This window comes from Ischnura elegans, chromosome 2 (assembly GCF_921293095.1).
Source record: "Ischnura elegans chromosome 2, ioIscEleg1.1, whole genome shotgun sequence".
NCBI lineage: Eukaryota > Metazoa > Arthropoda > Insecta > Odonata > Coenagrionidae > Ischnura > Ischnura elegans.
Window position 1 is genome coordinate 98727473 of NC_060247.1, and position 60948 is coordinate 98788420.

Below are 60948 nucleotides of genomic sequence, written 5' to 3' on the forward strand. Positions count from 1 at the left end.
GAGAGCAAGGCTGATTCAACCCTTTAAAGATCAAACTAACATATCGACTAATTTTATTATTTTTTTACATATCCTATTTGCAAATAATTAAGAGATATTATGAAAGAAAAGCCGAAAAAAATTTAATGCGTTTTCAAGCAGCACAAAAAGAAAACGCCAAAAATGTTTGTTATTATTTGAAAAATAAATCCACACTTGGCCAATAAACAAAGTTTGATAATGTAATATATATTGATCTTTTGAATAAATGAGTATTTGTTACTGGAGAACGAGCTTAGAGAAAAATATCGAATAAACCGCATGCTGACTACAGAGTTGATGAAAATATGCAGGTCGCGTTTTCTCGGGATGCGCAGAAGGAGAGGATGCAGTAATTAATCACACACTGGCACGATGCGGCTGTAACAGAGATTTATTTATCTAACACGAAGAATTCTCTCTATTAATTTTAAAATGTTATAATTTTGGTCGCGATAAGACGTTCGGGTGGTGTCGAGTAAAAGCGCCACATGCGTGGAACCGTAGTTGGAGACAGTGATGCGCACGTCTCAAGACTACCGCGTCGTGGTCCGGTCTGGCTGCGTCGAGAATATCTCGGCGGGGCCAAGACCTGCTTGCGCCGTGAGCGCTGCGCAGTTGGCGGGAGCGATTGGGGCGCCACAAAAATAACTAATTTTGAAAATTTATAATTAACGACCAATGAATACGCAAGTCAGGCGATTCACTTAAAAAAATACTTCCATTATTTATTTACGTAATAAATGCTATAAAATTAATCACAGATACGAAATATAATTTTCATGGATTTTTATTTATCTGTTCCTAAATGGGAATATTGGACCGTAAACGGTAAATTGCTACACATATTTTTCAACCACATACATCCTTTCAAAATCCCCGTCAATCATAGTGACACCTCTTCTTCCAGCTTCTTAATTATACTAACGTTTATGCAATCATACAATTTTATGCTATTTGCTTATTTTCTTTAGCAAATTTGTTCTCAGAAAAGAAAATGCATTACGGATTTAAATGGTACACATAACCAGCCGAGTGTAGATGAGAGATTTTGTAATACTGAGCACCTGAATACATTAAATGACAATAATCAAGTTATAAATTAGTCTCATTTTTTCCAATTTTCTAACTTCTTATTTCACTAATTATAAAAATCAACCATAACCTTCATATCGAATACTTCGGCTTTATCTTAAATGGTGAATACGTGACGAATTATTTTCCTACTTCCTACTCCCATGCGAAACGCCCATTAAAGAAATCATTTATTTGAGGAATATATTACAATATTCGCCCATTGGTGTTCAGACAATATTCCAAAATATAAATTAATTTATTTTAATTGTTGATTCCACGTATTTTTCATTCTTCATCTAAGATAGGAATCAGGCAACACGCGGGACTTGAAATAAATTCATGTAGCCTACAATACTATTTTCCATTTTTATTTTGGTATATTCGATAATGAGGTTCCATGCGAGAGGAGTATTTTGGTAAGATTTAGCATCTTTGTTACTCGTTTCCTTTATAGAAAAATCTCATAAAAATTAATAATGCAAACCACAAACGCAGTATGGTAATTTAAAAAATCTGACCTTAAAATCTGACACAAAAAATGTAACCGACCACTGAACTAAGCACGTACAGCAGCAATAATAAGCAAGTGAACTGTGCATTCTTTGCAGTTAGAAGAAACCGTGAGGGCTGACGTTTTGAGGGCGCTGTGTATATGATCTGAGGAAAATGGTCTAGCGTTATTTTCCTTTGTGTTTCCGATCGTATCCACGTTTTCGAATAGAGAAATTAAGGACAAAGAGATACTTTATGAAGAAATAGTAGTTTTAATGCAACAAAGCTTTCGAGTACAATGGGAATTAATAATTAAGCATTTTAAATGGAAATGGTTCGAATTGATTTTATCGAAGACTGAAAACTTAATAATCAGGTCTCGTGCGAACGGCAGTTGAGGGATTTATGTTGTGTGATTGAATTTTCAATGGTGGAAAGTTGATGGTGACATACCTCCCTTCACAAATCTCTAAGATTCTCCGTGTTCTCCCTCAATAGCAGGACTTATTTTTAACGTAAACAGTGTGGGAAAACATGGCTTTAGATACATTGTATTCTCTCTCAGTTAGCTGAAAGGCCTTTTTATCGCCAAAAATATCAAAACGCTGAATCGGTGAATTTGTTAAGACGAAATAAAACAATTCACAGATTAATTCTTAACGACCCTGTACGAATGAATGCATATCTTCCAATTTTCTCCCAGCCATTCAGTCAAAAAAAAAATAATTTTGAATAAAAGAATCTTATTTACAGAAACAAATGAGTCAAAAATCGTACTCAATGAGTTCGTCACGCCAGGGAAATGGATGAAACGACAGGGAAATACGGTTAGAAACATCTCATAATTTTTTTTATTACTAATACGAGAGAACTTCTTCGTTGTGGCCCTCCTGGGCATGTTCTGCGTTCCAGCTATTTCCAGTGCGGAGCGGACCCGCTAGCGTGCGGTCAGGGAGGAGAACAAGTTATACGCCATCCTCATGAGCGATGAGGAAATGGGGCGAAAGGATAATTACAGAGGAAAAAAAGGCGGCAATTGAAGAAAACTCACGCAATTGCAGGGAATAGAGAAGAAGAGCAGAAAAGATTGTGAGAGAACGGTTTCACGGATGACGGATTGGAATGTAACCTAGAATTGAATTTGCGGAGGGGATAAGATACCGGCCACCACGGTAGCTCTCGCACAATTTTTCCCTATCCATAGAAGTCTTTGAGCCACTGAGATTAAATTTCAATCATGTATGGACATCCTCTATAACTAGGCACTTTCTTACTGACTTACCCTTAAAATTAGGAAATACAGGCTTGACTTAGTGGAAATTTTCAATATTCATCATTGAATTAACTTTACTTTCGTCTACCAAAATTTATTACTAGCACTGACCCGAGCTGAAACGCTTAGTACCCAGTAGATGGCCTTGATAATAAGTATTGGAACCCGAGTCAGTGCTTTGATAATTTTTTATAGACCAAAATAGAGCTATTTTAATAATGAATTTACCCATGAACTTACACCACACATTTCACCCGCATTCGCCCCATTTCATAAATATCTATATCCAATCTTCATTTTTGAAAATTTCTACTTTTGCTAAGGACCATCACCAAGGATTTTGTGAACCATTCGCTGGCCGACAGTTGGGAACCGCTACTTGGTTAAGAGCGCGGAAAAATATTCCGTGAAAGAGTGACTCATGTGGTTTTAATTACTAGCCTTCATCAATTTCGTTGAATAGAATGTATTTTCATGGCTTTGTGAAAGTCTACTTACGGCTTAATCGGTGTGTCAAGACTTTTTCCAAACAATAGATTATCCGAGAACCTCTCGCAAAAATCACTTGATCAAAGTAAGCATGCCGTGGTTAATATCACTAATACTCTACCGGATTTGACAAGTGGAGGGTTTTGAATTAGCATTGGAAGCTTAGGTTATTCACCAGGAATGTAAGCTCGCATCCACCTGAAGATAGTTTTTAGAAAACTAATTCACTGCGATTCATGATTCATGACTCGTCATTCATCGCGAAGGTTGATTGTTGCCGTAAACATAATAATGATAGTTTCAGAAAACGTAATGATTAATTATTAATTCTTTCGGCTGGTCCACGATTAATTTATCTAATATATTTAGACCAAAAATGGAGGTCAAATCGCATTTATTGCCTTACTAAATAGCTTATTTTCGTGTGAACGTGGCAATATATCTTTGTAAATGTTTGCAAACGCGATGCAAAAAAATCTAAGAATAATACGACTTCGAATAAAATTTAGTTTTGTGTTATATATCTCTTGAAACGACGTTAAATAATAGTACAAATTAATTTCCCGTTTGCAATCGAGTTCTTTCCAAAGCTTATCAAGCTTTGCTTTTTTATTAATTACAAGCAATACTATCAGCAAACTATTTAGCTTATGCTGTCACACCTAAACATCAAAACCTTTGGCTATGCCTTAGTAACGCTTGCTCGGTAAATACTATATATGTATATGGGAGCGTGGTATCCTAGTGGGTAGATTGCTTAGCTGCTGATCTTAGGGTCCCGGGTTCATATGCTTATGAGATTACGTGTTACCGAGGGCGTGAAGCTAGGGAAAGGATCTGGCCCTCTGCCCTGAATGTGTGACCTTTATACGCCTGTGTCTTAGTTCGGGGCGAGCTCTACCCTAATCTATCTGAACCAACCTTCGAATTGAATCACTGAGTGAGTGAAGTACTGCATGGCGTATAATTTTAAATAGTAATTAATACGAAAAATCAAAGGGAGAGCCATGGTTTGTTGGAATTTCAACCTTCACAATAACCGTTACGTGTATCTGCCAAGAATGTTAGCGGGCAATATGATGGACTTTTCCCGTCCTACGAGTTGACTCCTCGCTCCTCTTCGATTTTGATCCCTGCCCCAACAACAGCACTGTCGAGAGATCGGGGATACCTTGTGATATCACCCCGAAGTTTTATGCTCGTTCGCAGATGTTTTTAGCTAACCTCGAGGCTTTTTCCAGCAATTCCCCTGTTCGCGCATCTGATGTTACCTCGCGGGGTCGCAACACAAGGCAAACGGATTTTAATGCAACGACACGGGAAAGCACTCTGTCACCAACTGCATTTCAATAGTTTGAATGTCGAAGCCTTTGACCCCGATAAGTATGGATTATCAATTGAAATGGATGGAACGGTGTCTCATCCTATCGTAAATAAATGAGAAAATACGCATCGCCTCTGATTTCATTCGAAAGGTGCAAGGAACAAGAGACATTCCAGCTTTTAAAGATAAAAGAAAGTAATTTTTTCTGCAGACTGCTTTTCTGTTTGCAAAAATAACGTCTCCCAGCTTCCATTAGCTATGTATTGTTTTCTTTTCCTCGCTCGTTTCCACTAAACGGCTCTAGTTATTTGAAATTTCTCTGATTATTAACTCCCAAGTGATCACAAATCGAAGTCGGTTCTCCTTTAGGCGGAAGCAACGCTAGCTTCATAGAAATCAGAAATAAGTTTCGAGGGAAGATTTTTACAAATTTTTGGTGAAAATTAAGATTAATTTCTTATCTATCACTAGATATGTTTCACAATATATTTTGATTATGTAGCGATGTATTAAAATGAGCTAATATGGGAGCGAATCTCTTACTTTATTGGGTTCTGGGTATCGTGCAAGCCAAATTAGTTGGAAATAGATTAGGGGATCATTTGCTGGAAACAGGAGACTCAGCAGGCATGAAGTGATTTTCTTCTATTATTTTTTTAAATCAATAGTGTTCAGTGATTTCAGGCGGTACTTTCACTTCAAATCCCGCGCTCTCTGTCAATCCCAAATCCATTGGCAGCGGAGAATATCTATAGTAGTTATGAACGCTCAGAGCGAATATTTCATGCATTAGTATGCATATATTAAGATGTTATACGCAATCCAATAAACGTAGTATTACGAGGCTACTATTGAGAATAATCACGATCAAAGATTAATGCCAGGAGTCGACACGATGTGGTCAGTCTACCTTGTCAATCAATCAAACCATGACCGCACAACTCTGCAGGAAGATAATTTGCCATTCCTTGCGAGGAAAGGCAACGATATTTTATAGTAAGTGGTCACTAAATACAGCCAGCTTTAATTTCGGACGTGCAACACAATCTAAGACTTTCACGGAACGCCGCGAATAATTTCAAGAGCGCCGAGATATGATATTCATTGAGTTATTCCAAAACGTCTAAGTGCTCTCCGACGATTAATCGAATCGAATCCCAGAGTATTTGTTAGTGCGATTATTCATTCAGGGCGTACATTTATGGGAGAGTGGTACGCCCCACGCTAGCAATGCGTGGCCATCACTTCCATGGCGAAATAAATTCCTTTTTCCTGACCATGTGTTTGCTTCAAACTATCCTAGTGCAAGGTTAAAATGTAGGCAGTCCCTTCACAATTTTAACCCGGCTTTGCTTTAATTCATTTGAAAGGACATGCACGATATTTTATCCACCATTTTACTGACTCACAGGGCAAATTTTTAAGCCTTGATAATTACTTAATTGGGACTGAAGCGTTTTAAGAATCGATTCTCTAAACGGCGAACGGAACGACATTAGAATGTCTGTTAAAACCATGGACTTTTTATTTAGTGGTCAAACGCATAGCTAATCCATCTCACTGGCCTCCAATTATAGCATTCCCTGGTATCAGGAATTACTGGACGACTGCCGAGAAACATTTCAATCTGCATTTATCTAATTTTAATTATATTCAAATGGTATTATTCAGATTTTTCTAAGTGCGATCCCATAATATCACTGAAACCTCATCTGATACTTGAGAGATCATTGCAATATGAGAAAACAATTTTTGCCTTCATGCTACCGGTGATATAAGTCTGGGATACGCTTGGTTTTAAAATTTTCATAATCCTCAATGAAATCTTAACAATATGACTATTGAGGAAGTGATTAACATTTATTAATTCATGGTGGAATTTTGTAATTTAAGCCGTTAGCAATAGTTTTACTAAAAAAATCCCACATGGAATTATAAATGTACAATATGTCAATTCCTTACCATCTATGGCGCAGTTTGGCATTTGCAGTATATAAATTTCTCAAAGTCAACTTTTAATTTTCGAGTTTAAATTTAATAACCCTGGGCATTTGCGTATCCAGAAATTTTCTCGGGGAAACTTTGGTGGTATGCGGGTTGCCTGCACCAAAAGTTTGCTGCCAATTCGCGCGCATCGAAAAACCATACACTTCATTAAATCAGCTACATATTTCGTGTGCATAGTTCTGAAAGTTAAATTCATCGCTAGCTACTGGAAGGCGCTATAAAATGAAAAAATATCGCAAAATAGTGTCCGAGGATAGGAGTCCCTGGGCTGATGGTCTCCTCAACTAATGCGCAGCCAGAAGCCGCGACAAGGCGAAAAAGTTTCGGGGGGTTGGGACTGAAGCCCGTTAAGTACCCATTGTGGCTACGTGTCTCATCCCGATTAAGATTGATGATTTTTTCCTCCGTGTAATTTCCGCAATCTAAGTGCAGTTGAGGCACATTCCATAAAGATATGTTGCTGGCTAGTGTGTGCTTAATTCCTTGAACAATTTTTTATTTAATTTCTTGGCGCGTAAGTTGAAACACACGTGTCCACTTCAAACGAGTTCTTTCCACCATCCGATTTTATCTTCGGTAAGGAAAGGGTAACGAGACTGAATGCAATGAAAACTAGATTTTCGTCTTCCTTGGGGATTTCCTATCCAGTGGTTTTGCGACCGAGGTCAAAAAGAAGGCTAACCTCTTGATCGAAAAATCAACAATCCTCTTTCACTCTCTCTAAAGCGCTTGAGAAACTTATATTTTCCATCCTTGAATCTAGGGAATTTCACGCCGTTGGCCTAAAAATAATCAAGATGATCACGACATTTTTCTACGGCCAGTGACATGAAATAGCGCCTTTCGCTGAGTATTTCGCCAATAGGGTGGTTTCCTATTATTTTTTATTGCCTAAATCGAAAGATTACTACTCCTGGAGTACGTATTTCACGCTTTTAGATTTTTAAATGACGATATCTATTTTTCGCGATTAAATGAAAAGTGAAAATTTTCAAGCGCGCGAAAACGCGACGCGCAAGTATGAATGCCGGGAAATCTCTCCGTGCGACGTATTTCTGGTTCCCGCTGCCGCCCTGTGAAGTGACCTTGAGGCGAAGCTGAGCGCTGATACGATGCAGGCTGCTAGCGGGTAGCTGAGTAACCTGCTGACTGGTAGTGCTAGGCTTAAATAAGGATTATTAATACCTTATCAAACGAAGAAAACTTTCCGACCTTAGCCAGTTTTAATAAGTGATTATTAAGACATGTTTCCCTGAGCTCTACGCCTCATGCGTGCATTGGTAACCTCAGACGATGTATAACTCCTATCTTCTCGTATAGAAGCTAGGTCCCTGTGACGTCACGTGGAGTGGTATCGCATGGGCGCCAATCTGGCCCTTTTCAAATGAGGATAAAAACGGACCATTGCCATTCGTCTAAACCGGTATTTCTAAAACGAAATAATTTGTATAATATGAATACACTAATGGTGGGTAACGAATCGCAATCAATGCCTTTCGTTTTCTTTAATGAAGGAAAGTACCCTATTTCACTGGTTCATGTCCTTTAATAGCGGCCACCGCTCAAGACGTTGTTTTCTGTAGCTTTCACTGGATCCTCCGATCCGCGCACATTTTCATTTCCAATATTCAGCACGCATTTAGTTTAGTGTCCTTCGTGATAATTCTGTTGTACTACACTTGGTCCTCTTTGACACCGTACTTATGCATTTATGTTTCGATTGTTCTTTTGATTATTCATTATCTTGAAAAATTATAGTTCGGGAAATAATAATATTCAAACATACTGTGTTCGGCCGATACCTGGTGAAAAGTGACGACCGTAAAATTGAGCAACTTGGTACATACTGTAATTTTGCATTTTATAAAAATATTTTGAGCAATTTTATCAAGTCTAGAGGCCTTATTAATGACAGTGTATGGTAAGTTGGAACCTAGGCCAGTAGTATTAATGAATAATTTTGGATTTTACCAAATTTGATATACTTTACTGAAATGCAATTCCACCACGTTACGTCGCAAGCCTTTAAGCTGCCAATTTGCACAATGCCCCTAATTATGCATTGTCTGACTGGAATAGAGTGTAATAACACATTATGCTTAAAAAAATACACATTATGCCAAAAGAATTTCGATGAAAAAAATCAAAAGAAAGCCTGGGAAGAACTATGGATATAACACCAAGTCATGTGTTTGCATGCGGAGTTTTCATAATTTCTATAGGACGTGATGTTCAATTACCCTAGGCGACGCTGATAAGTAGTACGCTTCCACCCTTTCACGGTATTCTCTGTTTATTCACATAGTTCACTCATCAAATTGCTAAATATATTCATCCTCCGAGCTGTTCTGCAAATAATGTGCTCCTCCTACATGGCTTCGTTTCCGGCAGGCCGTCTCAGACTAAGAAGACCTAGAGTCTTTGGGGATTGCATTTTCTGCTAATTTCAGAGACAGAATAAGTTGCTGATTCATCACAGCAATAAACCAGGAATGAGATAGATCCAGCAGCGATGTGGTGCTCTTGAGTTATTTGAAGTCAAATTGACATTAATCGCCTGGCCTCATTAGCCGAAGACCGACGCGGCCTTCAGAGGCTGGTGAATGTTAAGCAGAGTCAATGTCTTGATTGAGAAATATCACTTGGCAGTCAATCTATAAATCTGTCGCTATCACATATTGCCTCGTATAAACCTAATAAAATTTGACCTCACCCTCCAAAATGTAGGTAAGATGTGGAACAAAGTTGAATATTACGATTCTTCTTCTTTCTATTTCGCTCAATTCCCGTTAGGGATCGCTGTTCTTAACTAGTCGCCTCCAAGGCACTAGATCTGGGCATCTCTTTCAGTCAAACATTTCTCCCTCAAATAATTCTCGATAAAATCCCTCCATCTTCTCTTTGGTCTTCCGCTCTTCCCATCCTCCCTTCCACTGGCAAATATCGAATAGTATTCCAAAGAGACAATAGGTAATGGCAAAAGTTGAATATTACGATATGGCTTCATGTCCTTGCATCACTACGGCGTTAAAAAGTTGCAATCATCCACTTATAACAGATAGGGTAATTCTCAGCATTGACATTTAAAATTCAAAAACAACCTTGCATGCGAATATACACCGGCCTGCAATCGGACCCCCGCGCACCGGCAACTTATACAAAGCAACTATATAGTTGTTTTGTGGAAGTTCAAATGAAACACACGGAATTGACTGTGGCCTCGCGCGCGGGCGACTTTTTACTTGCGGCAATTCTCGGTTAACACTCACTTTGTTTTTCAATCACCACGGTTACTTGCACTACCCGTGTTTTTATTTAACAAAAGACATCCATTAAACCCATAGATTAACTTAACAACCGCAAAATCCAGCAGTATTAGATATTTTTTCATTAGGAAATTAGGAATTGCGAGTCGCTTCCATTTCCAAGTAGACGCCCCTGGTACTCGTACCCCTAGAGGGGTCCTCGCCTTAACTCACGGATAAGTCTAGCGCATTGTATAACCAACAGGATATATAATTTCTGTTCGCGAAATAGTTTCTCGAAAATCAGGAGATTACAATACAAATATACCAGACACATATGGCTTGACCACCAAGGACGAATTTCAACCGAATGCTTCATTTCTACTGTTGCTGCCATTCAAGAAATAAATTGAGAAATAATCCACAGTTCTATTCCAACCATATATCCAACAAAAATATAATTTTTAATGAATTTTTCCTTCTTCAAAACTGTAGTAATATTATGGATAACTTTCCATATAGAAAAGCAGCGCAAAATAGGATATTTTCCATATCATGTGTAAAAAAAGAATAGAATTTATGATATAAATTCATTAAAGAAGGTACTAGTTCGTGATATAATATGACACAGGTAATTAAAATTGAAGAGAACAAAATGAGAAAAAAATGGAAGACTTATTATATATATAATCTTTTTATATGATAGAAAAAAATAAAATAAATAATTATGATTACAGAATCCACTGATAGTTACCACCTTCTTTATGGCTGTAATGCCATAAATCATCAACATTGCATCAATAAAACTAGTTCATCATTACCAATTCTCTCAGAGAAATAATGAAAAATTAACAGCAACAGAGAATCAATAATTATGAATGGATCATAACACCTCACATAAATGTAATAATAGAAAAAGAGAGCAAAATAAGTCACTTCAGGAATGAAATTCAATGTTGGCTCTTTAGAGTAGACATAAACGATTTCTATGACCATACTGTCACATTGCTATGAAATATGCACGATTCGAAGTTGATTTTGCAGCAGCAAGTGCATGTGGTTCTCCTCATGGAATACTGAAAATTAACTATGGGTACATATTCTTACATCCTTTAAATTATTCCATCATGGACCATACAGCAAGATCTTATTTGCAATAATTTCAATTATTATATCACAAACTTTGTTTGCCAAATATTTCTATTGAAGGATGATTATTTTCCAGCAAGCCATTTTATGAAACTGCTCTCAGCATGCAAGTTCAGTCCTGTGGGTGATTGAGAAAACTCTTCATAAGTTAAATGCTCTAAATGGGTGCACATAAAAAAATTCAAGATAAATAATTAGAATGAATGGTTTGTTAACACAGAAGAGGTTAAACTACTAATGCAAGTAATAAAATTATGCCCTCACCTGTGAGAATATAAGTTCATTCAAAAAACAACAACAACACCACTTATTCACTGTCTCCTCTATTCAGATAAAAGTCCCAAAATAATTAGGTAAAAAAATGCACATGTTAGAAAGCTCAATTGAAGGATATCAATCATACAACGCGTATCTTAAAATATTTATTTGATCAAAAATGGAAAAATTTTCATGAGTGTAGAATAATACATAGAAACAATAACAAGAATTCAACAAGATACGAGGAATATTATTTTTGGAAAATAGTTCTATTCCTCTTGTATTTACAGCAGAAAAATGGCACATGAATGATAAATATCCATGTATTGCAAAATACTTTGCTTTAGAATAAGAAAATCACAGATAGAATGATATGGCACATGAAAACTTTGGCTCATTCTTATTGCATTAAATCGTTTTCAATTGATTGACCTCCAAATGCAAAAATGTAAATCTTATGCATTAAAATCTTTTTGTGAGATATTAAACAGGATACTCCACCACCACCACAGGCAACTTGTTAAATGGACATAAGTAATCCACTCTAGAGAAAAGCCAAGGCTCAAGTATTAGGCTATCGCTATCACCTCCTCCACCAGTCTGATGAGCAAATACCTTCTGAAAATTCTCATATTACAATATGGCCATCAAAACATGTCAGCTCCAGCCAATCACCAAACATTTTAGGTTATTAGGCGCAACCTCGATCAACCACCTCAAATTTATAATCCTGTCATGCTTTTACAGAGAAAAAAGAATATTTTCATCAATTGTCCATCTTATGAGGTTTTACATAGAACAACTTAAAATTTATATACAATATGGAAAATGTAAACAATATTTTTAGTCATTTTTGAACATAAACTTGGATAAAGAGTCCATAATTGCAATAAAAAATCAGGGAAAAATGACTTGAAATAGGTCTAATAATGACAGACAGTGGTGTAACTAGGAATATGCATTGGGGTGGGATGGGAGGGCCTGGGGAGCAACCTCCCCATCCCCTCCCCCCTTCCCGAGCAACTTGGGATCTGGGAAAATTTTGGAAAAATCACATGCTTGAAAATAAATTTCACATCAATTTGGCACTTAAAATTTAACTTTAAGCAGATGCAGTTATTATTAGTCAAAACTATACAAGAGTTTGAAATGTTTTTTTATTTCTCTGAGGCTTTGGGGGAGTGGGGGGGGGGGAACCTATCCCCCTCATCCCCCCCATAGTTACGCCACTGATGAGAGCCATTTCTATAAAATGCATTGATCTATAATTAATAAGAAAATTGTACTTTACTTTTCCTCAGCGATAAAATATGATATGACGTACCCTGAAGTTCAGCGGTATTATTAAATGATACAGAGTTTATTCTTTGGATGAATATCATCTGCAAAACATCTTTGGCCATTAGAACAGTATCACACCATTATAAGTGAGCATCTGTGCATATTAGTACTTGGTTAGTTGAGTGATGCATTGCTTCCACCAACTACATGAAGTTATTATTTGAATGAAGAAATATTTATTCAAAAGAGATGTCAATACCATTAAGATTATTTTCAATCCATGCATCAAAGCGCTCAGCAACATCTGGACTGATTTCTTCTTTCCAACTATTCACTTTTCCTTTTCGCATGAAACGCTGCTCTCCCTGTGATAATCCTAAATTCTGGGTCTTGTCAACAGCGAACTCATAATTAACAGAGCTGTTGGTTTTCATGGAATCGAAACTCAGATGATCGCATAGTGTTTTCATGTCTTTATCATTTAGTTGTTCCTTTCCCAAGAATTTACTAACTTTCCTAATCACAGATGGGAGATCCTGAAAAAGTTGGATAAGCACATGAAAGTATTTCCAATGGCCTTAAATACAGAAGAAAAAAATAGATGATCTTTTCGGTTGCCTGCATTGAAAACTTGCAGTTTAAGATAATGTTTTATTTCAAGTTTTCAAGGCAGCACCAGCCAAGAAGTCAGGTGGGCATTTGATAAATTTTCCAGTGGGCAGATAAATTTGCCGTGAATATGGATTTCATTCTGTATCCAATTGAGATCAGCTTGAATTGAATAATCATTAACTTGATAGCCATAAATATCTCAATGATCTCAGTTTCTAATTCATAATACCTAAATGTTTGAATGGCCATTTTCATATTTAAAGTGAGGATAACTGTTTTTATAGACATTAATTTCCTTATACAGACAACATAAATAAAGCACTTACCCTTTTCATTTCTTCATACTTCAAGAAAAGAACATTTGCTTCTTCTCTATGTTCCCAGTAAGAAACCAAATGATCCCAGAAAGGGCTATAAGAAACTGAAAAGAAAGCATATTCCAATATGGTAAATTTTGAAAAACATTAAAAATCCTTTCAAATTCCAAACATCAAAATCCATTAAAACAAATAAGCTGGAACAAAAAATGATAAAAAGCGATAAGAAAACATCAATTAAGTGATTTTCATATGAAAGCATAGTGTTTATGACTAAATTCATACTATATCTGATATAATATGGTTTAGTAAGGCCTGCTCTTCAAAATTGTATATTTAGGCACTTGAAATTGTACATGGTTTTCAACATTACTGATTTTCAGCAAAAATAGGAATATGTACTTGCATCTATATATGAGAAAAATTCCAATAATTTTTATCTCACCGACAATGCTTAGTTAGTTCACTATGAAATAATTGCATGCAATAATTTAATACAAATATTAATCTTTCGTAATAATGCAGAGACATTCTTACCACTATCTTGCAGAAATAACTCAATAAAATCCTCAAAACTTCCTCTGTAACCTTCAATGAGACGTGCATGATGAAAATATGATACACATGTATCCTTAGGATTTCTTGCTACATAGATGATCTGCGGAAAAATCAAATGTCTCATTAAAATATGTCATGGATGTAGAAGAAACTTTTGAATAAAAAAAATGAAGAAGTGAAGTTAATTCTAAGTCGATGCTTCACTTTCCTGAAAGGTGTAGCAAAATACAAAAAAGTAATGGTAGAACATATATTCTTTGCATAAATAGCATAAGGAAAGCGCATAAAGAACTTCAAAAGACCGTAAGCCAATCAGATGACACCTGAGCCTTATTGCTGCAATCGCCAAACGGTCAATTTAATTCAGTGTGAAATTGGACACTCAGACATTAACGCACCTTGAGAATGGAAGACAAGTTATTCTCTGAAATGGTGGCCAATATGTTTGAAATAATCTGGTGTAAAATCCTAGAAGAATTCCTGCATTTTATCTTTGTTTAACTTCAGCGGCATTTGTACTAGATTGAACAACTCTTCCTCAGAAATTGTGGCAGCTATCGTAAAAATAAATAAATCCTTTTAACCAGTTGGTGTCAAAGAAAATATTAAGATGTGATCACCAGTGGGTGGATATCCATCTGGATCACTCATTGATAATATTAAAAAGCCTGTCCATCCACAAGAATATTATGTTTGATTTAATCCATTATTTTTCCAGTTATTTAACTCAAACCAGCAAATGGAGCCAATGTCAAACATAAGGTGGTTATAAACTCAACTACAATAAATGGAATAGAGCGGCATATTGATTTATTGCTTAGCAAGTGACTCCTGAAATAAAATTGTGGGCTTACACAAATGGAATTTTAGTGCAATATTTTTAAGTTTTATTTCACCTCTGAAAATGAAATTTTCCAAACTTGTATGAGAATAATATGGGAGAGCTATGAACCTCCACAGGTCTTGCCATGGGGTGATTAATTTTTAATGATTAATAAAAATTATTATTTCAATCAAATTGAGAAAATACTTATTGTGATAAAGCACTACCAAGGCACTGCTGGTACATATTCACTGCTGTAATTAATTGGAATTTGGGAATATGAATATCAGGAATATGCTTCTATAAATACATTTATACCTGTATCTAAAAATACATATTATCCACTGCATGGCACTCATTTTAATTATGTATGGCAGCATTTTATGACATCATACACTAAGAAATTACACAGGGGAGTACCAATAGACATCTAATGTATGCACGCCGGTTCTCTTTTCATTAGTAATACATATGTAACACATACTTACAGTTACAAGCTGGTTGTGAATTTCAATTCATTTATGTATGTCAAATCAGTAAGCTAGTCAATGAGAAATCTTGTGATCTTAGAACATTGTAAAAAGACTTGTATTAAAATAATATGGGATATTATTATGTAGCTTTTTTACATCCTTCATTAGATAAGTGTTTTATCATCCAACCTTCTGTTAAAGAAGTATTTTTTTTTCTTAGCACGGCCTCCACCATGATTTTATTCCAAGCCAACTCGTGTCCTCAAACAGCAGTGATAAAAACATGATAGGATCAATGTAGAAAGTTAGCAATATGATCAAAGCAGTTAGTTAGTTACCTTTGTGTTTTTAGACTTCATCTGTTCTGGCAGAAGCTCATATGGAAGATGTGTTTTTATGTATCTTGGAGACTTCATGTTAATGGTAAAATTCACAGAATTTTTCAAAAAGTCATAAAAAGATGAGTTTAGGGCTTCTGCAGGTTGCGTTTCAAAATCAAACAAGCAGGAGAAGCTGAAATAAAGATAGCATGAAATTTAATTTTATAAAATCACTTTTAATTTTAAATATTTCACAATAAATTACCATTTCCATGATTCTGTTCAGCATTATAGATTATTCAGCATGCTATTGCAGGCTAGGTAAGATGTAAGGAATAATTTTGCTAGATTTCATAATATATAATAGTGTATGATAATTCTAATATCCAAGAAATTTAAAAACCAAAGATATTATAATGGAACCAAAGGAATACCTTGGCCTTCATTGCTAGGAAGTTTGATTATCCGGACCATAATAAGGGGCATTATCAAACTATTCCGGCAGTTTCACTTAATCATTCATGACTCCGTGGGGTAAAAGGTGCTACATATCCCACTCTATTCAAATAGGTGACTGAACAAAATTCATCAAACCCACCAAGGATCTCAATTTTCAATAACTCAACTGTTACCTCTGAACTGTTTTCATCATTTGACATTTATTTTACAATTTAATTTATGTGCAACAACAACAAGTGATACATTAGCCTGGCAACTTCTCTTTTATTCATGCCATAATACAATTAAGCAAATATGTACCTTCCAATTTTATGCAAGATTGGAAGAGCCTAATTGCAGCAATATGTAATAATTATAGTAAAAATAAATAAATAACTTTAATAAGTAACTATTAGTCAGATCGCTGTGGGTATTATTCAATTGTCTATGGTAGGTAGTCAACACTCATTGGTTTTGTGTCACGAACTCCAATAATACGGATACAGTTTAGTCATTGGAGGTTCACTCAGAATTTTGGGAACTAAGTACACATAAGGATGGGTAATTATTCCATCTTAGGTTCAAATCTATTTTCAGAAATTATATTGGAAATCAATTCTAATGATGCATGCATTAAAAATCTTCAAAAAAATTGATTTAAGCAATATTGTCTCTCCATTTCAAAACCATGTCAGAAATATGGTATGATCAAGATTCCACATTTTCTTAATAGGCTCCGGGTTTCTGATCAATTATTGGGTGAAAAAAAATCATGTGGCCTCAATCACATCAAAATCTCTCCAAGTCTAAATGCTCTTTATCAATGACAAAATCACTTTCCTTAGGAAGCTAAGGATAACCCAGAGTAATACCTACTCGATGAAAGGAAACCTCAAAGGAAGAATTGTTGATTTAGCAGCCTCAAAATCCAGGTCATTGCCAATGCACCATACCATTTCTTGAGTCCAAGTAGTTCCTAGAATAAGGAATTAGAATTAATGATATAGAGATAAAATTTGCAGTAGCTTCATGTTTCCTCTTTAATAAATACTATTTTGCATGCAGATAGGGATTTAAATATCGATATTTAATTTTCAATTTTAAAAATCTATATTTAATCATTATTCGGTTACTTTCAGAGCCGCTTCTTATTTCGATGATTATGATTTTGGAATGTACTAAGGCTTCACCCGGGATCTGAACCCAAGATTCGATCGATCGATCAATGGCGCAGAAGATTGGGATCCCGATGTATGCCATCGCCGATACAGATACTGAACGTGAATTTGATATTAACATTTTACTTCGCCGCAAAAAAACTCGCTTGTAACCAAAAATATAACAGCTCTCAAGATTATTAAGAAGCTACGAAATACCGGTGGCGCCGACTCCATGGGGTCCGAGGGGGCCCGAGCCCCCTCAAAAATTCGTTATGGGCGTGAGGAAAAAATGTGCCAGGCTTTTTTCTCCGGAGTGTCCAGATATCGAGATTCGAGTTGTCAGGGTTCTAATGTTGATCATATGACTCTTCTATAATGCTTAAAAAACTTAAAACTCACTACTTATAAAATTTCCCGGGGCAAGATCCCCGGTTCGGACCCCCCAATATTTTTTGTAAGTCGGCATCCCTGCGAAATACAACGACGACAAGATCGAAGACGGCCAATCAGAAAAAGACCCTACGCGCGTCCGGAAGGTATATAAACACGGACTAAATTTCATGTACCTGTTTGCTCTTGAAATAAACATATTTTGGACTTGAACTTTCGACCCAGCACTCAACGCCCGCCGTTGAAACATCGGCTCTGACTGAACAGCTCACCTGTTGGGAATCCCGTGAAGAATTCATATACCAATTATATATATATATATATCTGCATGAATTGAGAATTCGTCAAGCACGTTGAGGGAAGGTTTCCAGATGAAAAAGTGAAAGGGAGGTGATACTTCTCATTCATCATGCCGCAACTTGAATATGTGGCGAGCATGGGGTTCGGCACAGAAACATTTTTACCCATGAACAAAATGAAATGATAGGAACGCTTCACGGATCACCGAAAACTGCAACGAGCGAAGAGAGTGCGGTGCCCAATTTTACACGAATCTAAAAGGAGCCGATAGAGACTGGGAGGTTACTAGGCTAGTCTTCGATAATTTCTAGAGCGATTGAGAGCATTTTTCATAATTACAAGCTTAGGTAGCTAATGTTGTATAAGATTTAGTTTAAACATAACTTGTAATTTTAAAAATTTTGGTTTGCGTGGGGTAATTGATAGATATCTAGGTACTCCGGTAATATTCTGCTTCTTATAACCTTATCTATACCGTTGGCGCCACATTCTACACGACTGGCAAGGCGCCACATCCACAGCACTTCCGCCATTACTTTCATGGACAACAGAGATATAACTGATAATTTCATTACAATTTATGTCCCGAATGAAATAGGAACTTCATGGTGAAAACCTTGCATCACAGACACTGAACTAGTTCGATGCTTTGATAATATCTCTACTTCCAAATATTTCCTTCGTGTATTGTCTATCTCCCGATTAATTCCTACCCGACCATTCACAAATTTTTCTCCATACGTCTTCCATTCAGCTCAGATTGTTTATTCCGACATTCTCCAGACCAACCCTCGCCTCAAGGGCCTTTGTTAATGGCATTGGAAGTGCTCACCGATTGTGCAATAACTACTTGTATTTCCCTTCCTACCGACACTTCGTATTCCGAGTGCTAGACAGGAAGGAAGTGCTTGCCAAGCGCCTACTCATTAACGATTGCCTGTAAGTTTGGCGTATGGAGGGAGCATGACAATTAACATTGTCCTTAAGGTAAATTTTTCCGCGTAATGAATGAGTTATTGTGATACAAATATTCACCCCAATTATACAATACACATCCACACAAATGTATATGTAATGTATCCGTCCTATTCACATGCGATTCGCCAAATGAAACCTTATTTTTTGCATTATCAATTCTTGACGTCAATGACTCATAAATTTTACTATTTTTCTAAATCGCGGGTTATGATTTCAAAATATTGGTCTAGTGAAATGCTTGTTATACGAAGGCTATGGGAAGTATGTACCACTATAAGATAAATCCACTTCGACCACTCACTCCCTGGTTCAGTTATTCATGCAAATGTTTGGGGTGAACGATACGAGATACGACAAAAAAATCACAGAAACGATCACCTCTAAAATCTTCTGAATCCCTAGGAAAACTTATTGAAACATTAAATTTTCCATCTATTTCAGTGATGACATTGCCTCTATGCCTCTACTTTTTTATATAGAATTTTCTAAAATTTAATTTTTCGAATCTAGATCATGTGATAAGGCTAGAAGCCAAATTTTAGACCAATCGGGACCAATCACTTTTAATTTAGACCAAATCGTGCAAATCCATTATTTCTTGAATTATTATCTTAACAACGGAGGGAGATAGGGTGTTGCGTCATAGATTTCGACCAAAAAAATCATAGGCTTTAACTGGCAGGGTGGCCAGAAAAGGCCGCAGACTCGCAAAACGAGTTCAAAGGGTATATATTGTTGAATACAGCCATCACGAAACCCTACAATTCATGACTTTTTGATATCCGTATTTAACTAACTTTTCACAGCATTAAAATAGCTTCGATCACAATTAACAATCAAAATCTTTATATTTTATGAGGAATATGCCAATAATAATTGGAATTTTCAAAAGGTACAATTAATATGCGCATACATTATTAGAAATTTATAATGCTTCGGAAAAAATCAAGAAAACGACTCCTTAATAGCTCAGCTTACTATCCCCGCAAAACGATTGGAAGTATACAATTGGGAAGTCATCGCCATATGCTTTTGCGCCGGGGCTCCATTAATTTTTCCCTGGTGAAGCGAAAAAAAGGTCATGTGTCACTTTATAATATACTTTGTCTTTTTGAGCAAGATGTGTGATCGCTATATTTATAAATTAAAACAATTTCCCTTACCATTAATTCTGAGATTCAATTAGATAAAAAAAATACTCTATTCAAATAGGATGATCTATTGCGAAGATCTTCCAATTTCATGCAATCGTGCCAAATTGATGTATTCTGAACTTTGATACGTATTACGATTTTGCAGCATTAATTTTTACGTAATATCAGTTGAAATATGGATTCTCGAGTAGTTTCGAAGCCTGTGATCAGTCAATAGCGTTAGTCTGAAATGAGAGATATTGTATCGACTTCCGTTCCCATTCTGCAAAATCTTTATCAGACTATGAAACCAAATTTATAAGCATTTTAACTACGAAAAAATGCAAGCAATGATATATTTTTTTTCTCCGAAAGCCAAAAGTTTTAAGAATTTCTACAGTTCTCACTACAATTATGAAAATGGTCTACCCACAAATACGCTATTAATATTTACATACAAAATGAAAAGACTAGAAATTTCTGATGCTAAATATATATAATTTTCTGAATTTCTACTGTAAATTATATTCCCATACCTCAATGCCCCATATGTAATTGCTTTGCTGATTTCACTAAGTGGTGACGTCTGAAACCCATCATGATTAATATTGATCGAAGACCATAGCACTTCAATTCAACTTAATTATTCCGGATAACTTGGCCATTTGGGCGTGAGAGTAAAATAAATTACAAGGATACGAGAAAACGAGTAGCAATCAACTTCCTATTGGTTTTACGGCGCCAGATAACTTTTATTGCTCCTGATTTATTTAGATAACTTTTATTGCTCTTGATTCATCAACTAATTAATACATTATAAATTATTGAAAATATTTGGTAGGTATAAGAGAGCATAAATATTCCAAGCGAAATAGAGAGACTTTAGCTATTGGTTTCCTTTCCGATCGTGGTCATCTTCGATAAATGATAAATACATATTAATCGGAAATCATTGGTCGTATTTCCGAGTCGAAGCTTATATTGCTATAAATACATTCTAATCTATTCGCTTGGAATGACCCCAAGAAAACTTCGAATTGAATGTGAATTGAACTGTAGTATTAAGAGTCCGTTCATTTTCTATCCATTTATTTCCTATTTTTTGCTACAGCTATTAACATAATATGAGATAAATGTTGACATACCATTAGTTTTTATGATAACGATGTCCAATCGACTGTTTGACTACCTTTATCATTTGGCTTTTGCAAAGGTAAATAAGCAATCAGATCAGTTAAAAAAAATAATTGTTGATATCAAAAGGAATCATAGATAAATTATGATATTTAACTATAAGAATGACTTCCTTTGTAACTTCAAGACATCATTCCCCCACAGCATTTGATCGCATAATGCTCTTATCAAAAATTTTTTCTGCTGAAATCCAATCATAAATTATTGCTTACGTGAGAGAAATTCCATTTTCAGGTCAATCTTTTTTCAACCTGTCACATTAGTTGTAGTACTCTTGAGTGTTAGCTATCGTCGGCAAAGCATACAGATATTTCGACGCTAGATTCCTTTTCAGTAAATAGTGTCTATAAATCTTCCCGTAAAAGCCTCTCATAATTACCTAATCTGACCGGCCAAATAGCCCAAATTGTATACAGACATGTTTTCAAATAAGCGATTAGTTAGAGAAAAAAGCGAATTAATAACCTACGACTACTTTAAATCCATCAAAAAAGAGCAAGATTCTATATTGGTAGCTTTCAAGATCTTTTTCCATTCGAGGAGAAAACGCGAAAAAAAATTTCATTCTCCGATGCAGGCAGTGAACTGGGTTCGCATGAACAATTTCTTCGTTTTGTCCAATACAATCATATTCCTTTCACTTCACTGGCAATCACTCATTGCTTAATGAATTCCCTCGTATTCTGCTTGAACTGCGATCAACTCAACGGCCGATTTGTCGCGTGAAGGTGAACGCTTGCTGCGTAAAACTCACGCAAAAAAAGTGACAACAACACGTGCTACTGCGCCACGTTCGCTCCTGTCGATACTTAAATTGCGCTTGCTAAGACAAACACGATTTATGGCGGAGATTCACAAAATATATTTAACACATATAAATGGGTGTACCCAGCCAGGGGCACGAGGGGCAGCTGCCACCCCTCTGGAAGCAAAAATCGCAAATTTCTTTTTAGGAAAATAATATTGTTTCAAGCAAATAATTTTAAAAACTAATAAAGAGCTGTTACAGTTTCCTTAAAATGTTGATTTCATTCACCTTTTCCATGCTTAAATCTTACCTACAACCTGAACAACTATGGCTTGCCCCCCCCCCCTAGTTTTTGATCCTGGGTGCGCCCTTGCATAGATACAAAACAGAGGCTCTTTTATCGTCAGTCGAAGAGATTACTCAAAGCATTAAATTAATTAATTGATCTAATGCAATTACTTTTACTTTACGGGAAACTAAAAAAAAACACACTTTCAATTAAATGTATACCTCTCGCGATAAGTTCTTTCTTTCCTCCTACTATTCTAGATGATCATTCATGCGTTTATAAGAACAGAAAATGTAATACGCAAGGCATTTTATCAATTCTGGACTATCTTTGGAGGTGATCAATTCTATGTAAGCTCTAGCCATACCTCTTCCGCGTTCCATCGAAACAGAACACAATAACTTATAATTCTCCCGCTTTCTATTAGTTGACCGTCGATGTTAATCTTACAGCCCCAAATACATTTCTTAAATCTTAAAACGTATCAGTCATTGCAATTCAAACAAGGCAAGGTGACTCAATTATAAAACCTTGGCGATTCGGATCATTAGATTAGGTTTTGTTCACACGATTTCGAAATAGTAGCAATTATGTTGGGAGAGAAGAAGAACACTACTGTGGAAATACGAATTAAATGGCGCTTTGCTCATTTTCTCAGTGAAAATATGCAGATTTATCTAATAAATCTCCGACTTACATTTCTTATTAGCGAGGGCTTCCTTTGGGTCTCTTCCTTTATGTATCGACGAATACCACAATTTTTAATAGTCTTGGCCCTGTACGAAGATTACCAGTTTGGACTAAGCATACACAAAGCCTTCGTAACACCTACTATTCTGCATTGAGCAGATAAAACTAAAACATCGGTCAGGAAAGAAAATATTTTTGCATCAGCTTTGTACGCTCAAAACTGTCTGTCTCTTCAATCACAATATACTTCCCGTCTTAAGGACAGATCGTACTCTCATCTCACAGTGCCCAATTTAATTTCGGAAAGCAGCGCTAATAAAAAAAAGTCTGCCTCGTCATTCCAAGGAAGTACTATATCAAAGGAAAAGATACACTAAAGACGAATGGCTATAAATTATTTTAGCACATCCTTTCTGCGTAAAATCCTCACACATTTTCTCAAAAAGGAATTTTACGACCATGATGACGACATAAATCTATGGATTGAAACGTTTTAAGCGAAAGCGGTGACTTTCACTACCATAGTGCCTCACGCTTGGCCTCAATGCTGCCATGCGTCAATTTTATGGCATAAAATGTTAAGTGCTTACTTGAAAATGTAAATATTGTGGAAAAACTCCAAAGTGGTATCACGAATCTAAGTTTTACATACGGCTTTAATTCAAAACAGTCACTTTATATACCACCCACTCTTTGAAACTACTCATACATTCATTTCTCTCCTGTATATGGCATTCAATTAATGTGATTGGCAAATCATTCAATGGTACTCCAAACCTTTCCCTTCAACTCTCATTGACTGTGATTCTTTTTCAAGGTAATAACATGGTCATTAGGTATTGATGTAAGATTCTCGGAATTAGGCCAACTATTACGGATAGTACAGGAACATTGTCACGATTAGATTGCGTTTACTATAGTGAATAGATTTGGTAACGTTGAGTAATCTATCACTTTAAAACCTACTTCCGAACACTCACTGACTCACTCATTCACTCACTCATACAAATTTATGGGGTGAGCGAGACGAGATACGACAAAAATTCATAGAACGGACCCTCTATAAAATTGTCTGAAACCCTCAGTAAAATCCCGAAACACTACATTTTCTATTTTCAATCTATGACAATGTTGGTGGAGCAGAGCCGACCCCAACGAACGAAAGAGTGAGTTAGAATAATACAAATTTCAATATGTCATAGGATATTTTAGACAGACATCATGACTGAAATTTGAACACCGTTTGTGGCGAGTAGCACTATTCATCGCATGGGTGCCAAAAATATATTCGCAAGTCGAACGCCATATTTGGGCACAGCAGTGGCAGGGCAGAGCTAAAAAAAACATTGATAACTATTGAACTTACAATATATATCAGCATTACTGACGAATCGACTCTATTATTTGATTATCAGCCCATAGAATCGACATCATATGCCTAAAAATCTGGTAATCAATAGTGATTTCCCCGATTACATTATACATAATAGTTCTAGTAGAATTGTTTCTCTTTAAGGATAGAGCATTGCTATTAGAAAATGTCCCGAAATTGAAATTTGTGGGCTATTTTTCAAAAGATGAGTTAGTTTTGATACAGGAAAATAGATTTTCCTTTCGATGGTACTGATTTTTGTAGTTGAAAACATCTCGCAGACTTCAAAATGGCATTATTTCAGGATAGCTGGAATCTGCATCGATCGAATCAGAATAATAATTAGAAAATCATGTATGATAGGCTTCCGCCTTTATAGATTCCAGTGGCGCCGACTCCATGGGGCTTGAGGGGGCCCGAGCCCCCTCAAAAATTCGTTATAGGTGTGAGGAAAAAAGTGTCAGGCTTGTCGATTTTCCTCGGAGTGTCCAGATATCGAGATTAGAGTTCTCAATGTTCTAATGTTGATCATATAACTCTTCTAAAATGCTTAAAAAACTTAAAACTCACTACTTATAAAATTTCCAGGGGAAAGATCCCCGGTTTGGGCCCCCCCAATATTTTTTGTAAGTCGGCGTCCCTGATAGATTCCGATCACATTGATACACATTGCGTTGTTTTTTTGTCAGTTTAAGTGTGCTGATTATTAACTTCGATAGCTATCGCAAAAATAATTTCATCAACTGTTTCTTCGGTAGGCTATTGACTCCATTCAATATAGAAGATCAGATTTGGTGAGGACAGATTGGGTTCCTTGATGGATGGAATTATTTGACTTCATAAAATGAATCTGCAGTTACCGCGTCAGTAAGTTTTGTTTATTTTCCCACAGTAGATAGTTCTTCGATCGACAGTATTCTTACCACTGTAAGACCAGAACTGAACCACATTGTAGGTACTCTAAAACTATTGGGATGGAGGAGACTCACATGTCAAAATTAACTATAATTTATTAACGATTCTGGCCAGGATTTTGATTTTATGATATATCACGGACCCATACGGTTTCCGTCAAATTGAAAACAGCCGCTATAATTCCATCTACGCTTTGCTATTGTACAAATATTCATTTCACCCTTCAAATATAACTTGAATATCACGCACAGATACCTACAACTGCTTTCTCTAAATCCCATTCAAGTCTCATACTTTTTCGGGTCAATAAAATCTCCTTAGTCATTTGCTATTTAAATGTTTGTATTATAATTGGGGTTATTGTTAATTGGTATTGTGGGAATATATTAGCGATGTCTTGGCATTTGCTCTTGCAATTTGGTTACTGAATGCTCGATGTTTTTAAATAAAATTTTAATTAGTAAAACTCAACAAATTTTGGTTTAAATTTTGTAAATTACTTGAAAAGGTGGTTGATTTTGGTGTATGAAAATAGTTATTCCTTTACCATTCGGCATCTTTAATACTTGGCTTTCATATTTACGTCACACTGAATACTAGAAAAATGGTCTTCTTTTTCTCTCTAAGGAATGGTCTTCCATGTCTCTAATATCTATCATGTCTCTCATAAAGTGGGCTTGTATCACTCCCCTTAACAATTTAATATATCCCTCTTTATCAATGCGCCCTAAAGCGCTTGTCATTTTTCTTTTATATTGACTACTTCACGTATTTTAATCGATACAAAAGTTAATCGTATCATTACTATTCATTGCGTCAACGCGAGTAAAAACCTTGGGTTCAGGGAAGGCCGTTTATTCGCTGCACATTGTGGATGATTTTCGTGAAATCGAGGATCTGACAGCTTGGGTCTCGCTGACCTCCTTCACGATCGATTAACTTTTACCGTTAGTCATCCATCTCGAGCCGGCAATTCTGCCGCAAAACAGCTCAATCTCAACCTTTCCTTTTCTTTTTCTTCAGCGGCGAAAAGAGAAGACCTGCGATAGTCGAACGCGTTCAGACGCTTTCGCAGGATAATTGAGAAGTGAGCGCTCCCTTCCCACTCCAAGAGAGTCCAATTGGTCGCAATTAAGGTTCGTTTGAGACGAGGGAGGTGTACCAGGGCGGGCTGCGACGGCCCATTGACCGCTGGAGCAGACTGAAAGCAGCATGTTCTGCCGCGAGGCATTGGAAAGGGTCAAACTTGCCGTTAGGATATGGAGAGAAAAAAAACTACATCAGTCCTTTGAACTGAGTAAGTCCCATCTATAATTCAGAGTCTTTTCTTATGATGGAGTATCCTCACTTACGCAAACCAACTTTCGGATTTAATGACTGAGTGGAAGATATTGTTATTATGTTGGATCTAAGGTTTCCGCGGCGTGTTTCCATATGAGTCACGGCTTTCGGGCGTTCCTCCGCGTTGTGTTGTGCATAGGTGAAGACAGTTTCTCCAGCCATTCTGCTGGCGTCTTCTGGTCAGAAGTCTTCAGTCACTTCTGACCTGAATACACCAGCAGGATGGCTGGAGAAACTGTCTTCACCTATGGACAACACAACGCGGAGGAACGCCCTAAAGACGTGACTCATATATTATTATTATTATATTACCACCCAGTGGCGGATACAGAAAAAACTCAAAGGGTTCAGCGCAAAATATACCTGTATCTTGAGCTACCTTTACTTTTGTTGTAATGAAAAATAATTAAGTCACATGAAAATTTTAAGATCTATATACTTAAACTTATAATACGCATATACAAGACAATCCCATCTTATGATTTAAGAAAAGTTACAATTATGGTTCTGAAATGTTAGGCAATGCGGTCGGCCCCGCAAGGGGGGGGTGTCGCCCCCCCCCCCCAGCGCCTCCCATATATATCCGCCTCTGTTACCACCACAATTTTCACTCTTCTTCAGCACATATTTAATCATCCCTGTACCTTTAATATAAGAGAAGAAATACGTAGGTGTGAAAAGATTAGCTGATATGAGAACTGAGTGGAGAGCTGCGTCAAACCAATCCTAGGATTTTTGACCAGTGATGATGATGACTTTTAATATCTAAGACCGAAAAAAACTAGAGAAAAAACGACTAAGATTGTAGCTGATAATACTTTTTTAGCACCAAGTGATGAAATTTCAGCCGTACTTTGAAGGCTATTACCATTAATTTTCTTTATTGGGGAATTAGTGTTTGACTAAATTTGAATACAAGATTTATAAGATTAATAGCCGTTAATAGTCGGGGTCATAAAAGAGGGCCAAGCGAGAAAATTCAGCAAAAAACAACCTCGATGGACAAATTAGATATCGAACTCGGAGAAGTTAGATAGTGGCTAAGTTCAACGAACGAAGTTCAACTTTGAACGATGGGGGACCAAAATGAATTTAACAGCGTTTAAATATGGTCTTTATTTAGGTGGGATTAGTTTATATTTTTCCTATTTCCAGATAAAATGGCAATATGTACTCTCGCCTAGATGCTTACAGTCTCTGAATGCGTTCATTGCGCTAATAATAAATAATGTAGTGGTCAACCACGTACAACCATGAATTATGGCATTAGCACCAACGTAGCCAAGGTTTGTTGAAACTAACCCTGAGTAAAATGTGACAGGTAGGGCAGGTAGCATATCAATGTAAATAAAGATGCGGCATAAGACGGAGGTTAGAGAAGGGATACTGAAGACCTCACAAATAGGGACACTGTGAAGACATCTTCGAGGGCGAGACGTGAATATATTGAAATTTGAATGAAAAGAACTGCTCGCAAGTGCTACGTCGGAAAATTTACATGAAACAAGTAAGTTTCTATGCAGTCACGCGTATGGCTGAAAATTATTTACACCAAGACTTTTAGCCATGAAGACAGACACAAAACTTTCCAAGTTTTGTCTGAAATACATTGAGAAAAAATTGCTTGGCTTGTGCGGATCACCTTGTTCGGGATATCCAGTCTGACCAGTAACGGATCTAGGATAGGGGTAGGGGTGGGGGCTAGGTTAGGGGCTCAGGGAGTAACCTACCGGCAGTAGTGGGGTCTGAATAAAATTACCATTTTATCTAGTGAAAGTTGGAAACCCCAGAGGGGCTATGGCTCCCCACTAATTCCTCCCTGGATTTGCCACTGATTCTCGGGGAATTATCTTGGTGGTGTAATTGGTAACATACCTGGTCTGCAATTGCTAGATCCATATTCAAATGACAGAGCCAAATAATGTTTTCAGGACGAATTTCAATTTCCCGGCAGACCCAAACAATGTTTTCAGGACAAACTTTAATTTCGGCGTAAAAAGAAACTTTGTTGGAAGTTTTTGTGGGATGGATGCAACGCAGAGAATGTCAGAGATTCATGCAAGAAGGCCAAAGAGGTGCGTGAATCCGAATGGTTGATGTAAAGAAAAGATGAGAGGAGAGAAACGGGGACACTAGCATATAATGTGGAGGAGAGCAGGTATTGTGCGGATGTAGGACAATCAACAATGTCCTAGGGATGGTGACCGGGGGGATAATGCAATTGGAAGAGGTATGTGGTTAAGGTAATGAGGGTGAAGGAGGTTCGCTGATTAAAGAAGACCTCAATATAGAGGCGAAAAATATGTTCGATGAGATGATTGGAAGAAGAAATAAAAATTCATTCGAAAGGCATCAGAGATGTTGACGCATCTTGAAAGCGCTAAAAAGATAATTGAACACAGCCTCAATCTGAAGATTTTACAGTCGCTTGATGATGAGATCCAACAGGAAAAAACAAGTGATCATAAGATCGCTGCGAATAAGGTAAAACGTCATTTGGAATACTGCATGCTATAGTGTTGTTCCTCTCGAGTCGTGATCAACATAAAAATTATTTTATCATTTCAAAGACCAAACTTGGAAAATTTTGTTTTCATCGTAATGGCTAAATTGGCCGATAATTTGGCAAAAAACGAACCTGCAATTTAAAAAAATAAACAATTATCACAATGGGGGCAGGGGCCCCGACTTATAAAAAATATTGGGGGGGCCATTCGGGGGTCTTGCCCCGGGAAGACTTTATATTCAAAGTGTGTCGCAGCACCGTAACACTATCATAATTCACACCACTTGTTTTCAGTTAACCTGCTTACTGTCTTATAATTATTTGTTTTAGCACATTGTTGAATGTGTTTTAAAAGGTAACTATCGTCAAACATGGGAAATAAAAAATACCAATATATTTTTGTGATTTCACCAAGCATAATATAACTTATTATTATCTCGAATTATTGAGGGGTCTCCGCCCCCCCTAACGAAACTTTGAGGGGGCTCGGCCCCCCTCAGGCCCCATGGAGTCGGCGCCACTGAATGGGGGCTCTTCAGTAGGGTTGGATTACAATTGTTGTTTTTGGGGGGGTCGGTTCACCACTCTCCTAGGTTTCTCGGTAGTTTGTAATGTCTCTCAGCGTTAATATGATTGCTTGGAGACAAGTACTTTTAGATATTAATTACTTGTTTTTAAATATTGTTATTTAGCTGGAGAAACGAAATTTTGCAATCGAGAGCCGCCTTGATGGTTACCATCTTTCGACTTTTTCTGGGAATTAAGGGGCGGGCGGTCAATCCCCCACAACCCCTCCTTAATCCGCCACCACTGTTTATGAATGTTTTCCATACATGAATTGCCACGAGAAAAAATTCCCCTGGACCGGAAATCGAACCACGGACCTCTGGCTTTCCGGGATACTGCGCTGACCACTACGCTATCCAGGTTCTTAAATTCCCATGGCAATGCACCGAGGCTCATGGTAATAAATGTTTTTTTGTTTTCCAGGTTACGAATGTTTTCCAGGTTAAGGAGAGGATAGAAACAATACAAATGTAAAATAAAAACAAGGCAAAGCAAAAGTAAATGATCAGAAGGTTCTGACACCAGCAACCCTCACTTGCCTATGCAGCCCACCCACGCTAACCCATTTAAATGTCCTTCAGAACACGAAAGACCTCAGCTGTCGGTGGGCATTCCAAATAGCCAAACCGATGAAAAGACTGCGCGGACGTTGTAATGGATGAAGTGCATCAGCTGAGATATCTCCCAGAGGACGGCGAACGCTCAGAGATTCCGTTGGGGCGACGCATAAGGAATAAGAACGAGTAATTGTGTCACGGGCGAAAATGCTCTTATATCTTCCGGCAATGCTAATAGATCAAGCACGTAATAATTACGCCGAAATGCATCCTTCTCTTTACAGGGGCGGATCCAGGATTATGTTCTGGCACAAGGGTCCGAAAGGTCTTCTCATATTTGTGATTAAAAACAAAATACAACAATTACTGCGGAAAATATTGGCTTTATTTTTAGGAAAGTTATTAATATTAAATTAAAAGATTGTGGCTCCGCAATACACAAAATATAACGAACGTAATGATAACCGTATTAAAAATGTTGTCAATTTTTTAAGCGTCTGGGGGGGGGGTGGGGGTTGGGACCTTACCCCGTGACCCCTCCCCCTAAATCCACCTATGTCTCTTTTATTCCCTCTTTATTGACCCGATCACCTGACGGATTACTTTTTTCCAACTTTCTAAGATATTCCTCGAAATTTCTCAGGGGCACTGAGTGAACTCTTATCAACTCAATTATATCTCAGATATGAATTTCTTTGGCCACATCGGGACATAATCACTGGCATCTTTGACCTGTTGATAAGACCAGTAGGCTCCTTTTCTATTTTCCTCATCACAAGGAGTCTATATAAAACTCTTCCGAACACCACATGCTTCCCATCTATAAAGTCCCACTTTGCAGAAGCCACAAAAAAATTGGTACCCGTGTCTGTCTTTCCCACTTTTGACAAAGTCTATTCCTTGGAATATAAAATCTTTAATCTTGAATTTTAATATTTAATCTTGAGTTGAATTTTTATATTTTAGATTCAGGGAAATGCTGGAAAATTTCTTCTTTATTTTCTACTATCTAAATTACAGAAAATAATCACCGCTGTAAATACGTTTAGGCCGATGCCACAGATTTCCCCGATGTGTGACATTACGGAGACCTGACGAGAGAGACCAAATTCTTAGCCATCGAGTTGTATATACGTAACAAACAATGGCACAGATTGATCGAAGTTCATGCCGCGGAAAGCTGAGTCAAAAAAATCGAGCGATGAGGTATCTGAAGTGTCTTGGCGGGCGAGATTTGTGTTTACGCGGCCAAGTGGAATTAAGTCGTAAAGGATTAATCGAACAAGAGCGGAGGTTCGACGTATTCAGGTGTTTACATCACGCTGCAACCTTCCCAGGTGTCGCACTAGATGGAACATTTGTTCAGACCAGGGGAAGTCATCCCCAATGGCATGCGTAAGGACAAGGCGAGAACACGCGAGGCTAGAGCGCACAGCTATGCAATCATTCATGCGTAGTGAGTTAAGTCTACGTATTCGCTTGCTTCACGATTACTTACTCTCACCTATTGACTCAACCCGAGGTTTAATTTGAGCCGTGAGGATTGAACTCAACCTGGACTAAGTCACGGGATTTTAAATTACCATGCCAATCATAATAATTATTCAATAAATGTTTTAATTTGAACCTGCATAATCTCTTCTATTTATGACGGAATGTTTCCGCCACAGCGGTTGCACGGCTTCCCGTTCCCGACGACCAGCCATGTCAACTTTATTTACCCCCAATATATGCCTCTAATCACTCGCACCGTCCATAAAAAATCACTAATTCCGGTTAAAAGGGTTCACTGAAACCACAAGGCATCATATATGAGAAGATCAGAAGGTTTTCGAGAGGGAGAAGAAATTATTTTACTGAAGAATTCATTTTACTTGCATATTGGTGGCAGAAATTCATATGTCAGCCGTATTGGACACGGAAAGCATTGGGTTATAGCCCTTGAGACTCAGCCTATTAAGCGAAAGACAAAGAGATGAATTTGAGCTACCATGTTGATTACTAAAATTTGTGCAAGCACGAAATACCATAGAGTAAGATTATACTTACTCTATGGAAATACATACAGAGCATCGAGGTTCCACCAGAATAAAGCTTGCCTGCATATCGGCGTTGCAAAAGGCTTGAGTTTGCAACGTTTAGATTTATGCAACAGATGATCGGAAATGAGTCCTGAGTGCTTTAGTAGGCAACATCTTCCTTTTGGCATTTCGAGGTCAAAGGACATGGTGAAGAATTTGGAAATTTTTAGAGCATATCTCCTTAGGTAGAGAGGTAGCCTATTGGGTAGAGCTCTTGGCTGCAGACCGGGTCCCAAAGTCTAATCCCGGGTGAAGCATACAAAAATCCTCGGAGTGCGAGATATCCCAGGGAGAGCATCTGGGCCCCATAACCTTAATGTGTTGAATCACTGTGAGTGTAAGTGATCTCGTTAGAGTGAAATCATTTATGGCCACCATTTATTCATCACCGCCAGCTTTGGCGGTAAAGTACCAAGAGAACTACTTGAAATAGTGCAAAAGTTGGCTTAGTCTGGGTTGAGCTTTACCCTCACCTATACAAACCAACTTTTTGGTTGAATCATTGAGTGGGTAAGCAATATAGTTAGAGTGATATCATTTCTTAAATTTCTTTAAATAAAAAGCTTCAGCGGTGGAATACCAGAAATCTGCCTGAAAAAGTACAAAAGTCGGTAATACCAAATCTTTGACGATTGCTGAAAGTATATCCCCGAATTAAAACGTCACCACGGGAAGGCTAAAATTACAAAGCTATCATATTAATCTCACTACCCATTCATTACCAACGGGAACTTACAATTAGCTAAATACAAGGCACGGAACATGTGGAACAGGTGAGTGAGATAAGGCCAAATGAGAGTTCATCCTCAGTCGCAGTATGCAATAAGTAAACTTGCGGGCGACGCAATCGATGATAAACCTAGCATGAGATTGTTTCATATCTTCCACTTGCCCCATTCACCATTCCTCACGCTAGGTCGGGAAATCCTCACAACACTTCCTTCGCCCAACTGACAAGGACGCCCGAGGCACCAGATATGTCGAGGTGAGTGTACACAAGGTGCGTAAATTGGGTCGCCTCAATCTGTTCAAACGATTTAAAGTGAGCGTGAAATGAAAACAGTTTCGTTAACCTGAAAACACTAACTGAAATATTTTATGAATAACAGTAAGTACCTCTATATTTTTCCTCCGAATATCAATTTATTTAATAATATTTTCGTTGCCAATAGTGTATGACCAAACAAAAAATATAGATCCAGTGAATGATGAATGTATACGTCATAACGACTGGAATAGTTTATCATCATGTTTGATTTTATCACCAGTAATACCACCTGTCGTCGCTGAATAAACATTTATACACAAAATATCAGGGATGATTAAGTAATATTAAGAAACCTTATTTTGAAATGGGATTTCTTTTTAAGGGCAGATTCAAATGAGATTTTCACTTAAGATGTGAATTACACGTTGATGATGAGGAAGCATTTAACAATAATTGAATTCAACAAATTATTTCTCTTTTTTGCCATCTTTAAGCACTGGACCACAAGAAAATCATTTAGGGGAACAACTTTGAAGCCACATTTGTTTTCAGAGTTTCACAATATTTTCAGAAAAAGCTTTAATATTTGAGAGTTTCTATCGCGTTGGTTTAATTTTTGGCACATCAGAATAAATTTTGACGCCAATTTACGACATGGATTAACCCCTAAGTAGCCACTTGACATAAAGTTACGTAACTACTCGCGTCGGGTTATGTTGATCTAGAATTTAAACCTTTAAAGTAATAATGATAACATAATTGGAAAAAATTCTAGGATTTGGTGGTAAGAAGCTGTTTAAAGCATTCTATATTGTTTTTCCATAAGATTCTGAGGACTACTACATAGTCTTAACGATACCGAGATATCAACGCACCGCAATATAGAAATCTTCGCGACTGATGATTGTATCTCAAGCTCGTGACGACTCGTAGAGCGGTATTTTTCAAGACGCAAAACTCGTGTCGAGTCAAAGCATTATGGTAAATAATGAATTTATCCCGACAAAAAAGTGCCATGGAAAGAAAGAGAAAGTTACGTTATGAGATTACATGGGACGTAAAATGTTAAAATATTTAAATGGATGTAAGTTTTATTCATTACCAAAAACCCATTACAAAAAAACCTGGATGTAAGTCTTATTAATTACCGAAAACCGGTCATGTAGACCCGTTGCGACTACTTTAGGGTTAAACGCCATGTGACACCAAAAATATGGATTATTAAGAATATTTTCTATATTGCGAACATGAACACTTAAATCTTAGTATACTTTCGTATGGTATGGTATTTGGAGAAGGCGACTGACAGTTTAAGTAATTTGCGCCATGAGGGAAGGGGTAGGTAAGGAAGGGTGGAGAAAAACCCAGCGTCGGAATTGGCCTGCTCTTAACGAAAGGCGCCAAGAGAGCCTCGGCTTAACGTCCCATCCGACGGACGGAGTGCTGCGCTGGAAATGTCCTCCACGCAACATTCAAGCAGAAATCTCTGAAAATTCTCTGCCACCGCCGGGATTTGAACCCGATCCCGCCGGGTGGGAAGCCAACACTCTAGCCACCACACCAACCCGATCACCTTATATTTCGTCGTCGATACCGTTTGTATCCTAAATACTTTGAATAGCCCGTATTAGCTTTCTCTGGGTAATTCCTTTTGAGGTGGAATCGCCTCTAGTTTTGGGCACGCCTGATTTTTAATGTAGTACCAAGAAGGGAAGGTGTGCGTACCCACGCGGAAAACGCTGCATCACTTCTCCGCAGGCGAGACAACATTATGCGATACATCATGACACGAGGAAAATGGGGGGCCAAGCGAGGTGATTCTGCGAAAGCGAGCTGAACCGCATAAAACCGCATGGCAGGCCAAAACAGCGATGGATTCATGGTAAGCATTTTGGCCCGTTGGAGAATTAAGCAGTGTCGGGAAGAGCGTGCCATTTTTCCAACACTCTCTCTCTCCCGGGGAAAAATCACCGCCTACGATTCGCGAGTTTCGCGAGAGGGGTGAATGACTTTCAAAGATGTTATTGGGAACGGAAGCGAGAACCAAAGACCAAGCTCGAGAAAGAAAGTTTTGGAGGCGGCTGTTGACAGTGGCTGTTATGCATTGGTATCAACAGTGAACTCCACCAACTATTCGCCTCATCACTGGTCCCATTTGCGGTTGAAGAAATCCGATATGTTTTCGCAAATGAGAACAATTTCATCACTAATCTAAGTTTTTCATGATGACCAATAGTTTCATCGGTCCAGTGCTCTACAGAGGTACAAGAAATATCATCTTATATATTTTCATGCGAGGGATCGTGCTGTTTTGATGGCTTGAGTGTTTGCTTCACACAACCTGGGCCGGGGTTCAAACTCCGACGGCAGAGGAGATTTTTCAGAGACTACCTGATCCTTGATTGAATTTTGTGTGGAGGTAACTTCAAGTGCAACACTTTGTCCGTCAGATGGGACGTTTAGCCGTGGAACCGGCGCCATCGCTATGAGTAGATTAAAGTTAAGGCCAGGTTTCTCTATACCCTTCCTTCATGGGGCAAATGGCTATAGCTGTCGGTCGCCTTCTGCAAATGCCATATTCTATGATGCACCGTGCCATAGAACATATTTTCAAAGACTTCCAAGGTAAAATCCAATACCACGATGCAAATTGACCATGGATGCGAGGAAATATCCCACAATTTTGACATTGAAGATATAATTTTTAGATATTTTATAGAGATTTTTTTCCTTTTCGCTCACTTGCGCTTAACTGTGACTAGGCCGTCGTAAAGCGCGTTAAAGAGAAGAAAAATTACTTAGTTACCGATAGACTTGCAGATTCGCATCCAAATGACCGAGGGTCCACAGGGTGTTACAGAAAGAATCTGCAATACTCCAGAAGAAGTTAGGGAGATAATTTAACTATTAATATCTGAGCGAGTATCAACCATATGATTGCGCAATCAGACCCATTTTGGGATTTTTTAGACAATTATGATGCTGAATACCCCAGAAATACCGTATTCATGGTCACTGCAAAGTGCATTCAAAATAAATGCTCGCGTTGCCATAGCTCAGTGACTAAGAAGTTGCGACGCCATGTTTATGGGACAAAAAAATGCTTCAAATTGTCTTCCCTTACAACTCCTGAAGTATTTCAGATTCCCCCTGAAACACCCTGCATAGTATTTCAATTGAGAAGGCCTGTGATTTTTCATTGGCGGATTTATTAACCGAGTCGCTTTTAATTCTCAGTATCTGAGCCATTATCTTACCTCGGTGGAATAACCTGTTTATTATCCCTCGCCTCTGGCCAAAGGCGAATTAAGGGCGTCGTTGTTTTGGGGGGGTCAATGATTGTTTTTCGTCAATGATTCTTTCCACTGCTTTTCTGGGAGCCCTGAAGTTATGCAACGTTTCTCGAAGAAACGGGGCTGCTGGAGAAAATTAATATGCATGTAATGCATGATCGCTGTGTACTAACAATAAAGTGCACCATGCAACAAAATCTCGTCTTGGGAAACCAATTTAATGCTTGACATTTAAAAGTTTTCACTCGAATATCGGAGGAGGAGGTCCGACCTCCACAATAAGTTTCTGCCTCCGTGTTATGCCTACACCAAGACTACAGAATTATGGGAAAACGGAAGGTTTTGAGTTCGGGTCATTGATCCGGAGGACCTTATTGAGACTAGGGATCATTTATGAAAAATATTTACGGTGTTTTGCTCCGTAAATAGTGATAACAGGTATTCGCGATGGGTGCTCAGCGGCTTACTTTTAGCAGCAGAGTTGATATTGTTGATAATTAAAACTTAAGCGATAAAAAATACATTCACCTGCTTATGGAGAACGCTCAGATCATTGCCAGTGAAATCACTTCATGCACCATAGACACGGCTCCAGACGTTCCGTCTCGGATAAAGCGATGCATAATAATATGACCTCAAAACAATCGCCTACTAACGCAAGCTGTGTTCTTGATGTTCCCAATCCATCGAAATTGATGCTTTAGTATCCCTGGTAGTTTTCACACTTGAAAGCGAATTTTCAATGCATACGTCAACGAGTTAAGATTTTCCAAAAATCGTTAACCTCCTCGGTCCTAGTGTATTTTATGCAATACATCGACGCTTGGCTTTTTTCACTGCTTGGCTCAGTGAAATGTCGTTGCAACTAGTTCAGTGCGTCCTGACATTTTACAGTATCATCAGAACCATGATTAACAGAAATCGCTAATGCTGTTTGTTAATATCTAACTAACCAGATAACATGAAATTCAGACAAAAAATAACGGCAGATATGTCCCGGGACTGAGGAGGTTCATGAACCATTACGAACTTGGATATTTATCGAGTTACCAACCAGGAGATAGTTTTGTTGGAAACTCATGTTTCTAGGACTAAGTCCGTCATCGCTTTCCGGGTCTTCTAGTTTCTGACGAAATTACCCGGTGGGAAACGCGGAAAATCTTCCTGCAAACCACATGCCGGGAAAAACTCATATTCATCATTTTGAGCATAATTCTACTGATCAATCGATAATATAAAGGCGTATTTCACTCAAATATCCATTTTAAGAACTTACGCCCTCGATTACTTATTTACCATAAATCCCATAGCCTCGTTTCTTTCGTTCCCAAGGTAACGACTTTACTCAATGTACATACATTCTCCTCTCTCGAGTTTACTACCCCTCGCTTAGATGACCAGCGGATTGTCGTGCTCAGTATGTCCCTCTGTTTTATTTATAAGGTCATGAGTTGGGCAGCGTGGATTATCATGACCATCGAAGAGCTTGTACCTTATTTGAGTTTCACAATTTATTTTAATACGGTATTTACAAGCTGAGGAATGTCTAGGATGACATATCGATGCCTAAGGTCTAACAACGCGTATCTCAAAAATAGAAACTTTTCATGAGAGAAAAAAGATTAATTTTTAATCGTATATAATTTTAATTGAAATTAAAAACCAAAAATACTTGAAACTGAAAAAGAAGCATACATTTGCAAACAAAGAGTTGTTTTTTGCTTGAATTTAATTTTTCCTTTTCTTTTTCTTTTCTTCAACTTTTGTTGAAGAGATACGTGGGTGCATTCATGGTTGTATCCAAAATAATACAGCATACAACTATCCTTACTTGGGAATGACGATGGAAAATGAATGTATCAAAATCAATGGTTAAAATTAACTGTATGGTCAAAAATATGTATCAAACCCCAAAACTCAACAAGCCCGGCTAAATACCGTAAGGGATACGATTGATCCGTCACCAAAGAAATATTTTATTGGAAATTGAAGCGATGGTTCACCTTCAAAAACTGGGAGGAATATGTGTGGTATTTTATTAATCTTGGCTACATTTTTTCCGATCAAAGGGAACTGAATTTAGAATAAGACTTGTAATTTCTTAATTTTTTTGGTGCGGGGTAAGATTGATTAATGGAGTTTTTTGCTTATGCATTTTCTGACATATCTTCATCACTACTAAGATTTGACCTTTTGATTCACGATTTTGGCAGGAGTTTTCAGTACTATCGAGATGCCATACCTTCAAAACACAAAAGAGAACATAATTATACCATGTGCATGCCTAAGATCTGGTGGAGAGGAAAAAAGTATACGGCCCTTGATTAGTTTAGGAATGAAATAAATGTATGTAATCCATCTTCATTAGAAATGTCATCCTTTAAATAACCATGTTAGTCGCTAGAGTCTCGAAGGGTATACATTAAGTTTGGATTGACAGACTTATTCAGACGTGCTCCAGATTCCTGTGAGACACTCACAAAATACCAGGATGACAACGCTCTATATTTTTACGTGCGACGGAGACGATTAAATAATGGAAATATTCCCAGCATTACTATACTCAACAAACTATTCCAAACTAAAGGACAAGTCCCTTAACGAAATAAAGGAAAACTGTTATAAAATTTAAGAAGTTTTCAATATCCCAAAACGTGTTAAATCCATTAACTTTAACTTAAGCCGCATTATTTATGTTATAAAATTCATTCCTCGTTCTCTTAGCACAAGAAAAAAATCGTTCCTTGAAATTTAGTGATAAAAGAAAAGTAAATTTAAAATAAGGAGATTTTATTAAAATAAAATTTTAGTTTTAAATTTTAATTTAAATTTCATTTTATAAAAAAAGGGTCTCAATCATAAATGGTATCAAATGATTCAGTCCCTAAATATATGAGGATATTAAATCCTTTATGAATTATATCTTTCCGGAGACCGGATAACGATATGTATTGTAGAGATGCACGGTATATCTTATATTCAAAATAAAAATGACGATGCTTATGTTTCAGTTGGTGTCCCGACAAGCCAGACGTCACGTTGATCTTGAAATGGCTCGCTGACGGGAAGTGTGTAGGAACTCGACACACGTGTGATTCTCCAACGATCCCTCCACGTTTATTCGAGGTCCACCACCCAATATCCTCAAAGATAGTAGATTTAAATCCATGGGAGCGCATTCCGAATTCAGCCACGTGCGGCACCGCCGTGTACTTTGGCATTGGAAATCGAGGACATCGCTTTGACACGGTTGTGAATACATTCACTTTCACCTCGCGTTCGGTGGCTCGTGTTCTGACCTTGAACTTCCGCGTTTTGTCTCCAACTTCTTGGGCAAAGGAAGACTTCTCCGGGAAGAAGACCTTCCTACTGTAAACACACACCTCCGGATGCGATTTCCCAATCGGCTTGACCCTCGAAATGTTTTGAAAAATGGAAAAAACGGTGGTCGAAATACATAATTTTTAGGAGCGGTTGTCCTTCCGAAGATTTTCCTCGATAGAGGCTGCTTAACCTACTGAATTCAATGGACAGATCTGCGAGTTACTCACTGCCTTTTGAGGAAAACCCCATCTCATTCGTTGAGACTAATGGTACAATGGCACCATTCGCGAGCTTTTGCGATTCTAATCACTCTCGCCTTTGATTAACGCTTTAGTTTCATGTTTAGGATCATTTTATTTCGCTATAAAATTTTTGTGACAGGTTGACTAGGGAAAAAAATTCACTAACTCCTTCTCCACTGTGTGGTATTCCATTATAAGATTCCTTGGATATTTCACTTTCACTTACACCACTAGTTTTTTACACAACGTGACCCGGGTTTCGATGAGTAATCATCATCTTCAGGCGTAAATTATAATTTATTTACCTTATTATTGTTATCTAGTCACCTAGGTTAACAAGGGCCGTATGTATTTCCGTTAATTCGGGGCCACTCAGCCCCTAGCGGGTCCACTATAGCAACAATAAATACTTTATGTACTTCCATTTAAGCCGCTCTGGAACTCGCGTCTGTCCCCTACGCCTATCAGGAGAGACATACTCTTCCATAATGTGTTGTAACGACGCCTTAAATGAACACTAACCTTAATAATGTGATTGGCATGGAATTATTATGATCACTTCGACTGAAAATGCCATTTAATGGAAATGATTTCATCAAACGCCTTTTTTAAAATGCATATTGGAAAGTGCATATCATCCTCCACGTTTAGGAGGATACCCAAAACCCATTGGCGGCTGAAATGTGGCAAAAATATTCATTTAGTCGCTCGGGGCTGCTAGGTTTCGGGTAAACCTGAATGAGACTGCTATGAATACGGAAATCACAAAATTATGTCATGCGTCATGTCAACGCTTGAAGAGGCCATCACCACCTCCAGTGTGGGAATTATAGTCTGAAGATTCAGCATACAGGTATTAAAAGATTTGGTTAATTTTAGTATATTTCAAATTAAATGAAAGTAAAACATGTAACGTCACCTATCAATTAAAATGTTAATTATTATTAAATTATCATTTAATTATTTTTAAATTAAGATTAAATTATTATTTACATTAAATAATTTTAGTAACAATTTTTATCTTATTCATGACAAAAAATCTTTTGCCTAAATTTTCGACTCCTTCTAACTGCTTTAAGACGATAAATTTCACAAAAAAGAGACGGCAGATCAGCTAACATCAATGTTTAGTTCACATCGCTTGTATAAACAAATTAAAATAAAATCCTTGGCACCATCGGCTCGTGATTACCTAATGTAAATAAATGCAAAAATACATCAAGATAAATTGATTTTCATTAGAGCCACAGGGATCAATAAAAGCTAATTAAGCACATTTATGCTGAGGAATCAGAGTAAACGCTGGAAAATAGAAAGAAGTAGTAATCGGTTGATTCGCATAAATTTTAAGAATGAAATGATCACCACCCATTAGCGACTTCGACGATAACGCGGAGCACTCGTAAAAATAATAAGACGCACTAGAAGAACGTAAAGAGAGTCACGCTCGCCAAGAAATGAAATTAAAATTATCACTAAAAATATTTCTTTGAACTTTCAACAACTTTCGATGCACGTTAAAATAATCATTAAAATTACTCAAATTAGGCAAAGTAATTTTTGTTTTAGTGGCCATAAAATTTATTTACATCAAATCGAAATTCCAGCATAAAAAATGATTCGTATTAAGAAATACTAGCAATTCATGTTCTTTTTAAACTTTATTGGAGATTTGACCGTCAAAAATGTGCCTCTATACATTTTCGATCATCTCATGCTGTGATACCAAAACAATCGCAGCTGTAATTTGCAGATAAAGGTTACCTAATATACACCATTTGATTTATTTTTAGTGCATATTGTTACGTAGGATATCGCATGGTGATAACAGGAGAATTAAAATAAATGACAGAAGTGCCTTGAAAGAAAAGGGCAGAAAGAAAGTACCAGAACATAATTTCCAATGCTTTCTGATGAACCGCAAGGACATAAACAAAGTCAGTATAACCAATAAATGCAAAAAACTCAACTAATGCTAAAAAATATAAATGAAATCAAATCCCAGTTAAGATAGCATAGTCAAGAACTTGTATCCAAATAAAGAATGAGATGATAAAAAATTATCCATTATTCACGGAGCTTGACACGATTCGAGTTCTTCCGAATGATTACTTCCTTTAGACAAAAAAATGTTGTTTCAGACATTTTCTGTAGATTTATAAAACAAAAGAATTACGAAGATGTAATAAGTGTCAGACTTTTCAGAATATACTGGTTGACATTTATTCTATAAATTGTGATTGTTTACCCTTTATGTCGAGTATTCTATGAATAACTTCTTTGGATATGAATATATTTGTTATGCATAGAAAAAACGGTGTCATTTCTAGGGATCAACGCTATCAGGTCCAGGGCATGAAGACTCCCCCAATCTGGTCGCTTCGCCTTCAATTTAACGCATTCCGATCACCACGTGTCCGTTATCCGGGGGTCATCGTAGACCGAGGGTCGGACTGTTCGCCCTTGCGACGACCTTTACCACCGCCAACAGACCTTCGACGACTCCGACTTGATTCTGGGTCGCGACGGAACCAATCTTCCACTTATCACGAAAAATTCAAAACGCGAGGGAAGAGGATCATTTGAACCGAAAAATAATCTCCGATGGTCCCATTATCACTATCATATCTGTAGAGTGTATGATGAAATATAAAAAAATCAGCTCTATGAAATATATGGCCATTGACATAATTCGTTGAAAATAAAACCTAGGTCATGCCAAATAATATATACTTCCGTAATAGGAAGTATCACTCTTGCTCAACCGCTCTGATTTCCTAATGTATTGCTTACTTCAAACTCATTTCCTAATTTTCAATTACCCCTGAACACATCACAGTGTCCTCTAAAGGTTTCCCTTTGACAGTTACTGACTTCAGTTGGGGTTAGGAGGTAACGTGAATTCGTCAAACAAGTGCTGTAAGCTAAGAGCTCAGTATTATATAATTAATTCCTCATGCCAAACCAAGATAAGAATGAGCCTAAAGTACTGTATTTCTACGACTATTAACCGCAAAGAAATTGAAATGAACAATAATTGGAGAGCGTTGGAGGAATTGAAAAAACTCCTTCCACTCGAGAAACCCATCGAAAATTTTCCGAGAAAACGTGTTCCTTCAAGCCTGATATTCTAAATTAATGGCTGGGAGATGTAAGTGCACTGGAAAATAAATTATTATCACTTCCGGTATTCCAATGATCATATACTACGTTGAAAATATTCTTTGAAATAATTGTATATTATCTACCTGGACATCAATTTTTTAATGTGAGTTAATTTTTATCGGGAAACATTCTTAAGAGTTTTAGATAATGTTGCTTTTATTTGCCAACTATCAAAAATATAATGAATAAGAATATAAATACATTCACACTTAACCCATGATACTAAGGATAAAAAACGACGCAGCAAAAAAACAAAGATTTTACAAATTAGGATGACACTTTATCACACTGGAAGAATTGACGTTAATTTCCCTGACATTTAAATGATTACAAATCATCTCAGTGGTAAATAGTATACTTTCGTGAATATTGAAACGCTATAGTGTATGAAACAGATTTTTTATGCTAAGTTTGGAAAGAGATCAATATCCCAGTTCTCGCAGCGTACTCATGCAACGCACACACACATTTTCACACACACAAAAAAACGAAATAGTAAACGGTAGTTAGATCAACCGAGCGACGGTCCTCAACTGAGTGTGTCGAGGCACTTGTCCTTTGGATCACCGACCCATAATTGAGCCATAAAAAGCCACTAACGAGCCGCTTAGAATGGTAGCGCCATTAAAACACAATCTTATACCAACGCCACGCTTTGTCTGCATGCAACCAGTCAAGGCGAGAAGTTTTCTCCTTTTTCTTCACGAGCCGAGCTTTTTCGATTATGTAGATTCTATAATTGAATGGCAAGTCACAAGTGAGTGTTAAGCCTGAATCACGATCATTTTTTTCCATTTTTCCTGACATTATTTGGTGATATTTTTTAGATGTGATAACATTTCAATGATGGCGGGAAAATGACCGTTTCTCGCAATCAATTTCAGCGATGGCTCGAGGGATGAAATTCCCATCCATCCAATCCATTCCATCATTCGGCAAGTCCCTTTTTCCGTTGTTGAGACCATCGCATGCTTCAATCAGAACGCACGACCACAAACGGCGACGCCACGCTTGGCTTGCAATGATATGGCCGTTGTAAATACGGAAAGTGATGGAATAAGCGATGGAAAAAGGGACGGTGGGAATGACCGAGTGATTCAGAAAATGATGGGTCATTTCAGCGGCCATATTTTTGGTCCCTGAAAAGCTATCGCTGGAGATATCTCTCAGATGGACGGAAAACATGGGGGTGTGATTCAAGCTTTACTACTTTCACTTTTTCTACCGATTGCTTATTGCCAACCCCCATTACTTCCTGAATGATTGGGGCCGACTTAAAAGCGCAGCAATCCATGATAATAGTAAAAATAGAGAGAAAACTAACGACTACAACCCTTGACAAAATATTACATATAGTTGAAAATAATACATACTAAACTTGAGAGATCTTGCCATCAATGTCGCAGCCAGGAATTTCGGTCGTTGGGAAAGGGGGGTCCAAAACCAGGGGGGAAATTTTTGAAAAAACAGAGTAGTACTAAGCAGATGGTTTTAAACTAACTTTAACACTTTTCATAATCGAAAAACTTAATTTTTTAAAGAAATATTTTGTAAATTCATGATTTTTCAATATTTTCTTTTCTGAAGGAAAATAATTGTGTTTTATAGTTCATTCGGTTCGGACGGTTGGTACCCCCCCTGACTACGCCACTGCTTGTCATCTATCCGCAATGTGTTGAACAATCATTTTTCTCGCATATAGCAGAGCAATTTCCAAAAGTATGTGTGTTATAGTTCTTTCCAAAGCAGAGGATGAATGCGGAATATCGTGTTTTGGATAGAGATAGCAGCATATGGGAGGTGAATGCTGGAACCGTGAAAATAGAACGATAACTCAGAAAAGTCGTTAATGAAATCTCACACCACACTACAGATAAACTTCTGTTGTCGTGCACCGTGGTGTAGAGATAAGACACGACCCTACTAAAGTAATACTTTTTCATTTGGACTAAAACCCCGACGAAATATTGCATGAAGTTGCACAGAAAACACGCTAAACTTGAGAAAATTTGCCATCCGTCCGCAATGTGTAGCGCAATGACTTTTATTGCACATATTCCAAAAAGCAAAGGTGAATCAGTTCGTTCCAGAGCAGCGAACACGATGTTTTGGATACAGATAGCAGCACATGGGAGGTGAATGATGGAGATGAAACGACAATGATAACACAAAATATGTCGTTAATGGAATCTCATACCACAATACAGATAAATTTCCGCTGTCGTACACCGTAGTGAGGCGATACGGCACAACCTTACTCTGAGTTCACCCGATAACGATGCTGCGTCTGCGCTTTGGGCCAGCGCGTAAATAGAAATACTCACTCCCAAGCGGAGCGGAGTTTATAAATAAAGATAGATTGCACGACTGCGGGTCTCCACTACTCATACATGCGTTCGCGTTACGGCACAGAGCGGACACGATGTCCGAGTTATTGACATAGAGTTCGCGATGCTGTCACCATTGGGATCATTCGAAAGTTCGCCTCCGTCCCGCTGCGGGACAGCTTAGTCGCCGCCACTAGGCAACACAACTGCGCGAATAAAAAAAATTGAGAACTCGAAGGAGGAGGAAAAGCCATAATGTTTCGAAACTGAAAAGAAATCGCGGTGGTCGAGTTAAGGGCAGAGTGGAGCGATGGTCGGAAGAAAATTTATGTGTCTGGATTCAACCGAATGATTGATTACGTCTGGTCCGTTCCACCATGGACCTCCGAATTCTTTGTTTGTTTTATTTTGGGGTAAACTTATTTCATAGTACAACTCATTGTTAAAAAGTTATATCGTATTAATAAATTTGATTTTTTTAATCCAAAAAACAAAAAAGGAGGAATGTAGATATCTTTAGGATTATTGTAAAGAGCGAGTCGCGAACTTCGAGAAATAAAAGTGGTGATCAATTTCTTTTCGAAAATTTTGTCTTAAATTTTCAGTAGTTTTGAGAAAAGTTAGTTTCAGCTGTTTAAGTATTACAAGCACGTTGATATCAAAACTGTGGTTATCTTTCCTTCAACACACAAAATAGTTTATATTGGTGAGATCACTTTTTGTTGAATGCCTCTATCTCCGCTCGTTTTTCAAGAGAACTTGTTTCTCGACATGCACTTTTATTTCCCTCAAGCGAAATCTTAAAAATTGAAATTATTCCTGCTTTTGATTGAAAGCATTCTTTGCGGCCGTTGTATAAGGTAGTTTTTCCTTTGCGTAGTTTCCTATGTTGTTGTGTAGTGTTTACGTAGAACGGATGTAGAAATTTTGGAGATAAGTTAAACTGTTGTGTAGCTCAAAAACTTCACATGTTGGAAAAAATTGGTTCACATTTATATTTAAATTCAATGAGTTACAAAAAATACAAGTTTCAGGCCTACATAAATAAAATGTGAGATTTAGATAAAGGCTATGAATTGTGGCACTCGCACTATCTTAAGAAGTTATAGCGCGAAAATTAAAATTTACTCTTACTCCCAACCATAAATAGTCGCAGCTATCAAATAGTAAACGCAATTCGCACCCACTGACGAATTTTTCTCTCTTAAGGCGAAGTGAATATTTTGGTAAAATCATAAAAAAAGTAGGATGAATTGCTCCCAGCAATGAAAGGTACCTGAACTTTTTAGAAAAGATGGATAAATCTGCCGAGATATTTTTTTTACATGTAGAAAGGTATCTTTCACGACCAGTTTCAAATAACACGCTACGGAAAACGAAGTGAAGTGAAAAGGCGGTCAAGAAAACACGACTTGATCGTGCACACGGGAAATTTCAGCGTGGAACGAGTTAGATGTTGGTTTGCCAAAGATGTCTTGTCCATCGAATTATGTTTTGACTAAGCGATGATGACTACTTTACAATGATGCTTTTCGTATCCATAGCCCTCCTTTTTCACTTCCTTGAATACAAAAAATTCAGCATAAATTTTAAAACAATGAGTTGTACTATGAAATGAGTTCACCCCAACACACTTGAAAAAATATCTCTCACAGATTGCCCGACGATAGTTGATTACATTTATTGAGTCAAATAGGTAACCATTGTTTGGCTTCAAGAAAAGTATAGATAATTATCGCATGAAGTAAATATAGGTAACCGAAACATAATTTATTATGTCCTTATACCATAAGGTGCTGTGAGATCTAGAAAGTGGACACCCATCACTCCTTCTAAATTGGGAAGAAATTTCTTTATATTCGCCGAGCAAGCCACCAAGCTTCAGTCTTCCTATCTTCACTCAATCAGTGCTTTCACCCGAAGGTTGACAGGTTGGGTACCTCAGGGAAGAGGTCACCCCGGACTAAGCCGCAGACGACTGAACTTCACAGATTCAGTGTAGAGTAGGGCAATTACATGTTTTCCCCAGTACAACGCTCACTTCGAGATTTTTTTTACGTGCTTCCCCGGATTTGAACCCGGGCTTCTCTAATCAGTAGCGTTAAATTCTACCCACTGAGCAACTGCAGCCCCTACTTATATCCATGGATTTTAATTAAGTAAAATGAATAAGGAAATATTATCCTCACCAGTTTTCGGATACGATGCGACCCATACGTCGTCAGGTCTTATTTCCATCTCCCGAATCTGTTTCTCGTAGTCGCAGAAGTAATCGGGCAACAGGTAACCCTTGCCGCTCCGTTTTCCGCTATCCCCCAAGGGGAAGACCCGCTTGTACCCGCTGCGGAACTTGGAGGTGAAGTCCCTGAGCAGGATATCGTTGGCTTTGGTTCCGCCCGACACATCTTCGATCCGTGTACCCATGATGGCTTCGCGATTGGACTGACGGCGGTCGCTGGTTGGGGTGTACTGACGAGGCGATGAATACAGCACTCCGTTTGACAAGGAGGTTGGGCGGGGAGGGAGGCGGAGGGGAGGAGGAAAGGGGAAGGGGTGGGGCCGGAGGAGAGGGAGGGCCGAAGGATAATAGCGGAGGCTGAATGGTGTACGGGATGATGATGATGTTCTCGGGAGTTTGTGCTCGCAACGAGGAGAAAAAAAGTGATGATTTGTGTCACGCAATGCTGCTGGGCCATGCAGTGGAAAAATTCTCAATTTTACGAATTTGTAATCGCGAGGATGGCTGAAGTAAAAGGCGGCGTAAAAAAAAATCAAAGGTAATTCCAGCGGATATATAGTTATCGAATTTGTGTAGGTATCTCGGTTGGACTAACTCGACGCGCTGAATTGCAAGGATGCTGATTGAAAAAACATTGGTACTATGTAATTGGCGAACATAATTTCACCTAAATTTTCTCTTAAAATCTGTAGCTTTGAGTGAAAATATATCAGGTTATTCCAGCGGATTTCTCGTGCTTGTATCGGTACATGGGTAGGACTAACTCGATGCGCTCAATTGCAAGGATGCTATTCGAATGCAACGACTGAAAGTTGTGAGGGGTGTAACTTTGATGGAATTATTAATTTCCTCTTGTTTTCTGGCCTTACTAAATGATCGGATAATTTAATTTTACCTGCTTTTTACTCTTAATTTCTATAACCCTGTAAAATATCATTGAAATTTCGGTGGTGGAAAATCATTGTTTACGTTTGTCATTCATCGAAAGTGAAAATCTGAGTCCATGTAATCCAATGGAGAAATGAATTCAGTGTAATTACATCCGCTGTAAACGACTTTAAACGGGCAGCTTCGAGCAGATATGAATGTGCAGGCAGTGGTGGATCTATTTAGGGGGAGGGCTTGCATCCTCCCTCAGAAGGTGGAATCGTATGGAAAATATCAACTGTTTAAGAAAAATAATACGCGTTGAAAATACGCACTCGATAATATTATACTGCTTATCAGCCTAAACAATAGATCCCAATATGGTAGTGTTGGTTAGCATTTGGTAAAATATATTATGTATCCCAGATAATACGCTCGAACTAAATATCCACATTGAATAGTGCGGGCACATTGAATCATATGAAGGATAATGAAGTAACGTCACTCAATGTTTAATTTTTTTAATTTAAAGGGTGGGAAACGATAAGTTCTAGTGTCTGAAATGTAACACTAAGTAAATAAATAGTTAATGTCAAAAAGCTCATTTCATATAATGCATATGGAGATTAAAAATTAGTGACTCGAAAAAATCTGGTCTTAGTTACAGTTTATTTTTAAAGTTAACAATATCAGTAATCAGTTACGGATAACGATTATGATTTCTAAAAGGAACTCGGGAGTTAAAATTTCAGTAAGTCACGTTTCATAAAACTTTGGAAATGTCCGTGAATTATATGATGTTTTTAAGCTACAATAATAAAACACTGCATTTAGTATTGGCAAGTAATGTATGGATTTCACCAATGATTCCCAATTCAATCAATATCTAGTATCTACTTATTGTTATTATCATTAACTTTTCGACCTAACGAGACATCCTCAGACTGAAAGAGGGTAAGTAGGAGAGGGAAAAAGCTTAGACAGCGAAAAACTACGAGATTATCACGAGTAATAATTAAATTTGAAGCGCATTAAGACCATAAAAAATACTTACCGGTAACTCAGTTAACTCAGATTCTGATAACACATATATTCATATTTCTTCGTTTTTAGAGAAAATCTTGCCATATTAATTTCATTCGAAGTCTCGCGGACAGTCCGTCATCCAAATATAAAATGTACAGAAATCTGAATTTCGAGTTTAGACCGGACCACGGACTTACATAAGACCGGACCAAATAATTACTCGCGATGTTTTATTCGAACTACCGTTTGCGATTGCTGAGCCATTTATTGGCACCATGGGTAATACTCGTAACCATGGTGGCACATGTCTTTGAGATGACCGATCATAATACTTACGCCGGATGGTCTATAATTGCGTATGGCACAGGAAGTCCTTGCGACGATGCAAAGCATATAAAACGTACACTGAATATCTATATAAGGCTAAAGATAGACCACAACTCTTTCGACTCATCGATTGCATAAAAAACGACCGAGGAATATTCCTTTATCTCTCGATACAAAAAATTGATGAAATTGCTGCCAAGATTATTTTAACTACATTTTTATCAATTCGTCATAAAGTCACCCATCTATTCTACCCACAGCTGATAAAAATCTCATGAAGGCAAACAGTGAGCAAAAAATTGTTTGCTGTCCTACATCATTCTTTCCATCAAACGCGGATTACGATTAGTGCAGAAAGATTATTCTGAGATATTACGCTTGAAATTTTTTAATCCCTTTCATTGATACTAGAATAAAAAGTCCACCAAGGACAGCAGTTCTACTACTTTCCGCGTGGTAAGGGTGGTGATAAAAAATGTGAATTTATTTATTTTAAGGGAAAAATGTTTTCAATCCCGGATAGTCAGTTCAATACAGCTTTCTAAATATATCCATGATAAAGAACACAAATGGTAATTTCCACGCTTTTTAATTCAACACTCAACAGCCGACCATGGGTTCAACACTGTGGGTGTCATTTTCATCTTGAAAATGACAAAATGTGTTGAAACCATTGTCGGACGATTGATGTTATTCATCATGGATATAGCGAACTTCCACAAAATCAAGCCTGAAACGATTTATACGTTACTAAATATAATATAAAATAAGAAAATTTAGGTCACCTAATCAGAAATTATCATTTAAGGTAGATAAAAGCCATTTCCAAGCTGTGGAATATCAATCTGAATCTTCTCTTTGTGAATGTGATTAACTGAACTTTCTCCTTCACTATTTTGGAGATTACTTGTACCAATTCCATCGTGCGAAAAATGCTTTATCCTGTTTATGTCTCACTGAATAACCATTCTAAATAGTTTTGAATCGAAACCAAAAGCATTACTCTTTTTAACCGTAAGCTTTCGTGTTTAATTACGTTCTCTAACACGAGGATCAGCCTCCAATCACGAGATTGGAAATCAAAACATCATATGGTGAAATCGCCGAGTGGAGACAGGTGACAGTGATTTTTAAGCACAAACCTAAGCCTAAAATCGTTTGTGAGATAACTGAAAAGTTTGCATTCTAGTTGAAATTAATTAGTAGGAAGAAAGTGTTTGCTGCTATTAGGTTTTCAAATGTGTTACTACAGTGAATGCGGAAAAAAAGAAATGATAAAATGCAGATTCAAAGAATATTGTCAATAAAGCTTCGTGATAAAATTTCCCAATGCTTATGCGTGAATTAAAAATGTATCATTATAATGTATCATTGAATAATAAAATATAAATCGACTTCCCAGGCTTGATATTACATATGATTGCTAACTTTTTAAGTTTTAAAGAAATTTTGCAAATATTCACAAAATCATATAAATTGTACAGAGGCCAGCGCAAATGAATGTCTTTCGCCGATGACGCGACTTCACTAAGCCTCATTGGCCTTGACAAGCAACAGCCGAATGGCAATGAAGTGATACGTTGAGGCACCGAATTTTTTCGAATAGCGAAATTTCTGAGTTCAGTAAAACGATTTTTTTCTTAACATGACTGTTAAATAGGCTACTTGTAAATGTTACACATACCAAGTAGATACAATTTTTACGATTTAAAACGACTACGGATAGGAAAATTGTTGAAATAAACTGTACTGATACTTCCAATTAACGAAAATTTGGTGCCTCTACCCATGCGCTTTTCTCAAGAGGCCAATAGCTCTTATAGATCTCTTGACCTCTTAGTGACCTCTTGATGATGGTAATGGTGTGATTGTTTATGGTGAAAGGCCTGGCGTTCAATGTACTTGCTTTAGCCTCGAGGCTGAGGAGCTTTACATACAAACATGTTGTCTGGCAGTATACAGCACCTTGCCTAGTGAATCTAAAAACAATCCACATGGGATTTTGATTCCTTGGTTGCAGATTACCAACCGCTAGTTCAGGGTATCTGGAGGTTCGAGTCCCGGAAAGGGCAAATAAATATTCCTTTATGAAATTATCAATTCCCTTTCCTAAACGCTGTAAATCATTGCTATATTCCTCCAAACGTTTAAATTACTATTCCGAATAAAACTCATAAGTGTAACAAGTTACAATCGACGTCTAACAATTTTGTAAAAGGGGCTACAAAGAATATCGACCGCATGAAAAAATTGTCCAGCATGAATAAATGATAGATAATTAAACACAGATAACTTAACACAAAAATAAGAAAATATTTAATACGTCCACTATTTTATTCTTTATGACTCACTCAATAAAAATAAACGAAAGCAAAGTTTGAATAGCACTAATTTAAAAGTTTTAGAAGTAAAATAAGTTTTGATAAGTTTTTGGGCCTGTATATTTTCAAGACACCGTGGAGGATATACACCATGGTCTGCCTTGAAAATTTTGCCAAATCTATCCGTTTTATAAAATAATACATGGAAAAAATCTCGAAGCAAAAATGGTTCATATTTAATGATAAAATAATTAACTACAGTTTCTTCAACAAATGGCATACATGAGACAGGCAAGAAAAAAATTTCCACTAAAACTGTGTTTTCATAAATTTTAGTCTCAATGAAGCATGCATTGATGTTATGATTTTGAGCTGAAACTTTTAAAATCTCACTTTTAGACCTCTTGACAACTTTTATGGGGGTCTCTCGGTACACAAAAATGTTTTGAAGACAGTATCGGATACAGATAAAACTCAAGGGGAGGGCTCAAAAGATATCTTGAGCTACCTTTACTTTTATTGTAATGAAAAATAAATCGCATGCAAATTTTAGTATAGTTTTATTTAAACTGATTATACACATATACCAGAAACTGCCATCTTATGATGTAAAAAAGTTACAATTATGGTTCTGAAATGTTAGACAATGCGAGCGGCTCCACAAGGGGGCGTGCGTCCCCCGCACTCCCCATACGCATCCGCCACTGTTTGAAGATAATTAAGTCAATCAAAGACGTGCGTGGTCAGCTGACGGTGGAAAAAAATACATAAAATAAAAGCCTTTCCTAGTCTATTTAATTTTCACCACAGCACATCCAACCCAGTTCCATCAATTCTAAATACCATCCCATAACTGAAGGAATTTCCAGTGAAGAAGGTGTTCACGTTTCACGAAGAGGAATTCTTTGGTTATCATATTGCTACGGAAAAACCCATAAGTGATTGAGGATTCAACCATCCTCGGTGCACCGTGTTACGAAATAACATCGTTTAAGGAAGCTAAGGATAATATAATTTTAAGTATTCATTTGTTTGTCATTATCTGCAGGTATTACTTTCTGAAAGGACTATACATCCTGCTAATAATCATTTTCGATGAAATATTTCTTGGACTTCAGTGAGCCATATCCACCAATTACGTAATACCATCGCATTTCTTCGTGGAAATGTATACTGCTCTTGTAAGACGCTTCCGTTGAGGAAACATTTGCGTCGCCATCAGGGAAATAAAATTGAGGATGAAACGATAATGGCCACGTATAATTACTTCGCGGAAATAATTCCCTCCCACGGATTGTATTCATGCACCCCGGCGTTATTGTTTTCACTGATGTGGAAACAAGTATTAAGAGATAATAATAAAATATAACGATGCGATAGTTATTTAACGTAAACACGGTATTATAACTTTGAGGAAGTGGCTGAGATATTAGGCCATTAACGCAATGACGGAAGGGCGAGGAAGGACAGGTGTAGACGGGCAGATTAAGGCTGTTGTTTTGGAGGAGGGTAATGCAATAATAATTTATCTCAGCAAAAATGTGTATGAGGTCTGACATGCGTATCAAGTGGCTTTACGATATTCATCAATTATTTTCGATACATTAACACCAAGGATGAAGTTCGCCATGAAAAAATATTTTGCTTAGCCGGAATTCGAACCCGGACTTCCTGATAGCCGGTCAGGGTTGTTATCCAGTTACAGCACCAAGCCATCTTTTCAGAGAGAATTTCGGGATGGGTTTTGCCGAACAAGGCGTTAACGTCATAGGCCCACATTTTGACGTAAATGCGACAGAGGTCGTGCTTACTAAGCCACAGTCGGAGAAGGAAACTATTTTATCGCTATTCGGTGACGATGAATTACAAAGCTCTGCATGAAACAAGTGACTTTGTACGCATTCAAGAGCACGGATGAAAATTTATATACACCAAGGAGTAAGTTCGCCATGAAAAATTAGTAAAATTTTCAATATAATTGACCTTTGCAGTGGCGTAATTGTGGGGGGATGAGGGGATAGGTCCTCCAAATCCTCAGAGAAATAAAAAAATATATTTATTTAAAACTTGTCTATTAACTATTGTCTCCTGCTTTATTAGTGCTTGATTCATGCATGAATTATGGCATGCGAAGAAACGCACGAGGATAGCTAGTATTGAAAAATACAGTAAGTTATTAACTGTACATGCAGAGTCTATTTTACCTAGGCCGAGTCAAGCTATCCAGGAGTTTAACTATCGCCGGTATCATGGTCCCGTAATGTACGGGGATAAAAATATCCACACGCCTGAGATTAAATTTTGGTTGAGCTCTGCCCACGCTTATCAAAACCAACTCCCAGGTCCAATCACTGAGTGACAAGTGGAAATTAAGCACCATATCGCTCACACCATGCTGCTATGGAGAGATTGAGTTCAGGAAAGAATCCATAATTCCTGCCGGAGCTCTCTGTGCACGCTATACCGCTGAATATACAAGCACATACTTCAGGGCGAAATGTGAGTAAAGTCTCAATTTTCAGAAAACATACTGGAAGAAGTTATTCGGCCTCAAAAAGCAATTTTAATACAAAAATTTAGACTTTTACTGAAATGTACTCCTATGACTTTATTTTGGTGCTTTCGTTTTCAGTGTTTCGTTTATCATACCTAAATTAGGTACATTCTCAGGGAGGATAAAAACATGAAATATGGATGTGAGGAAGGGGAAAAGAAATTACAATAGTAAAAAAGTAATCCTGGGTGACATGTCAGGTACTGGGTTGAGTCCCTGGAGTGGTCTTATGTTTTCTTATATTCAGAACCGTAAGCTACTTATAATGTGCTTCACCTCATCGGAGTATTGCCCCATTTTGTGAACATTTTTTCAAATCTAAACGAATGAATACTTCAATATATAGTTGTAGGATTGTCTGATATCTTCTCCTTGGGATTTACAACCCAAACGGTAAGGCTTTCATTTATTATTAATTTTTTCTCGTCACTCTCATCATTCACATGCGTGAATATCTTCTTACGGCGTTGGCGACGGTCGCATTGAAATTAGATGCACATGGGAAAGAAGGAGAGGAAGTAAGCACGTGGAAGCGCATATGTATATTCATCACTCACGTGTTTCCAAGACGTCAACAGTTAAAGCCGCATCTCTGGTGATGCATAATGGCTGGACATAAGGAAAAAAACGAATTCCACTTCATATTACCTCAAGAGTCGCGTTTTCATAATCAAAACGCAGAAAAAAATTCCTGCGGATCGCTCAAAGAAATTCAAGGGTTTTAGCACAGAAGATACAACTCATTCCAATGCACTAATTGAAAAAAGAATCACAACTCACATTCCTTAGTTCCGTCTTACAGATTCGTTTTGTCTCAAAGTATATATGAGCTCATGAGAAATGGTAAAAACGATTTTTTAAAGTCAGACATGAGATGGCCTGGCATAAAGTTAAAAAATATTTAAGCTCACTAATTAAGTGATGGCAATTTCACAGGGAAAGTTTTTAATAGACCATTTTCCTTAATTATCAAATACTTTATGTCATCATCATTATAAGTCAACAATCCAGGTTTGACGCAGCTCTCCATTCCTCTCTCCTATCCGCTAGCCTTTTCATAGTGACATATTTATTCTCTTCAATATCCTTTACAACTTGGCCTATGTAACTCATTCGAGGCCGTCCCTTGCCATTCTTCCCTTCCGTCTGTCTATCTACGATTGTTTTCATTATACTTTACGTGCTGTGATGATAAATTAAGCGATCAGCTCCGTATGTTCCTCTGTTTACGGGGGTCATTAGGAGTAATTGCCACGATCAGAAGGTACTCGTACCGTATATGGTTATCTTAAGGACCCTTATTTGAAGAATAAATTTTTATTTTAGACTTCATAGAGTATTTACTTAATTATGCGAAAGAAAGAGTCCTACGACATTTATTTCCATGAATACATACTATACATTTCCTCACTGCTCTCACTCACAGCAAATAGTATATATTGCGTATTAACTCTAACTAGTCATAAAAATGACCGAGTGCAGCTATTCGAGAACATATATTTCTTTTATAAATACATTAAAATAAAAATATTCAAGCCGTTAAAAATCAACAAAAAGTAAAATGAAACATTATTTTCGGTACCATTTGAACCATGATCTGTTTACAGCCTTTAAAAAAGCTAACTATAAACTTCAGAGAATATCTTAAAGAGTTAGAAAAAGCCTGGTTATTCTTCCAAAAATCTTTTCGTTTATCTAGGTTAAAATTTAACTCATACTTCAGTTGATAGGTAACACCTAACTCAGTCCTAACTGTACCAAATGATTTAGACAAAATTCGAAAAATATTAGCTTTCAGCACAAAAATATAAGAAGGTCAACACATTTTAACATATTATTATATTATTATGAAATTTTCCAATCATTCATGATAGCATAAACCACGAGTAAAAATAAAATGCAACCATTAGGCTTGCAACTTAGGCAAATGTCGATGCATGCTCACGTGTCGCTAATATTTTTTAAATACCCCATCTAATAAGATAGAGATAGACGAATGATTGAATAACACAAATACGCGCTTTAATTCTTGAGACAGATTCGCGTATTGCTCGCCAGAAGATGATAGAAAGCATAAAAAATAAATCAGACGAGAAAAAAATCTGAAATGCTTAGAGCGAGGCCGATCAACGGGTCAGCTGCATGGAATATTTGCCGCTATCACTCGCTGACGGCGATTTGCATCTGAAGATATATATCCTTCTATGTTCTCATTCGGTATTTATTGGCGGAGATACTATGGGCACGCTAAGCGACCCGAACATCGAGGATAGTGCAATGTCCTACACTATCTATCTCAGTCTCAATGCCCTAAGCGCCGACTCTATCAGCTTCTTTTCTGGATGAGGTTCATGTAACACTCTACACGCATAATGACCACGAAACTTCACGCACACACGACAATCTCTACAAGGGCTGCAATAGTAGCTACGAATAAGGGACTATCCATTTCGCCACCGAACATTTGGTTCAAACAAACTAATAAACACACCTTATTCTCTTGTATTTGGTCCCATTATCTGTTTCTAAATCTCCTGAGTTAGGATTCGCCCTCTATTTAACCAAAGATATAATTCCATAGATTAGGTTCGTTGTCCCTACGGCCGATGTAGAACATAATATTCACCTACAAAAGTAAGTATACCGGCGCCGCAATTCTATGATTTCTCCGCGAGTAAAACAATGTATTATGTAGCAAAAAAAAACTTAAATCTCGACTTCAAAGAAGTGGGGTGTAAACAATATTCAGAAGTGTACTTATGTCGTACCATTAGAAACTTTTGCAAATTAATCCTGAAACATGAGGGGTTTTCCTTGGCGTATGCGGTTTCATGGAATACGTCTTTTGAAATGTACATAAGGTCGTCCAAATGCACGATACAGGGGCGGATCCAGGATTTCTTTCTGGTGGGGGCACCAGCAAGGCCGTATCCAGGATTTTATTCTGGGGAGGGGGGGGCACAAGGATACCTCGTAATACAAAACGAACGCAATGATAATGGGATCGTATTCAAATTGTTCCATATTTTTAAGAGTCTGGGGGGGCACGTCCCGGGGACGTCGTCCCCCCGTGGCCTATGGCACAATACGTCGAATATAAGAGATCGCAATTACAACATCAACGTTATAACTTTATACCGGTCCATTTTACCGAGTCTTAATTACTGTTGTTTACTACAGTGCCTACCTTTGTTTACGTAGGTACTAAAGAAAATTTATCGTCTCACAGAAGTGTCTCCATCATATAGTTACGAAAGGTCATAATAGAACCGGCTTGAACTTAACACCAAGAGCATAGAAGGCATCACTGATGGTTAATGTCACCTAGGCGACCGGTTTGAATTGACGCAGTAATGTTCGACCTCTTATGTCATCATCATGACAACGTAGGGTATCGCAATTCTTTGCCAGAGAGATTCCCGCGTCGAGGAACCCGCGTGTCTGAAAGGTTATGAAACCAAATGAGATATCAGATTTTTTCGCGACGCTGAGCAAGCTGCTTTCAATAACACACCCTAAGACATCCGGGCATGCCCGGAAAGTGACATACTAGCTAGTATTTCCGCTAATCGGGCGACGGGTTGAGAGGATAGGTTGCCGTTCTGTTTACATTTTCTTCGCGATACTATCTAACAAAAATTTCGCTGTCTCCAGATCCAACGACATATTTCATTATCTCATTCTGCCATTCTCAAAGCATCCCCGGGTAACATAAAAATCTCGTAAAAGATAGTCGATGTGGCATTTTGAACAGCATTATTACCATCTTTCACATCACCTATGCTGAATAAGCAAATAAATTTCCCGTTGTTTCATGGCCGAAGTTTAAAGTGACATCCTGGCCAGTATTTCCGCTTATCGGGCGACAGGTTTAGGGATTATATAGCCTTTCTGTTTAATTTTTTTCGCGCCACAATAAAAAAAATTTTCGGTTTCTCGATATCCAACAAACTAACTCATTCCCTAATTCAGCCATTCCGAAAGCTTCTCCGAGTAGCATGGAAAAGTCGTAAAAATAGTCGATGAGGCATTTTTAATAAAATTAATGTCATCTTTCACATCATAAGTATATGCTAAAAGTAATCGAGATTTAATGGAGTGACATCCCGATTTAATGATAAAGGGAGGGGGCAATAGTTCCATAATTGCATTTAACTGGCCGTTGGTCACGTGGTGTCTACCAGACGTCAGGGAATTTTCGTTTCCTTGCCCACATCGTATTTTTATAGTTATGAAACTCATATTCCTAGTATCTTATTATTTTATGATTCTGAAATGGTCACCAATGTGATTACATGTTTTGTCACATTATTGGAATAAATTATGATATTTTCTTGTTTTTGGAATCTGGTGGACGCCACGCGGCAACTTGAGTTACAATACGTTAAATGCTAATAGCTTCGTGATATTCATCGCAAAGTTTTTAACTACGTTTATAATATAAACTAAAAACTATTTAAGGCATTAAATTTGGATATGCTCCTTACTGCTACGAATTTTTCAATGTAATCAACATGTTCATTTGTTATTGCCTATTATAAATACCAATATTTTAATCATCATTATGCATGAATTTTTTGTCCATCCATGTATTGAGTATTCGATTAGTGATTTATTGTGGTTAAAACAGTTATTTCTGATTTAATTCATTTGGTTTAAACATTCCAAAATGGTGTCTGAGGCGCTACGCGACAAATAGCGTTCCAAAACATGACGCGACTGATGGAGAGTTAATAATACACGACGTGATTTCGACAGCGGAAAATTTATTTGGTTTTTTAAGATCAATAATTTAATTAAAAAGAGAGATGGCAATTTTTCTACATATTTATTTAATAGTGTACGACACGTTTCGACGTTAGGTCACTTACAAGTACAATGTGAAATTGCTGAAATCAAGTGGTATATTTTTTACAGTTCGGATGAGTGGGTAGTGGAAGTACGCTTTTTCTTTGATGAACGAAGAAACATTCATGGGCTACTCCCCAATCCTTGTCATCCCATTCCCCAAGTGCACTATCCAATGATACCTCTCCCCCATTACTGAATCTTCCCCTTCAACTTCCCACTCATCCGAGCTGTATAAATACAGCTCCTGATTTCAAAAATTTCACATTATACCTGAAAATTTCCTGGCGGACGAAACGCGTCGTACATTATGAAATAAATTTATGGAAAAGTTGCCATCTCTCATTTACATTAAATCATCTATGCTGCAAAAGTAAGTAAATTTCCTGTTGTCTCCTTCTGGACCAAAGCCGTCACGTCGTTTCTCTTCACAATAGACTTTCACAATCCTCCAATATTCGCATTACCGTACTCCATAAATATTTCAAAATTCAGCAATTCGATGAATTTTACGTCCTGCTCAAGGGTGCCAATTTTGTGAAATGTAGGTACCTAATAGATTATAGGCCTAGTTCAGTCTTAGAAACCATTTTGTTCTCTTCGTGAATGAGATCCCAACCGAATACGTTGTTATTGCAAAGTTTTTTTAGGTAACTCGTTTCATTCCTAATAGATTAAGAACTCTCCCAAATTTCGTGATGGAATGCGCAGTTTGCCCAACTTTCTCTCCTGCATGATTTCAAAAAGCTATATAAAATCAACCCCTACCTTATTTTTTAGGAAAATCTCATTACTTTTTACGACCAGAAGCGAATTGATTCCCAGATGTATATCGCCTTGTATCTTATCAAAGGCCCAGCCCTTTACTGATTGACATACGTGACGTTGATATAATTTGAATTCATCAGTACTCTCGGAGAATTCAGGTATTTTGCATATTCAGGCATTTAATTAGAATTCCCACATGAGTCTTTCATGAGAAATCTTATAAGATTAGCCTACCTCTTCTGACATCGCAATTAACGTGAATGTCTTTTTGATATTGCGGCGCG

General features: G+C 37.5%; 1 protein-coding gene across 2 annotated transcripts; it reads right to left on the reverse strand.

The window, feature by feature from the left end:
• Nucleotides 1-10594: 10594 nt before the first annotated feature.
• Nucleotides 10595-48198, reverse strand: LOC124154222 (luciferin sulfotransferase-like). 2 transcript variants are annotated; one of them, XM_046527814.1, is made up of 7 exons: nucleotides 47904-48197; nucleotides 17031-17130; nucleotides 15735-15909; nucleotides 14080-14200; nucleotides 13552-13646; nucleotides 12873-13149; nucleotides 10595-11192 (listed from the first exon to the last, which is right to left on the reverse strand). In XM_046527814.1, the coding sequence occupies exons 1-7, from the start codon at nucleotides 48136-48138 to the stop codon at nucleotides 11140-11142; spliced, it is 1056 nt and encodes a 351-aa protein (XP_046383770.1). In that variant the 5' UTR covers nucleotides 48139-48197; the 3' UTR covers nucleotides 10595-11139. The 2 variants fall into 2 exon arrangements, with proteins under 2 accessions (XP_046383770.1, XP_046383771.1); XM_046527815.1 differs by lacking the exon at nucleotides 10595-11192 and adding an exon at nucleotides 11484-12062 and having other exon boundaries at nucleotides 47904-48198.
• Nucleotides 48199-60948: the final 12750 nt, after the last annotated feature.

Excerpts from the sequence above, each read along its gene's own strand:
- LOC124154222 (XM_046527814.1), bottom strand. The coding sequence starts at position 48,138 with ATGGGTACACGGATCGAAGATGTGTCGGGCGGAACCAAAGCCAACGAT. Across the intron at positions 17,131-47,903 it reads CGCATCGTATCCGAAAACTG|GAACTACTTGGACTCAAGAA; the intron begins GTGAGGATAATA and ends TCCTTATTCTAG. Across the intron at positions 14,201-15,734 it reads TGAAGTCTAAAAACACAAAG|ATCATCTATGTAGCAAGAAA; the intron begins GTAACTAACTAA and ends ATTTTTCCGCAG.